The 71,920-nt window shown below is 46.2% G+C and overlaps 2 protein-coding genes across 5 annotated transcripts; one reads left to right on the top strand and one right to left on the bottom strand.

The window, feature by feature from the left end:
- Positions 1-22,485: 22,485 nt before the first annotated feature.
- On the top strand, positions 22,486-29,977 carry MPG (N-methylpurine DNA glycosylase; the record flags this gene model as incomplete). Its single annotated transcript, XM_079542864.1, has 3 exons — positions 22,486-22,707; positions 25,561-25,765; positions 29,583-29,977. 3 exons carry the CDS (start codon positions 22,486-22,488, stop codon positions 29,975-29,977), a joined length of 822 nt encoding a protein of 273 aa, XP_079398990.1.
- Positions 29,978-32,799: 2,822 nt separating this feature from the next.
- NPRL3 (NPR3 like, GATOR1 complex subunit) lies at positions 32,800-71,641 on the bottom strand (the record flags this gene model as incomplete). 4 transcript variants are annotated; one of them, XM_079542943.1, is made up of 14 exons in its annotated part: positions 32,800-32,965; positions 36,787-36,979; positions 38,109-38,298; positions 45,597-45,726; positions 46,616-46,722; positions 48,386-48,542; positions 49,027-49,164; positions 54,477-54,618; positions 55,364-55,517; positions 59,099-59,173; positions 62,188-62,317; positions 65,581-65,619; positions 70,116-70,185; positions 71,524-71,641. In XM_079542943.1, the coding sequence occupies 14 exons, from the start codon at positions 71,639-71,641 to the stop codon at positions 32,800-32,802; spliced, it is 1,809 nt and encodes a 602-aa protein (XP_079399069.1). The 4 variants fall into 4 exon arrangements, with proteins under 4 accessions (XP_079399069.1, XP_079399071.1, XP_079399070.1 ...); XM_079542945.1 differs by having other exon boundaries at positions 54,477-54,558; XM_079542944.1 differs by lacking the exon at positions 65,581-65,619 and having other exon boundaries at positions 54,477-54,558; positions 70,116-70,207; positions 71,468-71,641.
- Between the last annotated feature and the right edge of the window lie 279 nt (positions 71,642-71,920).

Raw genomic sequence — 71,920 nt, 5'->3', positions numbered from 1 at the left:
TACATGCGTGTGCAGCTGCTTTCTGCCACAGCCTCACACTGGGAGCACACTCAGCCTTTGCTCCTTCACCATTACCGAGGATTTAGCAGGTGGTTGGACTAGAAGTGAGAACATAATTTAGGCGCTGGTGACCTGATGGCCAGGGTATGCTTGGCACTAACAGGCAGAAGAGAAGAAAATGAGACTAACGGGTGATGGCTGACCCAAGCGCCTGCAGCACCTTCCCACCCCCTTCCTGGTACAGGCAGATACGCAACAACAGGGGTTCTGTCTGGCAAAAAAATAATATTGACACTCTTTAGAATGCAAAATAAATACCAGTAAAGGCCAGTAACAAGTAGCTTTGTCACAACTGGAATTTCTTACAATCAATTTACATTAAGTTCAAAAAACAAACGTCAGGCTGAAGCCTGACCCTCAGGCACAAGCAAATATTGCCAACACCATTATGTTTGATCACGATGTGGCAATGAGGGGCACGGAAGTGGATCCAGCTTGGCAATTTCACACAGCTCACAGAGTGCTGAGGGGCTGAGCTGGCGGGGCTGCGCACAGCAGGGACTGGAGTTGAGCCAGGCATGAAGGTCCAGGGAAGAGCCCCCAGAATAAAGCCAAGCCCCACCGTCCTGGAGCAGGACGACTCATTCACATGTGAGGCACGTTTGGTGAGTCCGTGTGGGATGTGGGGAACAAAACCAGGCTTCTCCCTGAAGACAAGGAGGGTGAGGAGGCAAAATGTGGAGAATGTGGGACGCTGGTGGTCTGCCCGACCGCTTACAGCCACAGGAGCTGCTGCCCAGCAGGAGCATGAAGAAATCACATCAAAACTCAACCCAGGCATTTCCTGCCCCAATTAATTGCAATTGATGATTCCTAGCTCTGGCTGTGGGAAATGTGTGTGTTTTCAGTGGCAGAAGGAGGTGGAGGAGTGGAAATAACATAAAACTATGATTTCAGTGCCAGCCCTTACAGAAATATTTATTTTGAACTGCATTTCACCCAGAAAAGCCATTCAGATCAAAAGGGCAATTTTCATTTTGGTCAACCATTGGGGGGATTGGCAAAAATAATATATATAAAAAAGCATGTGTGAGGAAGGCCATTATATCCAAAATATTTAGGAAATACCACTTAGCAAAGTAACTCCCTTCTCCCCAGTTTACCCCACAACAACAAAAAAAGTTTTTAACGTGTGTACATAAAGAGAACATACATATCTGCACGTGTTTCACAATGAGGGAAGAAAAATGTGATGAAAGGAAAGCAAGATGAAACCCCCAAAATATCTGCTATGCAGCATGAAAGACTCTTATCATTTCCCAATCCACTGCTGGCAAGAGATTAAATCGTACTGCTCCAGAATTTTGAAACTAGGCAGACTTATTCCAGAGGCACACAAGGGCTCTTACAAAGCAGTCAAATACGGAGCAGACTCACTGAGCCCATGATCAAACCTTGCTATCACAATGCCAGGACACAAGAAGCAGAATTCAGATGGCACAAACTACCTCCCAGTTGGTGATTTGTAATTCTGGAGTTTGAAATGGTGAGCTTCATGTCCAACTTCTGCTGAAGACTTGAGAAGAAGCTCCTCAGCCAAAGTAACAGGGCTTTGTACAAATCCAGTAAATCCTTACAGAAATCTTGACAAATGCTTTTGGCATAAGCAAATTGGAGGCAAAATAAGAGGCTGAAATTTCAAAGTGAAATCCTTTTTCCCTATTTCTGCAACACAGCCCAGATCCACCCTTCATCAACAACCAACGTAACCATATCAAAGCTAGCAAGACATACTGTAGTGGGTTAGACTTAAGGTGCAATATTTAATGTAAATTCTATTTCAGACAATCCAATTTCAAGGACTCTGGCCTAAACCAATGGATCCCTGTGCTTCCCAGGCAGTAGGAAAAGGTACAACTGAAAAGGTTTATTGGTACAACTGGAAAGGACCCTTTCCTTGTCCTTTATTAGTTTGGTCTTTCTGCACTAGTCCTCATTTTTCAAGTTGCAATGGGAACCAAAGAAAAAAGGCAGCTAGCTAGCCAGGAGGAAGGCAAGTAAGGAATGAGAATTCTTAAGCTGAAAAAGACAACAACAGAGCTGAGTAGAAATCTTGACTCCTACCCAAGACCTCTGCATATATTACTTTTTATTATAAACATTTATTTCAAAAAGTCTTCACTTGGAGCAGATGAGCCCAGCGGAGTGATCCCAGTGGAGTGGTTTAGCACCAGCCAGCCTACAATTATCCATGCTGCTTGTTTATCCTCCCCTGACATTCTGGCACACGAAGCATTCTGAAATCATCCGGAGCTTCCTACTGCTCTAGGAGTTGTGAAGCCCCAAATCCAGTCATTCAGAAAAGTCCCACGTTGCTGTTTGGAATACTTTTGGGTTTATGTGTGACCAAGAGGACTTCTCAGAGCCTTGGCTAAGGCAGAACATCTGCTCCAGAGTCTCCTTTTAATGGGCATGACAATTGTACCAATAAATATGGCCAAAGAGTCAGTTAGGCAGAAAACAAAAAAATTAGGGCAACCTCCTGCAGGATTTGAAAAAAAACAGAACAAAACAAAACGCAGTGAACATGTCTTCATTCCAGATTGCTACAAAGCCCCAGGATTTCAAGCTGTCCACAAAACGTCTGTGCAAAATGTCTGAGTCTTTCAAAAAATAAACCCCAAAACACCAGCGTGTCGACACAGTCCATTTTTAATGTAACCTACAGAAACATCTGAAAAAAATGGGTGGGGAATTGTTTCAGAGAAGGGCAAAGCCTTCCAGACTGCTCCCTTCCAAGGTCTCTCAGTCCTGTGGATGAGATGGAGAGCTGTTTTACTGGTACCCAGTGCAATCCCCACAGGGCACGCTCAATTCTCTGGGGAAGGACAAGTTTGCAACTTCACTAGCCCAATCTCCTGCAGCAGATGGGTTGTGCCCTCCGTGCATCTTTCCAGCAGTGGGGCCTTTCCTGGGTTCTGATGTCTATTTGGATTGCAGCCCTCAGTGCTAGCAAGTGAAAGAAGCTGCTCACTTGTCTCAATCCTATTCTCCCCTGAATAAAGCCTTGCAGGAAAGGGAAGGGATCATTCCATTTCTTAAAGGGCAGCTGACTCCCCTCTAAATGGCCACATTCTTGTCCCACTTGCAGAGTGCAGCTGGTGCCAAACTTGGTCACAAAGACGTATTCACGGCTTTTTCCTTCCTACACATTCAGGAGTTGAAAGCCAGTTTGGTACAAACTCTCCGAAATGACTTATTCAGCAGCTGCTCGCCAGCTTCCTGTTTGCAAAGCAGTGGAGCTGGAGCCAGGGCACGAGCCCATACACTGTGCAGGCTGCCATGGGGAGACCCTGCTCCTCGGACAGCCCTCAGGCCAGAGAGCCTGCCAGCCATCACTGGTGGGGCTTGGTTTGGGTACAGGCCCCATCACCATGCTGGATTTTTCACCTTTGCGTTTGGTTTCATCACCAAATTTGCTCTTTCTTGAGGTTGCAGCTCCCTGGGACATGTTCCAGCTGTAATGAGGATCTTTTCGGCAGTAAATAATTCCTGCTGTCTCCAAAGGAATGAAGCAAATACTCAGCCTCAAGCTACTGAGCACTGAGGGCAGCCAGCTCCTACCCTTGCCAATAGCCATGGAAGCTATTATACTCCCTGGGATCAAGAGACTGAATGTCTTGTCTGAAAACCTACAGGAAAACATTATGGGAACAAGGACAAAGCTATCCCTTAGCTCTTAGGTTCATTTATAGCAGGGAGATTAAGCAAAATGGATAAGCTTTGCACAAAGCTTAACAGAGTGCCATCTTTGCACTGGATCCTCCCTGGTACCTCACCTACATCACACTTTGGAATTGCAGAGATGCCAGGCTGTAGGACTGTGCAGGTGCTTTTCAGTGGTGGGCTGATTGCTCCCAGTGGCTTGGGATGGCAGGATGTCCCTGTTTTGGGGTCACCATTGGTTAACCAAGGAGAAAAACCCCTCAGGCTGTGCGAGGAAGGTGAACAGCCCATGGGAAAACCAGTGTCTGCTGTGAGTGTGTTGGTGGTAGCTCCTGTTTGCAGGGGGAGGTGACCACGAGGTTTTCTCAAGGGCAGCCTTGGGTTATGTGGGTTCTTCACCATGTGAGGCTTTAGCATGACTGCCAGCAACATGGTTTTTCCTCTCAGCTTCCTACATGGCCTTCTGCTGGCAAATGCCTGTGTGGGTCTGCAATTCCCACATCCACGCTTGCTGCTCAGGTTACAGGGGAGAACTGAGAGCATCTGCAAGTCCACTGACATCTCTGCTAAATGACTTGCCTCATACAAGAGACAGCCTTCCCAAGAGCATGCCACAGCCTACGGGAAAGGATCCTTTTGCTACCAGATATAGGCATGTTTCTTCTAAAGTGCCACCACCATTACAGCTCACTTCTTATAACCAAGCAAGCTGGCTCCTCACAGCCACCAAGCTGGTGATGTGAGGCAGCAAGACTGCATCAGCAGCCCCACGCTCTTTCACAGCTGTACACACTGGAAGCTCAGGCTGTCCTCAGATGGAATGACTTTCTCAGCAGCATGCTGATATGCTGACTACAAAAGCTGGTAGAACGGATGCACAGACGATCATTTGTTGCAGTTTGGTGGTAAATGAGCTCCTACCTGGTTTCCAGGAAGCAAGGAAACCCTTCTGTCCTTTGAGTGTTTGCCCCTTCAGCTGTGGTTATTTGTACATGAATGAAAGTGGTCACACCTGACCCTGGCAGTGGATCATAAACATTGCTCCACTGATCTGAAGAAATACAGAGACCTTTGAAAGTGAAGTGCTTTCTTGGTATTCTGGTGGTGAGAGAGCCAAGAGTTTGGCAACTTTCTGTATTTAGGATAAAGATCTGGAAGGTTTTCCTCAGAACTGAGGTGTGCAGTTACTGTGGTACCATGAAAAGAGATGGCATGGAGGAATGGTGAGCTTCCTAGTGGCTGTGGAAAGGTCCCAGAGAGTTTGGCCGTGAATCAAGAAAGTCTGAAATGAATTTCTAGCTTTCATAAGCATATCCTGCATGTGCACATGTATGCAATTACATATGGTCAGAGAGCCCGCATCAGAGCAGTGAAAAGAGAACTCAGTCCTTGATCTAAAAGCCAGAGGAATCATGAGATCTTCATAGCGTTAAGGCAGACTGAGGAGTCAAATGATTTCTTCTGGATTTGAAATCTATGATTGTATCACACACGCTCTAGGCCAGCCCTTACTTATGCAGAATTAACTAAGAGTTAGTTGGAGGGGCAGGGTCTGGGGAAACAGCCCCATGAAGCACAAGGCCCCACAACCCTTTTGGAGCATCTTTGCAGGGCCAGCAACAGCAGCGCTCCGCATCCCATTGCAGTGCCTGCTCACACCCTTCCTTACAGAGCTTCGTTCTCAGGGCAGCCCCCTGCCCCACGGACCTGCCTACACAGCATCCACAGCAGTGATGGTGTTGGAGGATCCCACAGCTGCTGCCACCTGCACTCAGCTGCATGACCTGCCCACGGGAGTACACAGCACCATGCTCTGCCACAGTGCGCTCCTGAGATGAGGATCAGAAGTGCCTCTGGAAGGAGCAACAGTCACTGCCAAGAGTGGATTAGAGCAGGAACGAGGAGGGATTTGGCAGCTCAGACACCAGAGATGAAGGATATGGGTGTTGCAGGCATGGAGCCGAGGCATGTCGGTGCTCACGTCTTTCAGACACAGTGCACAGATGGCACCGCTGGGACCTGAGCTCTCCTGGCCGGCCTCCATCCAGTGTTTTCCCTTCTTCTCCTTGAACTGTTCGTGCTTTCCCTTCTGCTCAGCTCTCTCTTGACCCTGCAGCTGTCTGGCTCTGAGCCACCCAAACCTGGGCATCCTCTAGTTCAGGCCTCTTAGCTTGGGATATGGGAGCTATTGCAGACCTCTTAGATTGCAAGGTGTGGATCTCTACTTTCTGGAAACGGGCCTATCCACATCAACATCCTTTCCATGTGATTGCCATGGAGAACACAACAGAAATGTTGTTGTGCCATTACACACAGCTTAAGTTTGAATCTAGCTGCAGCTAGAGTTGTTGATTAGCAGAAGTACTTTGATGACTTGTTCAGCTGATCCACAGGGTAAGGCTCTGGGTGCCAGGCTGTGCTTTGTGCAGAGACAGCTCGTACTGATTCTAAATGGCTACTTCCAAGGAAAAATGCCACTGAAGCAATGTAAATTCTCAGCGATCTTTGGGTTTGAAAGAAACATTTAAGGAAGTGTTTGAAGGACAGGAGGATCCAGCACAGCACTGGGCCCAGGAGCCCCTCCACATTGGGGAGCTGGCAAGGCAGACAGAACGTGACATCTGGTGCTACTGACTCAGGCTCAACAGTCACAAAGTCACAATATATCTCATATATTTTCGTTGCCTATAATCACACTAAAGCAGCCAGCTCCTTTGGCACACCGTAGGTGAGCGGCGCTGTAAGTAAGGCCAGTTTTCAATGGTATGTTATATATTCTTACAGCCTTTGAATTCAGCTGAAAGGATGTTCCACCCTGGGGCTGGGCAATTACAAATTTAGCAGCTAGAGTTATATGTCCATAAATGTTTTTGTGGTAATGTTTCTCACTGCATCTGGGAAAAGCCCAAACAGGAAATCTCAGGTAGAAATGGGAAACGAAACCTCATAATTTGAGTCATCAGTCATACGGTAAAGTCAGGATTGAAGCTAACCTTAGCACAAAGGAGCTTGTCTCTGGCAGGACTTCTAGAAATAGAAGCAGCAATTTCTTCTAGTTTCCTGGAAATCTTGCATTTGAACTTGCTTTTAATTATCCTGCTGGAAAATGAATAAAATCTGACCTACTTTTGAGCAAGAGTGCCATTGGAATCAGTCTCAAAATAGGCTTGAGCATAGATGCTTTCGTGGTGCCCTCTGAAGCTGGTTGTTTGATGCAATGGGATAATGCCTCTGTGGAAGAATTTCAAAGGAGTTTCTGTAACTGGAGCTTCAAATAAAAATCATCTGCCTTGTTTGTGGCTAAAGAGTCCATATTAATACTGAAAGGCAGTTGTGTTTTCTGTCTAAAGCTGGAGCTTGTCATAAACAATAAAAAAAATCATAACCCTGGTAACCAAACTGATGAGAAGCCACTGCTCACAGTGAAGTCAGACCCTGAAGTCAGCCCTCACAAACAGTTGCTTTGCTGGCCTTTCGAAAACAACTCTTTACAAATGTGTGATTGGGAATTTGCCAGGCTGCTCCAGATCCTTCCCCAGAGGTCCAGATGGTATCAGCAGACATGGAAAACAAAATATGTCATTCTTAAGTAAGATAGCTGACGTCCTGCCTTGCAGTAAAATACTGTCATTGTGTTAGTGGAGTTTGAGTGCGTAACCCTCGGATTTACAGTCCTTTGCAAACAGAGGGTGTAGTGCTAAGCAGGAGGGATGTATGCAGGGCTGCATGTGCCCATGTGAACCACAGTGCAACGCACCAGGGTGCCCAAGCAGCCCAGTCCGGCTGGAGGAGGTGAGAAGCACTGACCAAAACACCCCCATGATTTTCTTTAGTTTTAACAGCTAAAGCACTGTTTGTAAGAAAATCCAAGAAGCCACGTAGCAAAGGGCGAGCCTTGTGAGAGTCCCTCAGAACCCTTGCCTCAGCCTTTCAGCAGGGTAATACTGAGAGCTGTCCGATAAACATAAGTGTCTGCAATTTGCTGTTTGCTTTGGGTGAGGAATTCCAGAGAAGGGAGTTTGGGAAAAGTTGCCATTCAGTTTCACAATGAGGACCAGATTGTCAGTAATTCCTACTGAAAGGAAATTCCATCACATTTGGAAACTAATTTTGGAAAACAGAAATATTTCCATCTGTTTGGGGGTGGGAGGCGATTTGTCCTGCACAGATCACTATCCCCAGCATGGCTCTGAGCACCAGGGGTTCACCTGGAGGACGAGGGCTCCCGGCTGGTTGAGGACCTCTCCCAGTGCCATGGGGAGTACGTGGAGGAGATGGCCCGTCAGCCCCAGGAAAAGCTGTCACTGATTCGGGTGCATCTGTCTGACATTTTTGTTTGTGTATCTCCTTTCACAGGCCGCTGCTGGTCATCGCCCCTGGTGCCCTGCTGCAGCCCCCAGGAATGCTTCAGGGCACAATGATAGTGCTGTGGAACCTCGCTGCCCACCAGACTGCTGTGTGCTGCTCATGCAGAATACTATTTCTGGCACCATCGCCAGCCTAAAACCCAAACCAGAGAGCTGGAGCTGGAGCCTGCCCAATTCCCAGAAATTCCAGTGGCTGATGAGACAGGGGATTCTTCTCACACACCCACACAGGAACTCAGAACACAAAAAGCTAAATACAAACGTAAAGCTATTGGTAGGGTTACTTAGGCCTGGGTGCCTGGTGAAGCTGCTTCGTCCTGAGATGTAAAATAATCTCTGGATTCTTCTCTGGAATTTGCTCCTGGGGTCTGCTTTGAGCCACCCTGGGGAGAAGGGCCCATTGCTGAGCTAAAACGTGTCTGCCATGTTGAGAGGAGAACAACTCGTTGGGAAGGTGAGGAATCTGAGTTTCTCCAGGGATTATTCTAATTAGACACTAGCTATTTTTAGCCCATATCATGTGCTGGAAACACAACTTTAAAATCACCCTAGAGCAGCCAAGTTAAATACTGTAATAACCCTGAAAATAGGGTTAGTGAATTTAATGGCTAACAATAACATTTCTAGCAATAACACTAAACCAGAGGCACTAACTGCCATGTTTCTTGGCACAAGCTGAATACCAGGAGGGTCAGGAAGTAATCTGCAGCACTTGATGGAAGCTCACAAGCCTCTTGTTCTGTTCAGCAGAAGCAGTGCCATTAGCCACTGTGAGTGATGGGTGTCCAAAGTCGCTTGAATACACACTGTCAAATTGTAGAAACAAATTATATTTACAGTAGCTTCTATATTTATGAATATTGCTGCAGTAAGTCTCATAAATTATCCAGCAAACCAGTGATTATGGCTAATGGGAAGCAGGCCAGTGGCTTAGTGCCCAGAGTAGCACAAGAATCCTGGGCTTTGTCTCAGCTTGCTCTGGGACCAGGAAGGAGCAGCACCAAGTCCTCCCTGAGTGCTCCACAGTCCCTCTGTGCCACGGTGTTGAGCACCTCAGCTCAGCAGAGAGTTGTAAGTATAACGTACTGGTCAGCCTGATCCATATTTCTTTCTCCTGGGTGATGTAGTATGACCTCGTATCAGGATCGTGCTTCCTGGGCTACATACATGACGAAGCTGAGGTTTGGCAAAACCTCTCTTATTCCTAATGTAGCACGCCTCTACTACAGCAGCCTAATCTGACAGTCCTCCCATTACTTGAGCACAGGTTTGGAAAGATTCGAGTTAAACAGCTCCAAATATGCAAGTTTGATCTTATTGTACAGCCATAGAATTGCCACCTGCTTTAAAACCTTTATGCTGTGCCCTGAGGAACAGCATCAAGTATTGACCCGCAGTGCTCCCTGGCATACGGGAGCCTTCACAGCAGGCTCCCAGCACAGCCTGAGCAGAGATCTCCATTCCCAGGAGGGCAGGCAGAGGCTGCTGGAGTGGTTTCTGTCTGGCTTGCAATCTCGCACAGCCAGAGACAGTTCAAGTCCTGGTTCCCTGGAGGTAACCCTGCAGATCTGTGCAGTACCGTCATCCTCAGACATTTGGGCTTTGTCTGCCCTTATCCACGTCTTTCACTCTGCAACCTTTTAGCTGCCTTCCCACAGGGTAACAACTGGACCTAGTTCAAGCCACCAGCTGGAGATTCAGCTCCCAAACCAGCTGTGGGAGCAGCTTTATTTGAATATAAGACTTTGGTCCAGACCAAAGCAACAGAGCACACTGCTTCTCTGCTTTCCTGCACCTGGCTCTCCCAAGGGCTTTGTTGTTGGGGATGCAAAAAGCCCCTGGGGTTACACAGTTGGAACTGTCACAGCAGTCAGACTTCGGGTTCCCATGCATCTGACTGGGGTAAAGACTGTCAATTTGCATCATCTTCAGCACAGCTGTCTGCAGAAAACTGAGATTTCAGTTTTGGACTTTTTTTGGTTTGCTTTACTTTTCTTTTCTTTTTTTTTTTTTTTCTTTTTTTTTTTTCTTCTTTTTTTTGTCCAGGCTGAAAAATGAATTTGATTCCAACAGGAACTGATATGTGAGTGAATTTAGTGATGCCCATGTAGGATGTGTCCATAGCATGTGTAAATAACACCTCAGCTATTTGGATGTTGGTGACTGCAGCAAAGGCACTGAGCTATTCTGCCTCCCTGTGAACACAACGGCTGCATGAAGGCATTCTTCAAAATTATTTTCTCACTGTAGGCACAAAGAGAAATTCTACATCTGCTCAGACCAAGAAAAGCAAACCCCAAAGCCCAACTGTGGTCATTTTATCGACACAAGGAGGAATTCTGGAATTCTGACTTAACTCCAACGTGTCTTTTGTTACCCCACATCACCGTACGTTTGTTAAGACTACAAGTGGCCAACCCACACTTCCAGTGGAGACACCATGGCAAGTTTTATGTGAAGGTTTAACTAGCAAGCCCACAACACGTAGCAATGCACAGCTCCTGCTGCACTTGCAGAGAGAAAACAGATAAGTAGGAAAAAGCCACGAGCTAAGTAAATGTGATAAATTTTCAGGAAGTAGGAACAAATAAATTGGGAGCTTAGCTATTTTGAAAGCCATTCCTATTTTGTCAGTGCATATTTATATTGGCTCTGCGTTCCTAACTTTCCAGTAAAAATTCTGTTTCTCACCATGTGACAACATATTTTAACACACAGCCAAAAGCAATCCATATTCCAGCTGAAGCACCATGATGCACACGTTGTACGTACAAAAAATCCCTGTTATGGCTGCTTGGAAAAAGGGAGAAATGTTTCAGATCACTGCATCCAGGTGTGATTCGTATCTTAACCAGCTCCAGGGCTAAGCCTGAAGGGAGTACAAATGTTCCACTACAAGGGCACAAAATGTTCCCAACTGCAGTGCTTGCGTGTCTTTCTTTGCCCACCCATGACCACGGAAGGGTGAGCAGATGGGGAAGAATCAGATGCAGTGTGCCAGATAACCCTGCTGCTCAATGAGCATTCAGGCCTTTAGTTAGGGTGGGTGAGCTTTAGAAGATTGCTGCTTTCTGTATAACCACCCCAGACTGCACAGAAGTGACAGGAGGATGTGGAATTGGTTATTTAATCCTGGTTACCCACTCAAGGCCATGTGAAAGCTGGAGGTCCTGAAGAGTGGAGCCCCTCCACCATCTGTGCCAGGATCCAGGGCAAAGCCAACTCCTTCATTCTTCCTTCAAAGCCCATTAAAAACCATCACATAGAGCTTTTCTCTTACACTGCCAAAAGTCTCTCCTTGTCAGTATGAAGGAATTACCACCTCAAACAGGGTAAGATCCCTTAGCAACGGGACTTTTTCTCATTAATAATTAAACTACACTGGGATTTTCCCAACAGAATTTGATTGGTCAGAGCATGAATTTTCTTTCCTTGGTCAGAGCATGATTCTCCTTTTATTTTATCTCTTATTTTTTCTTTTTACATTCCTTAAGTAAAAGACACAGCAAAGCTGCAGCACAGACCTGTCCTGGCTGAAGCAGATGTTAAAAATGAGAGAACGCTGCAGAAAGCCTTGGTGATTTACATTCAAAAGCAAACTTCACCTATACTGCAGTTATGCCCCAGGACTGCTTTTTTTCCTGGGAATATCCGAGTTCCCATCTCTTCAAAAAAAAAAGACATTTGTTTTCAGTGACAGTACTTGGAACTGGAACACTAAGTCCAACGCCAGCTGAAAAATTGATATGCAGAGGGTGCACCCCACTGCTTTCCTGTTCCTTGTATTCTCACCCCAGAGCCTGCACACCACTACAGGCAATAGTCACATCAAACCGAACGATTTTCTTTCAAATTTGACAGTTCAAGAGCCTTTTTAAGGGAAGAAAAAAACCCAAAAAAAACAAAAAACGAGACCTCAGAGAGAAGCAGGAGATCTTTCCTATTTTAGCTGCTTTCTGAGCAGTGAAACAAAGCACGACAGACCTCCATGTCTGATTTCCCTTTTTTTTCCATCTCCTCCCATCCTCCCGAGGACCTCAGCATGCTATCAGCTCCCCCATCCCCACCTCCCCATAAGCTTCCTGCCCCCATGCCCCATAGGCAGCATGGGACAGGAGGGTGGCCAGTACCCGTGTTGAGTGCCTGGAGCACTTGGAGCAGTGCAGGGAATTGCTGAGCACTTTGTTCTTCTTTTTCTAATGTGGCAGAGAGAAAAATGTCATTCTAGATCTGTACCCACTACCTGGAAACTGGGTTTCATAAAATCTATAGGAACTCAGTCTCAGAATTCGAAAGGAATAGACACCTATATTAAGGCAGTGTGCATCAGGATTCCTCACCCTGGGATGGGTTTAAAGGGAGATGAAACAGCAATTTTAGTCACAATTACTGCATTTGAAACACAAAACCCTTGAGAGGAGGATCTCTGGTTCTTGTCTGGCTTACAAGCCCTGAGATGAATCTCTCTTATGCAGCATTCAGAATCTTTTCTTTTTTGTATCTACTGGGACACGCAGCTGGAGTTACCAAACACTGGGAATATCATTAACTTACACTTAAGTCAGAGCTCATCTTTTTGCTGCTAGCACTGCTACACAGGCAGCAGAGCCTTTCTCAGATCACAGCCCACATACAAACAGCTCTGGTCAATGATTATCCCTTGCAAAAAGCCTGTGACATCGTCCCTCCGGTCACCTGTTTACATCCCAAATGTTCTCAAGTTCTGCTATTTCAAGCTTAACTCTTCTGACCTTAGTCAACGCTATTCAATCCAAGCCCTCCTTCCTATATCCTGCAAGGCAAACAACTTCAGGTCAGTTTTAGCAGCCCGCGCCGTGCCGTGCCTGTGGTCAATGACTAAACATGCCCACGCCCACGTCTCCTAAATTTGGATGTCTGTGATAGCAAACAGCAGGGGCTGCCTGGGCAGCTCTGTTTCACTGAAGATGATTTGGGGCGATTTTGCTCTTGAACGTTTTCTTTCACCTGCAGACCATTGCCTGGATGATTTCTGACTTATTGGAGGGACCAACAAAGCAGGATATGCAAAACCATTGTGACTCCCACAGAATGCCTCTACAAGCAGATGAGTCAGATAACAACTCCACGAAGAAGAAGAAATCTGCCTCCAACAGTGCAAAGTACAAAAGCTTACAGATGGTACAAAAACAGGTCAGATTGTCATATTTCTCCTAAATACTTCACAGACTCAGCAGGTTGCAGCTCAGAGACTTCCTGGGTTGGAGATGGTGTGTCTGTGTTTAATACCCCTGAACAGAGCTCCCTACCAAGCATTTACTCAAACAGTTCTTGAGCCCATACAACTTTCTGTGTCCATAGTGCCCTACATAAAGAAGCTCCTCAGCTTATGTGTGAACTCTTTCTGATTCTGCTCTTTCCATTTCAGTGTTCATTCATTTTCCCCAGGACAGTGAGAGACTGAATCCCATTCAAGAGGTGAGCACCTGGTCTTGTTTGGAAAATGCTCTGCTGTCCCAGGAAGGCCAGTCAGCAGGTGACCAGCTTTTATTCCAGCACACTCACACAATACAAACATCACCTTTGCAAAGTTCCCCTTGGTGGACACCAATGTGTGTAACAAAATGACTCCCTGCAGCTTTTCTATATTTAAAGGGGTAAAGGATTACTCCTCTAAAAACAAATGTTCAGAAGCAGCTCAGCTGCATCTTAGTTTGTACATTGTTCATCTCTTAGGAGACAGTGCTAAAGCTTACCTGAACTACTCCACGCCATTGCATGCTGACATTGCACAGGTTGCAGAAAAAGTGTTATTCAGTTTGTTACCCTGACCTCAGCTCTGCTGATGCGTCTCATTTGTGCCTGCTTCTCCTCTTACTGCTCTAGCTTATGCATGCCAAAGGTGATCTGTTGCTGGTCCAGGGATTACAGACACGCTTGCGTGCTTTCACAGAGGTAGACAGCTCTGCACCATCACACCACTCTCACACTTCCTTTCCTCAGAAGAACCAGTTCTAGGAGCTGGTTTAAGCACAGGTCTGCAAGTTACTGTGCCAGCACAGTGGAGGGGAAGCTGCTATGCAGGACAGGGACAAGGATAAGTGCCTGGAGGCAAAGAGCACTGAAAGTGGCATTTTCTCTGCATCCAGGACATTCTGGGCACTCTTTGCAGATGGGCAGTGCTGGAGGTGGCTGGTAGCTCTTAGGCTTGCAAAGCTCTGACTTTATATACATACATGCATACGCATGTACACAGTTCCTTCCCCACTATATTTATAAGTCAAGCATGCAGTATGACTACTACTGATTTAGGCAACACTGAATAAACCATCTTTAACACCTTCAGAAAACAAAATGCAGTTTTTAGAACAGCCTGGCTGCTGGCCTGTGGCAGCTCCATCCCATGTCTCCCAACATCCAGTCAGTTCAGCAGACCTTTTGGTCTCTGTTTCCAGCTTCCCACCAGTCCTGCCCCATGCAGCTGGGAGAGATCCCAGGCGCATCAACACCACCAAAACCCAGCAGACCGGCCTGCTTGTTTTTTTTTCTATTTGTTCCTCTGCATTGAGTGATCCTGTAAAGCAAAACATTTCTGTCATGTCAGAGAACCAAAATGTCCTGCATCCAAAACAAAAATAGAGACCCAATAAAATCCATTAATATGTTACTAAATAAGACTTGCCTGCCCTCTCTGGCCCAGAGCTGAGGTTCCCAGGAGGTCTGTTAATATTCTGTTTTCCCATTACATGCAATGCACTTGCTAGGATTCTTTGTACTCCGAGTACAAAGTGGGTGGAATGGCATCCATCATGGATGTCACCAAATTTAGAATAAAGCATACACATCTGCTTACATAACAAGTTGAATGGGCTTGGTTCACAGAACTAGATATTTGATCCATGGCCCAGCTTGGGTGTGGGAGATACCAAAGTGGCTATGAGCCTTTCTCCCAGTAGCTGGATAGCTCTGGTACTAATTTGAGGACCATGTGTACATACCTCTAACACACTGGCTGGGAATAGCTCTGAACAAGACACACTGGGAATTGAAGCAAAGGAGGCAGCAGCAACCAAGACTGGATGTCACGGGAGGCCAGGAGTGGATGTCATAAAATCCCTATGCTGTTTGGAACTTCTTCATCCACCAATAGGTGGCCCATTACATTTTGCAGCTGACTTGCAAATCCTGGTGAGAGTAATGTGGCCACAGCAAGTGACCAGTCAGCATCACTGTGGGGAACTGACTTCGTGTGTCCTTCTAATTGAACACAAAATCCCATTTCCACAAATATCACGAAAGTTTTGGAATCTTACATGATGAAAAAATTTGGACATCTGCCCCTTAAGCTTTCTTCTGCTTTCATGCTGATCTGCTGTCTGCACATCCTGGAAGCTGGGGGGAACCAGTTTGCAAGCACTGTATATATGCAGTGTGCCACAGAGCTCAGGACTCCAATAGCCAGATTTTCCAACAGTGGACTCCATTTCTTTCAAGGAAAACATAAAAAATGCTTTTGCCCAATAGAGGGGGAAACTTTAATCTTCCCTTTAATCTTCCCAAATGAATCAGCTTTTACAGGAGGCTATTTTAGGTGTTGATTCTGTAATAGTGAAGTTATTGGACAAATGAAGAACACGGTATACACTGTAGCTTTGAACGATTCACATTCCTCAGGTGCTAAAAGCTTGGAATACTTCCTCTGGGCATGAAACAGATCTGCCATCAAAGAATTCAGCATTCCTCACCGTGCCTGTCCCACAGATTCCCATAGGAGAAAGTCTGCAGAGCTGAACTGCTCTGACCCCAGGAAGTCCTTTCCACATCTCTCATTCTTGCCTCGTTTTGCCTTGAATTTTCAGGATTTGCTGAAAGGCCAATTTGATGATTGGATGTCCACCTTTCTGTACACATTCTTGGCCTTCCTTCTTAGATTAACACAACATTAAGGCTGGAGGCTAACCATGTGAGTGAGGGGGTCCAAGATGCTAACAAAGCCCTTCTGGAGAATTCTCAGAATTCTGGAGAACTCAGTCAACACTGCTTACACTTTTTTTCTTTTTTTTTTTTTACATGTCCTGATTTCTTTGCTAATAGCACAAGAAACTGATTTCAGACTGAAGCGAAGTGCAGCCAGACAATAACATCTCCCCAAGGAATTCTAACTACTGTGAGCTTATCTGTGTCCATTTTAGCAAAACAAAGCGCTGTAGAGATCTCCAATTAAAACGTCCATAACTTTTCTTCCCTTTCTTGGACCACTGATGAGAAAAGCATGAAGAAAATAAAGCAAGCACAGGGTGTTGCATGGAGAACTTTGGATGTAGTAACAGTTGGAAGCGAACCAAATAAAAACCAACCCAGCAACTCCCTCCTTCCTATACTGGGAGATAACTACCCGCAAGTTTATGAATTAGATGATGCTAAATGCTGCTTCTTGGCACGGCTGCCTCCTGCACACCCCGCACAACTGGCGCAGTGCTAAGTATCATTAGGACATTTTACTGTAGGAATCACTTAGGAACCAACAGCCCCAGCTGCGTGTCTCCAGAACGTGACGAGGAAAGCTGCGTTTTGAGCCTGCGCTCATCTGGGTAAAAGCCGAGAATCTCCTGCAGGCCAGGCACTCGTTCAGGGAGCCCTCTGTAAAGTCGGCCTGTGGCCCTGTTCTGAGCTTTATTCATAGGAGAGAGCAGCGTGCTGCAGAGGCGATGATGAGGCAAAGCCAAAAACGCTCAGAACGCTTCACAAGCCAAGGAAAGCCAATACGCGGCCGCCCTTCCACGCAGGCCGCCGCGGTCCGAGGCCCAGCCGCGCGAAGGGAGGCGGCTCCCCTCAGCAGCCCGCCCCGCCGCAGCCCGACCCGCCCCGCCCGGCTGCGCCCTACGGCGGAGCGCGGCCCGGTAGGTGCGTGTGCGGCGCGGCTGGGCCGCCTGCAGGCCGCAGCGAGGCCCGGCGGGGTGCGGGGCGTCCCGGGGAGCCCTTGTCCTCTCTGCGCCCCGGGTGGGCCGAGCGGGTGTCGGCGGGCCGGGCATTGGAGTATAAACGCGTCCTGCGGTGTGAGAGCCGTGCGCTTCTGGGCTGTTCTCAGCGCGGCCCTGACTGCTCTTTTGTGCCGGCAGGAACGGCGAATGCATCGGGGTTTGTCGTCAAACAGGCTGCGAGGTCTCACCCAGCTGTCGGCGCGGTTATCGGTGCTGTTTGTTTCCACGTTACAGGGCTGCGTCCTCAAGCATCGCTCCTCTAAAAACTTATTTTCTGTGTGCTGTGAGTCAGCGATGTTGCAAAGGCTGTAATGGACGCTGAGAATCACAGAATGGCCAGGGTTGGAAGGGACCTCAAGGGTCACGAATCTCCAGTCGCCCGTCCCCACTGTGTGCATGCATTCGGGCTGGGCGGAACGCGGCCTGACCAGCCGTGCAGTAATGTGTACACATGCAGTTTGAATAAGGCTGCACTGTGGTTTCCTGTCACATTGCTCCTGTTCTGCAGGGAGCTTCCTTTGGCCTGTCTGTGCATTAGGTGAAAGGCTGTGGAGTCAGTGACAGGTGGTGCAGAGATCTCAGAGAAGAGGGATCTTGTAGCTGAACGCTGGAAGTTCAACCACTGTGCAGGTGTGTATGTGCCACAGAAGTGACAGGATTTGGACCCGTTCAGGAGGAGAGATGCCCAAGTACAGGAATGCCATCTGATTGGAAGATCTGCTTTGAAAATCTCTTCTAAATAAGATTGCCGTGTGAAAGGGAAAGCGTTTGAGGTCAGCTGGTTCGTGTCTATGTTTGACTCAGATTTTCACAGCCTTTACAGTAAGCAGTGATTTCATAGCTTCCTGGAAGTGTCTCGTTATAGGAGAGGCGTTAGCTTTTGTTCCTGTGTTATCTCATCAGAAGTTTTGTGTCTCACCAGTAGCAGGCTCACATACAGCATGTGATCCAAAGCTGTGAGGGAAATTGTCCCCACTCCTCAGATCCTTTGTTGATGTAGAGCCCGAAGGCTTCGTTCTGGGGTTCTGAAGATGCTTGCTATTGTGGTGGACATCAGCTATTCATCTTAACCTGCATTTACAAGTGTGTCTCTGCACATCATCATCCATTAAGGCCTCGAGTCAGTATTTTGTTTTCTTACTTTAATTATTTGACTGTGTCTGGTAATACAATGCAAAACACAGACAAATGTTCTCCCTGTGTATAAATCCTATCCCTGTGTATAATCCTATACAGATTAATCCCAAATCACTAAATGTAGGAAATCTTTCCTCTGAAAATAGAAGAAAGGCACTTTCTCACTCACAGACCCAAGTTCATAGCATGTGTGATTCAACGTCTCAGTTGAATCTCCTAGAGCAGCATCTTGGCTGTTACTGAGTTTGTTTCATGACTGATTTTCTGCATCTGGTTTTGCTGGAGAGTTCAGGCTGTTTGTGCAGGGCTTCAATACTAAGACTTTTTAAGCTGGCCTGAAATCTGGAGGAAATTATCTGTCCCAAACCCCTACCTGTCAAAACTTTCTCATAGGACTTCAGATATTACTCCTCTGTAGGACTGGGTATGCAGCAGATCCTCTCTGTGGGTTTGAGCTGAGCACCTTCTGCTTCTGTGCTTATGCAGGGAGCAACGCCAGGATGCTTCTGGGGGTAAATCTTTATGCTCTGTGCCTTTCCTCCTGGTCCTTCAGTTGCTGTGCTTCAACAGAAGCCCTTAAGTATAATATTTCTGGATATTATTTTGGTGTTTGAGGGTTTCAGTCACAGGTTTTCCTTTTTATCAATGCATTAATGAGAAAGACATCTTTGGTCATTCAGTGAACTTTACAAATCATGAGTGTTTTCAGTGCCGTCATGTAAGTGGGAAAAAAATTACTCAGAGTTTTTGGATGATTCGCCAGACATTCCCAAAGGACGTTTGCTGCACATAATGTCGATGTGCATCAGAAAACGGAACTGCCTGTCAGTGTTTGTGGCCTCACTGAATGCTGCTTGATAATGGCTTGGTTAACTTGGGTCTCTGGGGACTGAGCTAACTAACATCCGTTGCCAGTATTATACTTAACTTGCGTGCTTTCATTTCATGCAGCTTTGTCCCACTGCTAGAATGGTGGGGAAGAATTAGGATAGAATAAAGCGACTTAAGAAAGTCAGCCAAAATTAAGTGGAATTTTGATGGGGGATTTTTTTTTCTTCATGATGTTTCATTGCTTTCTCTCAATTTGTATCTTCTTTGGTCTTCACAAAAGGATGATTATTTCTCACTCTGAAAATCTCAAGATGTCCAGCAGGCAGTAGGAGCACAGACTGGAGCTGGAAGGACTCTGTGCAGGAAATGACATTGCCAGACCTACAGAGCAGTCAGTAAGGTGTATACAGTCATTGTTTATTTTACCATCCTTTGGGGGTATGAGTAGGATTGCAAATACTGTCAAAGTCTGCCTCTGAAGAAATTGATGTAGTATTTGTGATTACATTATCAACCCCTGCCTGCACTCTTCTTTCAGGAAGGTTTTTCTGCCTCTTCTCACACTGTTCTCCAGAGAAATGGCTGCAGCCCTCTGGTTCAGTGTGAGCAACTCCTGCCTCAATAAGATGATTCCCATCCTAAACACTCTGTGCAAAGATAGGAGAGAGGGTGTGAGTAAATAGGCAGCCTTCAGAGTGGAGGTCACCTCTAGAGTGGTGCAAGGATGTGCTGAGCAACATTTTGCAGTGACCTGGAAAAGGGGCAGGGTGCTGACTGTCACAATGTTTCCAGCTGGTTTAACATTATTTTAGGAGGTGAAGAGGAAGGGTGACAGGTGAATTGTAAATGCAAGCTGATTCATGTGGCCGGGGAGCAGTCCTAATTTCACACACAAAACGAGTGAGTTTTTTGGAGCTGCAATGACTACTTCTGTGATGCATTCTTCTTCAGCAAAGGCTAGGCATGCTTTACCACGTCTCTTGCAAATACAAGAAGTAGGGAGAACCAAAGTGCATTTGTGAGAGGCAGGCTCAGAACTCCTTAAGGGAACGTGTAGCAGGGTGTAGGTAAGTGGTGGTTGTTGCAGTGTGTTGGGTGATGTTACCTTGGTTCAGAAGACCACTGCATACAGCTCATGGTTATGAAGCACATGGAGCTGTGCTTGCTTCAAAGGTCTCTGGCCAGAGATGTGGAGGACGCTTGGAGAAGCACTGTGTGTTCCTTCTATTCTTTCCTTGCCTTCTGCTTTTGACCAGTGATGAGAGCAGGATGCAGGAAGAAATGTCCTTTGGTTTTGCCCACTGTGCTATTTGTATATACAAATCTATACAACTGGGAATTGTAAAGGAATTGTTTCCCCAGAAGTGGCAATGTAGCCTTGCATACACTGTATTTTTACATCAGTTTCAGTGTTTCTGATTCTGGCTTACAGGGGCCCTAAACAACTGTCTGAGAATAGCCCAACAGGCCTGAACACTTCAGGCACTGCACAGAGCTGTTCAGTTCTTAATCTTTCTCTTCTGACTTCTCTGCTTCTTTATGTGTGTGCACACAGGTGCTTCACAACTTGCAGCTGGTTTGGTTACAACAGAATTAGTAAAAATGGAATGAATCCACAGCTGGTTCTTATTTGGGGGCACACAGTCTCAAGGCCGTGGGATTTGTCTGCAGACCTGCATGTGAAGAGATGGTGTCTCTTATTTCCCAAATAAATAGGGCTTGGGTACTTGAAATGCTCTGATGCCTACACTGTGTTTCCTCCTATGCAAGAAGGGATTTGTACATACAGGTAACATCCTTTATAGAAAAAGCAGATAAGCTTTGAGGCATAGAGTTTTATGTCTTGTATCATGGCATGGGCAAGCACAAAGCATGCACTGGGGCTTTTCTAGATTTCTGAGACAGTATTGCATTCCCTTCACTCTGTTATTGCTTTTAAAGCAATCTCATGTTGTAGGCTCTGAATTTCTCATGACTAGAAGGCAGTATCCTACTGCTGCCTCTAATGAGAGGTGAAGACGCTGAGGTCTGTGTAGGATCAGCCTATAGCAATGACATTACAAGTGCCCTTGGGCTGCCAGTGTAATGTTTGTGTAAGAGCACTCGTATCCTCTAAGAACAACTTAACTGTGAGGGCAGCAGGTGTCGGGCAGCTCAGGTCCTGCGTCTGATGCTGCACTCCATAAAAGCACAAATTACCAATGCAGTTCATGCTCACACAGATGGGTTACGTTTTCAGCATGTCTTCATGTAGTTCCAGTTAATGCTGTCAGAGAAGCCTGGAAGCAGTTTTTAGCAGGAAACATTCACTTGGTTGACTTTTTAGAAGTTAGCCTGATATGGAGAAGTGTTTCTCTTTTGTCCCTTCCTTCCTGAACTTTCTGCTGTTCACATCCTCCTTCCCAGACAGGACTCATATTTGCAAAGGCCATCAGGCAATTTAGTCTGAGCGAGGTAAGTGGCTTCTAGTGACATTTTTAGGAGTTGCCACAAAGTGAAAGCTATAGAGCAGAGCAGAACACCTGACATGGAGTTGGCAATTCTATGGCAAGTCTCTGACATGGCTGAATTATTGCAGTACAGAATGCAGATGTTGCCCTAAAATGCCTCCAACCAAAGCTGGTTGCAGCCTCAGTGCTAATCCATCACCCCCAGCTTCCACACTGTGCTGTTAGCCAGCAGACATTTCAAAGAGCTTTATAGAATGAGTTTGTTCTGGTTGACAAGAGTAAGGACTGCAGCACAGAAAAAGACACACCAACTTTTTGAAGCCAGCACATTGGTGACGAACCTGGAAGAACAACTTCAGGTTATGCAGTTGTCACAAACACGTTCTGTAGTTTGGAACACTGTTCTTCATCTCTTTGGTAGGTGAGCTGAAGCCTTGCTTTGTGGAGGTCTCAGTGCACTCATTTCTGCAGCGTGACAAGCTTGACAGTGACCGTAAATCAGGCATCTCCCAGCTCCAGTGTTCTGCGTCCCATGGAGATTTGGATTCTTACCCATTACATCACTAATCAAAATGATTGATATGTCACTTCTGTGAACTTTCTGAACCAGCACTTTTAGAAGTGTTTTCATATTCTCTTTTGTCTGCTTAATAGATTATTTAAGTTCTCAGTGGAAAGAAGATGGTACAGGTTTACCTTTGCTTTCGTGTTTCCTAACCTAACAGTTAGCAAACATATTTTTACTGCTACGTGGACCAGAGTTTATTATTATCTTAAGCCCTTAAAAGATGAAAGCTCAAACTGCAGTATTTTGTTTGCATGTCAGTAGAGCCCAATATTTGCCTAGCCTGGCGTAAATCCAGCTGAATGTCACCTGCTCCTGTGCTTTGCCTGCACTGTCTAATCAGTAATAGCTTTCAGAGCCTTTGTATTAAAAATAAGAATTCGTGGAAATGAATTACTTTAAAATAATCTTTACATTTCCAAATACGTTTGCATTTATTTCCTAGCACTATGTCAAGGAAAAGAAAGCTGTTGGCTCAACTAAGCGCCCTCCAAAGCAACTCCAGCATCCCTCTTTCTGATGCCTTGAAGAGCCCCACCACGACTCCTGATGGCAACTCTTCTCCAACAAGCAGCAAATATTTTGTAACAGAGAAAAAACAATCTTCCCAACTGGAAGCAGATTTCTTCAACCAGCCCTGTATCAGCCTGGCCAAATCCTTCCTGGGACAGGTAAGCCGTAACACTGACACCAGCTCTACATGCTGCAGTACAATAATAATTTAATGTAAAGGGATGATCTTTTTCTTTTTGCAGTTTGCCTCTGGGGCTCTGCTATTTCAGGAGCACTGTTCTCATTATTTTTCTTGTAAAATTCTGTTAAATTGAAGGCTAGTGATTAAATCTATTTTGGATGTAGTCACAGAGGTAATTGTTTAGGTTTAATTTACTGTCGCACTTCAGAATTAGTTTATTTTTTGTGGAGTTCCTCCTTTTTTTCAGGCTTACTGGAACACACTTTGCTGTCTGTGGTTTGAAGGTTGTTTAAGGCCAATTATTTTCCCTTCAGGTACTTCTATATTTGTTTTTGGCTCCTGGTTTTCCCACTGGAAAGTAATGCTGTGCAGCCAGCATCATTTCCTCCTCTCCCTCCATTTGATTACCTCGTGATGCTAATAGCAGGTCCTTGGCCTTTTTTGACTGATATCCCCTGTCGTAGTGTACTGACATACTTTATTCTCACCTGGCAGTTCAGCAGCCTGCTTGATACTTTCCTTTATGCTGCCTTGTATGCTCTAAAAGCTTGATCTGCCTTCTTTTATTTTTGCAGTTCTGAATAATTCAGGCTTACCAGTAGAGCTGGTGCTCACCTCTCCCACATTATGAACAGAAATATGTGAGGCAGCACAGGCCCTGGCATGGAGGCCTCTGGGACTCCACAGCTCTGCAGTTAAACCCTGTTCACTCTGAAACCTATTCTTTCTACCTTCAGTTCCTGAGGTTTTAAGTCATCACCTGTTCATGAAAGGACCTCCTCCCTTTTCCCAACGCAGAAATGCTGAGGAATCTTTGGACCCTGCCTTTGGGAGGAGGGGAGCTAAACTGTGTCTCTTCTGCTCAGCGAGTCCTTCAAAAAACTCTCTTTTCATTTCAGAGAGTTCCTCCGGTGTTGTCCCTGTAAACAGTTTTGAGTCTGGGAACCTTGTAAACACAATTGCAAAATGTGTTTTTAGTACCAGTGCTGTGATCTTACCTTTTCTGAGTCCTCTTTATATTTTTATTACTTGTAGGGTGAAGAAACTTCCTGGGCTCTCTTTGCTTTAGATACTTCAGGAATTTGTTGCAGTAACTTTGTTTTGGGCTGTATCTCTGTGTCTACCCTTGCTTTTACTTCTGAAGGATATTGTCTTGCATGTAATGGACACCTTTGCTCTGCTTTGCTCCTGCTGTGTTTATTTTTGGTCTTTCTCAACCTCTCTCTTATACATCAAATGTATTTTCTCTCTTTATAGACATCCTGCTAGAAGTTTGCCTTTCCTGCTTTGACTTCTGGCTGTCTCTTTTAAGTTCTTAACAAGCTTCCTTGTTTTATGTAGTTTCCCTTTTTGCTGATAAGCAATACTGTAACAGATTATTTTTGGACCTTAATACTTGTGTAAGGATCCTGAATTTTAGGCTTTGTGGTCATGACACAAAGTTGTTTTTCAGTGCTGAGTCTTTGGCGAAGAGTTTGGATCAGTTTGAGAGCTTTGTTTTCTCTTGGGAGGTCCCTGATTACTGACTCTGCAAAGCACTTTGCGGTGTCTGGAAGATACAGTCCGTGTCCCATCGCACTGTGAGATTTGCTTGCTGTGTATGAAGACACCTGAAGCTGCCCACTAATGCATTTTTTGGTGTCTCAATGTCTTTAACATCCTCAGATGTTAAATAGGCAGATAATACTTTACTCCTAATTCGATCCTCTTCCTCTTTAGGCCTAGAATTACAAACCAGGCAAATTCGATGTCACTGTAACATTTTCTTTGAAGTATAACTTACGTCCTCCTGTGACCCAATCTGTGCTCTTGTTCTCATGTAACTGCAGTTATAATAACAATAATTCAGTGTTTTGTTATCTTTGTTCTGCCAGATCTTGGAGGTGCTTTCTGCACTAGTATTACTTATTGCATTTAACTGTTTCAGCTGCAGATATGTTGTCAGAAGAGGCAGGGAAATGCCTGCATACCCTTAAAACTGTAACCTTACCACTGCTTTTCATTGTACTGAGAGAGCAGTTTGGCCACGTGGGTGTGCTTTTGGAGTATTCACATGCACCAGTACTTTTCTGAAGTCATTGTTTTTCACAACAATAAAATACTGATGTTTTCAATTAATTGGGAAATACTGTGGGGAAAGCATGAGAGGCAGGAATTGCAGCTTTGTAAGGAGTTCACTTATTGTTTTATTTTCTTCAGGAGAATCTTTTCAGAGTTGTGGCTGTTTATTTTTCCTTTCCTCATCTACTTGGTTTTATTAAGGAGCTGGCAGCGAGGAGGAGCACGCTGCAGTGACAAAGACCTGCTTTTTCTGCCCCAGGCCAGTTACCAGCTCTCCTGCCCTGCTCCTCTACACGGTGCAGAAAACACAGAAGCAGCACTGATGTTTCAATTATGGTTATCTCTAGAGTTAGGCGCCAGGACTTTTCTGAAACACCTCCAAGGGTCTGTCCAATCGCTGCAGTTGCTGTCCTGGTGGTTTGGGGTGAGAATGCAGAAAAGAACCACAGAAGCAGTTCTGTGGGCTGTGCAGATTGCTGCTTTGTTGTACATGTGGTCATAAATTAATTCTGTACGATACTGCCACAGCTTTGCACCCCAAGCATTTTGCTGGGTGAACGATAGGTAGAAACGTCGTGTACTGGGATGTGGTCCAGACAGTTGAAATTGGAATCGTTCATGCCAGCTTACAGATTGCATTCAGAGAGTGAGAGGAGAGCGGGCACTGCCCTAAGGGCCCTTTTTCTGATGACTTTGCCTCAAGAAGCCTTGTGCTCTGCTTACTTGGCACAGGGGCTGTTGCTAACCGATGCCCTCTGACCTGTTCCAGATTCTAGTTCGCAAACTTCCCGACGGCAGGGAGCTCTGGGGGAGGATTGTTGAAACAGAAGCTTATCTTGGTGGGGAAGATGAGGCTTCTCACTCAAAAGGTGGGAAGCAAACTCAACGGAACGCAGCCATGTTCATGAAACCAGGAACTCTGTACGTGTACCAGATCTATGGGATTTATTTCTGCGTGAACGTTTCCAGCCAAGGTGAGTTGAGGCCAAAGCACAGTGCCTATGTGTCAGCTTCAAACACTATGAGCAGGGCCATCTCTGGCTACACGGCCAGGTGGGATTTTGGTCCCAGCTGTGAGTTCCTTGAGCTGTTCAGATGCAGAAATAAAGATGAAGGACTGGAAGGGAATCTTTACAGGATGGTGCTTTCAGTTTGGATGACCTGAGCCGATGCCTTATCCATGTGATGTGGTACACTTTGTTCCTTCAGGGTGGTGGTGTGAAAAGAAACTTGCAGTCTAGTGAAAGTCTAAATCTTGGTGTCCACTGTCAGGAGAAGAAAGTTTTCTGTCTCCTGCCTTTATCCCCAGAAACTAAACGCCAAGGAAAACAAAAAGGTCTGAGATGTCTGAGCATTATTATCTGAGTTGCTACAGAAGCTTTTTAGCTGCTTTGCTTTATCTTCAAGAAAAACTAAAAAAGAAAATCTCAAAAGCAGGCTGTGACAGGATCTGCAATCCTCCTTTATTGCTCTCATGATAATAAAACCAATCTTTAATCAAATGATTCTCCTTTTAACAAGCAGGTGTTGTTTTCCTTACAGATGATAGTTTTTGCCTCAGAAAAAGAATGTAATTACTTACTTTGAAGCTGCAGTATGTGTTCCTTAAACACTGATTTTGTTTGAAAAATCTCAAAAAACTCTTTTCCTCCATTTCCAAGATACAGCATATTGTATATTCCACAGCAGAATGCGTTGTGATGATGACCATTAGCCCTCTGGTTTTGGCCTTTGGAAGGTAGCCAAGCAGAAAAACAGTGCCAGGTAATAGTGTGGGGAAAGAGCCTGTCTTCCTAAGTGGAAGTCTGGAGTCTGATGGATGAACACATGGGAACTGCATTACCACGTCTCTGCCAAAGCTGTTCAGATAATGAAAGCAGAATGATTCTTTGTTCAAAACGGGGCTCTCAGCATTTGAAATACTGGCAAATAATAAAGGGAAGAAGGGGGGATCTTTGTGTACATCATTGAGGTAAAGCTGGGTCCTATGGGATTTTACTGGAAGAGGCCTTCCTCTTGCTGCTGGTAGCCATGCTGTGTGTCTCTACATTGCTTCGAGGAGAAATCCTAAATGATAGCAAAATCTACCCCATGTCTCAGTGCACATGGATCCCACAGTGCATCTTGGTGCTGGCAGCAGAATCATCTTAGCACAGAGACATTTCCCAAGAGCTGAGAGACACACTGGGCTTCCCTCGCTTCAGGAAGGCAGCAATTGCTGGTCGAGCTTCTCTTTGACTTTGCTGTGGTTTGTTTGTCAGGAGTTTGCCAATGTGAGCATTTTGCTGCCAGACCTGAAGTAATCTCTTGTAAAACGGGGATCCCGGTGCTTCTGTACCCAGGCGTGGGGTCACACAGCGGGGATCCCAGACCGGGACTTTGAAGGAAGTGTTTTGGGAGCAGTGAGTCAGATGGGTGGAGAGAGGAGAAAATTTTCTTCTTTCCAGCAGCCAAGAGCTGTTTCCAAGAGTGAGAGCTGGACTCAGTCCAGGGAAGGAGAAGCGAGCAGCACAGTGCGGGTGTGGGACTTCCTTATCGTTCTGTGATTCCTGACTGCCCAAGGACAGAACCAGCCTCTTCCTTGTTGTCAGATCCCAGCTTTTAGCTCTAAATCTACTCCTTACATGGAGCGACTCTGCTAGGCGTGGGAGGGCAATGTGTGGTGCTTCTGGGCTGGAGAACAGGATGGGCACTGCTGCCAACGGCATGGCAGCAGCAGTGTCTGTGTCAGGCAGTGCTGAAGGCAGGTAGCCCTGGGAGCAAGCTGGGCAGGCTGCGCAGAGAAGGCTGCACAGAGAAGGCTGCACAGAGAAGGCTGCAGCACCCTGGCAGGCAGGAGGTGAGCCAGAAGGATGCAGCTACTGGTTAGTGGTTAAAGAAAACTGATGTGCAAGCAAGCACCCTCAAGAGGTCCCAAACATCCACCTCTGGAGGAGGTGGGCAGAGAAAGCAGTAGTTCACTGTGGCATCCCTGAGCTCCTGTCTTCCCCTGGCGGTCTTGCTCTAACTCTCATCTGTTCTGCACACAGCTAGAAAGAGTTGGAAAGCTTTCCAGTGGAAATGCTCACAGAGCAGCCAGAGACAAATGCCAGGTACCCTGCTCCTGCTGCGTGGGGGTCTGGGAGCACTGCAGCTGCTCTCAGCATGTGCCTTTATTCACATCAGCTCACAAGGACACTTGAATTCAAGTGCCCGCAGTTTCTACTTGCATTTGTGATGGATGAGGGCAAGGAGTGTAATTAGCAGTTCCTCAGAATCTCACAGTTGGTGAGAGCATCCCAACGTGAAGGATATTTCTGTGTGCATGGATGAAAAGCAGAACTAGGATGTGGAGGATGTTCTTAAAAATCTAAAATGACCTTTGAGCTCTAAATCACTGTAGCAGCTTTTGGCTGCCAGATTAGCCTCATTCCCTTCCTTAGCAAAGGGAGTGCCTGCAAACAGATTGTGGACAGCTGTTGGAAGTGTTTGCTTCACAGAGCTGTGCAGAGGGCAGGGGGGCTCTGAGCAGTGCAAAGCAGGAGGCACACCTGGCAACAGCAAGAGATCGGGCTTTCAGTTTGTGAGCTGAGAGCGGCTTGTTGTGGCACTTCACAAAATAGGAGAGGGATTCTATTTTGGGGAATTGCGGGTCCCTGGGGATCTGCTGGGCTACAACAGCCTTCGCCAGGCTTGAGCACAGCTCCAGATGTTTGCGGCTGGAGAGGGAAAGGAAGTCCTTGCAGAGCAGCATCCCCAGTGCTGAGGCGGAGGGGAGGAATGCCGTGGGCAGCCCCGCACAACAAGCACTGTGTGGGGCAGCACACAGGCTGCATTGCCAGGCCCTCACCTCTCCCACTCAGGGTCAGAAGAAGACCTTCCCCGCTTTCCGATGGAAAATACTGGAGAAGTATTTCTGTCCCACTTGGGCTGGAAATCCTCCTTGCAGGGGATTTTCTCTGCTCAGAGCTGCCTCGTTGCTTCACCCTCACCAAAATGAGGGGGAGCAGCTGGTCACAGTGGCATAAGTTCCTAGGCTCCTTCCTGGCAGGGTGATGAATCACATTGGAGAAGAAAGTAGGAGTTTTCTTCACTTCTTGTCACAGGTGGGGCTGTCTCTGCTGAAGCGATGCTCCCAGGGCTGTGCAGCCCCCTGCTACCCCAGCACCCATCTCACAAGAGCTTCCCTGGCACGAGGATGCTGACCTCGCTCCTCTGTATCACCCAAGGCCATGTTTGTCACACCCACACCTCAGCCCGTCACTTGGATCAGTGATGCTTCCACCCAGGGCTCCTTCAGAGCGGCCCAGCTGCTCCCCAGCCCACAGCTTCATGCCAGAAGCCCTCCTCCAGTCCAGCTCTGCCTCGTTCTGTTGGCAGCATCTCGACTTCTTTCTCTTCTCATTTGCTGGCTGGAGACCTTATCATCAGAGTTTATTATAAATCCACTGGGTTTGGGAGCAGTTTTGGATAGTTACGCCAAAACTGAACCATATGTGTATTTATTCCTCAACATCGTGGTGATATAAGAAAAACCTCTTGCCCTCTGGCAAGCCTTGGAGCTGCAGCTTGGCCTAGGAACATCAGGAAGTGGGGCTGGGTGAGGTGAATCAAGTACACAGAGCTGTGGGATGCTGGACATTCAGCACAGGGGAGGGAGTGCACTGACCACGGCTTAGCAGTCTGAGGGAAGCACAGATGCTGCAGGCAACTCCCTGCTCTGCCAGGGGCAGGGAATGCAACTGAAGTGCTTCTGCTGAGATATTCCTTCCAAACAAACCTGTACTAACACGTGGCTCTTTTTCTGCACAGGGGAAGGGGCTGCAGTCTTACTCCGCTCTCTGGAGCCTCTCCAGGGTTTGGATGTGATGAGGGAGCTGCGCAGCACTTCAAGGAAAGGACCTGCAAAGCCACTGAAGGACTGGCAGCTGTGTAATGGGCCCTCCAAGCTCTGCCAAGCATTTGGGATTGATAAGGCTTTTGACCAAAGGGACCTGACTCAAGACGCGGCCATCTGGATGCTACCTGGACAGGAGCTGCCCAGGGAGCAGGATGTGGTAGCCACGACCAGGATTGGTATTGGGAACAGAGGGGAATGGTCACAGAAACCTCTCAGGTTTTATTTAAGAGGAAACAAATTTGTGAGTGTTGTAGACAAGAAAATGGAGCGAGAGATGGCAGCAATGGAACCCATCTCTTGCAGCTGATGAATCTTGCAAGTGTGCCACCAACCAGGACTTGAGCTGTGTGCTCTTTTGGAGAGCCTCAAGCCATGTTGGGGCAGCAGCAAGGGCAGCTTGGAGGTTTTTAACAATAAACATAACTTTATTGCAGCAAGGTGGAATTTTATTCATGGGGCAGACGAGAATGAATCTTCCAGCCAGAACTGAGGTTGGATTTGAGCACTGAAAGCCACTTTCTCTCTTGTGAATGGATCCAGGCTCTGGTAAGGTGGATGACTAGTGAAAGCTCACCGCTTTGACCTGCTGTGTTTCTCCTCTTTGTGCTGGCCCCCAGGAGAGGCCAGAAGACTTGGTTTCTTCAGTGGAATGCCAAAAGAGTGGGTGGCAGTAGGGCTGACAGAAAGTGAGAGAGCTGGTTTTGATCGGTCTGGAGATGAGGAGGAGAAAGAAGAATCCTGCTGCTGACTACAGCTGCCTAGTGGGAGGGTGCAGAGAAGGCAGAGCCAGAGTTTTGTCAGAGGTACACAGGGACAGGATGAGATGTAATGGGCACAAGCTAGAAAACAGGAAATTCTCATTAGCTATATGGAAAACTGTTTCACCATGAGGGTGGTCAAATGCTGGAACTGGGAGCAATCAGACCACCATACAAGCTCCTGATTGACCTATGTAACATTTTCTCTGAGCAGAATTCGGACAGAAGATCTCTAGAGACCCTGACCAACCTACACTATTCTATAAAATCCAGTGAGTTTTTTGCTTTGTTTATTTTTTCCAGCTGCTTTTGAGACCAGTTCAAAGTTTACGAGTGTGGGAGCCTGAACACAGAGAAAGAACCAATGCTGAGATCTCTGCTTCACAGCTCTTTCTGCAGAGCTGCAGCCTGCCATGAAGTACAGAGGGAGGGAAAAAATAGGATTCAGGGGAGAATCCATAGAATTGCAGCCATGCTGGCAGTTTGCCTTACATGTGTGGCACCAAGCCCTGCAACTAGGCCAAACAGTTGCTTGGATCTCAGGTTAGCTGCATGCTTCTCCACAGACAGGTGCTCCCTGCCTTACCTGTGCTGTGTGCTGTGCTGCACCAAGCCACATCTTGCACAAATAATCCACTGCCACACTGGTGGCACCACTGTGCTGTGCCCCAAGCAGCCCCTGGATAAGCTTTGCCTTTTCAAAGCTGGGTGACAACCAGCAGGCAGCTGTCCTGCCCATTCCAGACAGAGATTTCTCTCCTCATTTGGGATTCTTGTGCAAGAAAAAACTCAAATTTTCAAACCCCCTGACCCACCGTTCTGAACAGACTGTGCCATGTGTGGCTCATTAACTCACCTTCAGATGCAGCTGCTGGGCACTGGGTGGGCCAGTGTTGTGCTGACCAGCTCAGACATCACTGTTGTTCTTCTGTAACATCCCTGCTTGCAGCTGCAGGGAAGGCTCGCAGAAGGGACTGTGCTGAAGTAGCTGCCATCAGGTATCCAGTGTGCTGCAGGCCCTGTGCTGTTCCTTGCAGGTAAGGTGTTCAATGCTCACATTTTCACCTCTAGTTGTGTGGGCAAGTGAAGCTCCACTCACAGTTCTGCAGCTCTGGGAAAAAGCTCCAACTTGTGTGTGTAATAAGGGAAAGCCTAAATGAGGAACCTGACTGTGTTCACACACCACACACCCCTGGAAGCCATCAGCACCAGGGAAGATCTCCCCACCCTCCTCGGGTACAGAGCTGTGCAGACACCCTGGGCTCTCTCTTGGTCTTCCCTTCCTGAACAGAGCAGCAATTGCCAGTGCAGCTGCTTTGGCTAGGCAGCCCAGCCCTGTTCCACCATCATAGCTGGCTTAAGTTCATGATGCAGCCAGAAAGAGTGGCAGCTGTCTGTGCTGCTGCCTCTTGTTGTAGCCTTGGCATAGCTGAATGAAGATTGCTGGACCAGATCAGGAAGCAGAGCCATGTACATCCCTGTACCTTGTTCTTCATCCGGACAGCTTTAGTGCACGCCAGCTCCCTAATCTGCTTCCCTGCAACCACAGTGGGACAGAGCAACGAAACAGGCCCCAGAGGGCCAAGCATGACTGCCATTAATCTGCAGCTTTGAGGAACTGATACAATGCTGCACCTGCAGCACAGCCAGCCAGGTTCAGTCCTCCTCAGAACCAACCAAATTCCTCCCATCACAATTTAAAACAGACCTGCAGATCAGCTAACAAATGGGCTGCCTTGCGACAGCAGTGCCCCTACAGACATTCTGTAATAAGGGTCCTGGGGAGAGGAAAGCTGTAACAAGGCAAGCAAATCATTTTCATTCACAAACCTGTTTACTTGTGATGCTTTGCATTCCTATTTATGTCCCCATTGCTTCCAGATAACAGTGGTCAGACAGAATTAATTCCTCAGTACCCAGGATCATTCCCCTAAGAGCCAGGCCAGCTTCACTCTGCCCTTAAGCAGAGGGCAAGCAGTGAGGACAGGCTGCTCATGAGCAGTGCCCACTGCTCAGTGGTGGTGGAGAGCAGGGAAAGCAGCTCTGGTGCGAAGCATCCACCCACACGTCAGTAACACTCCAGTAAAAGTCGTGGACCACTCTCACCCATCTCAACAGCCCCAGTGAAGGAGCAGTCCCAGGGAAGGTCTGCGAGACAGCAGCTCCTGTGCTGTGAGTGTGGCACGGCACAAATCCCGGCTGGGAAGGAGCACGCAGCCCCTCACACAGAACTGAGCTGTCGCACGGGGAGGTGTGAAATGGAGGCACAGCAGCAGAGAGCCTGCTGTACGCCGTGTGCTGAGAAGGAACTGGACTCATCTCTTTTAGGCAACTTGCAGAATATCAAGAGCGCGGCAGTTTCCACTAGCAGTCATTTCAAGAGGGACTGAAAAACCGAAATGACCGGGTCCTCGTGGCTGGTGACCACCAGCACGCTGCGGAACTTGTCGAACAGCATCAGCAGCTGCGAGCGCCGCATGTTCTCGTTGTACATGATCTCCTCCAAGTGGTGTCGGCCTCTGAAGTAGTGAAGCAGCCTGCAGGAAGGAGAGCAAGGCAGGCGTGGGCCAAAAGCAATTGCATACAGCAAGAACTGGTACTGTCACCCTCGTGCTCCTCTCCAATTGGACACCAACCTGGAGGCATTCGGGTTGTGTCCTTTATTTAGGTGCAAAGTGAAATGAATGAAATCTGCTCATAGCTCAGCCATGCCTCGCACACAGAATTCCCCTGGAAAAGCAGCACAGGGACCATTACCCACCAAATTCTCATCTCCTGAAGTACCCAATTCCCATCACGCTCACTTGGCTTCACAGCAGCTCTCTGGATGGATGCCCTGCTCCCATGCTGGCCTGATTGGTAACAAGAAAACACAACCCTGGGGTCTTGCAAAGGTACCACAAGGTCTCTTAGCCTGCTGCATTTGCTGAGATTGTCAGTAATTCTAAAAGAAGAGTTAAAGCTAAAAGGATATTTTTGCCCACAGCAGTCCATTACATGGTTGGTATTGGCAGGCAAGCCCTGAGGTTGGATGAGTCTGGGGGTGGGGGGAGAGGCTGCAGCAGGGAGATGGAAATTTTAGGCACAGGCGCCCCAGGGAAGCTCTGGGCGTAACAGAGGCCCAAAAGAAATCCTAAACACTGACTCTAAGCCCGAGCCATGATGACTACTGAAATCCCCCAGTCCCCTCTGGTCAGTACAGCCTTCCCCTTGGTGGGCACCAACCTGTCACACAGACAGAAGCCCCGGCCCTTCCTCTCCTACTTTGCATCACTGCTCAATAAGTGACTTTAAAGGAGATTTGAAAAGCACGGTGCTCTCTCTGCTCTACGAAGCTGCTCAGGTGACTGTTCCCTGGCACAACCATCTGTGCAAATGATCACAGCCTGGTTTTCAGCAGTCACACGGACCATGGAGGGGTTTTCCAATAAGTACATCCACCCTACATTCAGAAAGAGTCTGGATTTGTAGCGGGTGAAGATGAAATAGTTTCCATTCCAATAAAAGCTAGAGAGGATATTAAAGAACACAAAAATGCTGCTGGAAGACACCCCAGAGCCCAGCCCAGGCTACTGCTCCAGCCGGACTGCTGCCAGCACTGGAGAACTTCAGCCTTTTTTTCACCTTGTTGGGCAGTGAATATTTATGGGACCCAAACGAGGCATAAGATGGAAGTTTTTAGGGCAGCAATTTCTTTTGGGGCCTTCTGAAGCTGCACAAATACATCTGCTGACAGATGGGTGCCTCCAGATTCAGATGCAGTGATGGAAGATTATTCCTTTCCATTGCTCAGCACTGTTCTCCCCTCTCTGACTTACAAGAGCTGCTCTATGATCAGCAGTGTAGTGGTACAGCAGTTCCCTAAACTACTTCACATTAAAAAAAAAAAACCAACAACAAAACCAACTATTTCACCTTAGTAATTCAAATAACATTAGCTTGTCTGGCCAAGGAGACCTTCTCTTCCACCAGCACTGCTTGAAGATGGAGCACAACTGTCCACAGCTTGATGTCACCTCTGAATATTCCTCCATGGAGCAAAGGACTCCTGTTTCTCAACTAAGAGCAATAAAGAAAATTCACAGAGTGGCTCTATGCCCATGGCTCGGGAGAGAAGCCACGAGTGAGGCCTCAACCTGTCTACAAAAGCACTGGTTGACGTGCAGTGAGGAACACTTTGTGCTCGTAACTGAAGATCTGGTTCAAAAAGAACCTGTGGCTTTCTCAAGTTGATTCTGGAAGGACGTGCCCCCCTCTTCCAGCAGCAGCTATGGAAACATCTTGGCTTTGAATTCTGGTTCAACGCTGTGAGGGTTAATGCAGCCAACGCTGGAGCCAAGCTCCCATTTTCCTCATTTCCCCCTTAAGGTTTCTGCTTGCAAACACTGCTGTGCATAGCAATGGACAGACACAAGTCCCTTCTGTGCCATCTGTTTAATGAATACCAGGAGTTCAGAGGCATAGGCACGCAAAAATGTATCAGGCTGAACTTTACTGCCTTGCTGAAAATAGACCATCCCTTTGTGCACACAAAACTATACTTGGAAGGTCAGTTGCAGTGTATTTAGTGCACTAACTACGCATTTATAGCAGGAATTTGTTCAGGGAGGCAGCTGATCCAGCACAGCTATTTGCCGTAGCACAGCCCTCATTAGGTGCTGCTCCTGAAGACGAAGCAGAAAGCAGAGCTGATGCAGTAACGTTTGCTGGGGTAATGAGGAGGATCAGCTCATTCACTGCAGCAGCTTCTCTGCAATTATTTACACTCTCATTAAGAGCCACAGGTTTACCCAGACACTCACTTCAGATGCTTCACAGCACAACACGAGAGAAAGTACGTACAGAACCACCAAGTTACACTGCCTCATAAAGTCACAAGCAACCAGAGCATCTTGCATTACCATTTCTATTTTTACACTCCAGCATCCTACCCGCAGGGCTGCTTTGTTTATTCTACCTTCTCTCTTCCTCACTGTTGACTTAAGAGTAAGTTACAGTCATCAGTTCAATCTACAGCGGAATGGAAATTCAGGCTGCAGATGCCTGGGATGGCTCTGCTAAAGAACCTGGTGCATGGGCAATCTGCAAAGCAAACATCATCATGGCAGCTGCCTGCTTACTGAGCCAATTTGCTGAAGAAGCTGAAGTCATTTTTGGCATCTGCAATTCAAAAGCTTTCACGCTGCTGTTTCACCCAGATGAAGAGGTGACGGGGAAGCAATCATGAGATCCTTTCCTCTCTCCAGGATAATTAACAATCTGCGGTCCATTAAACCAGCCCGGTGTCCCCACAGAGTTTATTTAAAATAACACCGGGTATGATTTTTTTTTTCCTTCCCTTTTTCATAGGTTTTGTAACCACTTCTCCAGTAATGAAGAAAAACATTTCAAAGTTCTCAAGTGGTCCAAGTGTTGCCACTCAAGCAGAGAATATCCTCTGAACAGTTTACAGAAGGTGGAGGAGACGCCTACCCAGCAGCACCGCAGAGCTCTGCACAAACACCTGAGCTGAGCTGCAAAGCAGGAGGAGCAGAGCAGGCTGCAGGGGATTCCACCTGCATTTCTAAAGATCAGGGAAAGCTGCAGATCTCACCCCTGGTTGTTTTCTGCTCTGTGAGTAAGTCAGCCAGTGAAAGAAGCGTTCCAGTGATGCCACTGTGTTTTGAAATGCTTAGCAAAGAGATTCCCCCACTTTTTTCTCAGCTGTTAGGAAGTCATTCTGCTTTTCACAACGTGCAGAGCCACATCTTGCTTATTTTAAGTGTTGAAATTTGTTGCTGCACAACAAGACTTTAAGCTACAGAGCTAACTAACCCACTCACACGAGCAGCTCTCAGCTAAACAGGCTTGGAAGTCTTTGCAGGCTGTTCTGTGGAAGGGCTGAGGCTGACTTACCTCTGGTGCTTTTTTCCTTTGTCTCCTATTTGTATGTAGATTACAAACCTTAAAATAAATAACAGCTGTCTTGGGAATACTAACAGACACAAAATGACAGCACCAGCACGACTAGGTCTTTGCTTTGGATGCTTAGAATTATGTTCTCAAGCGAGGCAGTTATGTCTACCTGTGTGAACACAGCAAAACTGGAAGGCAAAAAGTGAAGGCCCTCTTGTCTGACCAGATGTCCTGACGCTCATTCACCATCCAGAACTCTGTTAACAAGTGTTCTTGTGACACATACATTAGTTTTTGTTCAAAAGTGCTGTGTGTATATGAAATAGGTACATGAAACAAACTCAAAATGATTGATCTTCCAAAATCCCAAGCTGATGGTATTTGATAAGAGCCCACACCCATCTGTCCATAAAACAGCAAGGATAGGGAAAAAAGGTCACCCTCTGCACTCCCCATTTCCTACCTTGCAAACATGCGAAGATCTTCTGGGTTTTGGGCAGCAGGGACATTGAGAATAGCTTCCCGCTCGTGTTCCAACAAGCTTGCCAGGAGATTCTCTGTCATCCTTTTATTCAGGGGTGAGTCCCCGCCAGGTATCAACTCAGCACTGGAATTATCCATGCTGGGACTTGTCAGAGTCATGTCATCACTGCTAGCTACCAGGGGAAGAGAAGAGACACAGAATTTCTATGTTGCTCAGCATAATGAAGTACAGATTATCATTTCAGGCCATATCCATGCAGGCTTTCCAAACAGTCCCCTCAGATTTGTAGGACCAAGAAAGTGGGTCTGGAAACACTACGTGTAACTGCAATTTGTGATATGACAATGTAGGGATTTTCTCAATGGGAAAGTAAAGTGTTTCAACAACACCATCAATTGATGTGGAAAACTCTACTTCTGGAGACTATAAACAGTCCATAAAATATTTGAAGAGAAAATTCCCAGCCAGCTCTGCTGGAACACCATGAAGTGGTAACACAAAAAGCCTAACAACACAGAAGATGGAAGCATGCAGAAATCAAGGCCAAGAAGCAATATCCTCTTGTGAGTGAGCCAAAACAAGCAGATCGCAGACTTATCAGACTCGTGTTCCAAGAGTTCTGCCCTAATTCACGAGCTGCGTAAAGCTGCAGGTTGCACAGAGAATCTCTCCCACTATCCAACCTCAGTGTTGTTTGGCATTCTGAGAACACTGCTCAGAACAGCATGACATAACCACATCCTGGGGTTTCAGCATGGTATCTCATATGCCCTCTTGAAAATGTGCTTTCCTGGAATCACCCTGATGAACGGCACTGAGGAGATTGAAGAGCCCAGGGAAAGAGAAATCAGCCATTTGTGAGACTGACAGCCCTGCACTTCCTTAGGGCAGCTCTGCGGCCCACAGAAACAAATTCTGCTTATAGCACATCCTCACAATGCTATTCCTCTCCTGCTAACCAGAATCCATGCAGCACCAGCAGTGCAGGCAGAGGACCACTGCTGTTACTCTTCAGTTACTGCAAGGAAGTAGGAAGTTCCCTGTCTGAAACACACTGAAGCGCCTCCAATAAATACTAAAATTTTTGACATGACCAAATGAGATCTCAGCAAATTACAAAGAACTACCTGAAGCACTTCAGACATCCACCAATGCCCAGCTCTGCGTTGAACAGTGGCTGGTTAGCAAGCACCCAGTAACGACAAGCTATCTTAATGCTACGACCTGTCACCCTCGGCACTGCTAAAAGGAGGGCTAGAAGTGGGCTGCAGTATGAACAGCAGAGCAAAGTTGGCTCGTACTTGGAGAACCAAAGCTAAGAGCATTGGGGGTGCTTAAACTTCGGCCTCCCACTCTGGCGGTGAAGGGCATGTCTTCATCCTGGGCACGGAACTCCTCCTCGTTTGGGGGCACCATCAGACAGACGTAGGTGTGGAGCTGAATGAGGAGTCGGTGTTGGAGCATCCATATCACCATTTGAATGAGCTGAGTCTGCAGAGTGAGAAATGAGGGATTGAGCTCCGTGAGAGAAAAAGCAATGCTCAGAGCCTAAGAAATCACAAGGAGAAATGCTTTCCAAGACTCAGAACGGTTTCGCATGTTCTCTGAACCATTATTTTGTGCTTCCCATCACAAGAAGGTGACCAAGCACACATGTCCATCACACCAAAGCCTCCACGGATGCTTTGCCTGTAATCAGACCTTTAATGACCAACACATCTTTATGCAGCACTAACCAACTCAGCCAGCGTCCTCACACCAACCAACCCTGCAGCCAAGAAGAGCTTCAGCACCCACTGTGTTTCAGCAGAGCCCTCAGCACACGATGCCAGCCGTATGAACACAGCCACACTTCACACTGCAGTCATACAAACCCACATGTTTGGTCCCCTACCAACAAAACAGTTCAGAAGGTGCTAAATAAGAGATAATCGTCCTTTCCAGAGATGGAAGAGATAAGAAACGAATCACCCAGGTGCACATCTCAATGGCCAAGGCGCTGGGATCAGTTTGGGGGCCCATGACAGTCAGAAATCCCCACAGGGTTCACCCAAAGCAGTCACATTAAAGCCCAGGTTCTCCCAGGAAAACAGGGAGAAGGCAGGGAGGAGGGACAGGGCTGGATATACTGTGATATACTGTCACCCATTTGCTCAACACCTCTCTGCCATATGAGGGCAGGCCGAAGGCACCTCGCTTTCCATGGTATGGATGGGCAAGACTGAGAGTGGCAAGAGATGAGACTCATGTTAAACCAACATGCAGAACACCTCTATATTGCTGAACAACTCCACAGAGCCCCAAAAGTGATGCTGAAAGCACAGGGTGGGATGAGGGAGAGGCATCTGTAGGTTCTTGGCATGGCCTCTCTTCAGGAGTTTCAGAGGAGCATTCAAAAGCCATCATCGTGTCTGAATTTCTGCACAAAAAGCCTTTTCATTTCAGTGCAGGCAACCCTTCCCGTAGCTAACAGCTCTGAACACACTGAATCACTGACAAAAGCTGTTTGGGGATTTCATAGCAACCAGTGCTGTTTTGGTGAGAGACACGCAGAATGAGCTCAGGCAGAGAAGGAAGCTTTAGCTCCACTGCATTAATCATCAGGAGAACAGCCAAATCTCAATAAAAGCCCCAAACTGAAGTTCATCAGCCCACATCATTTTCCTTTTTCCATAAGTCATTTAATTTTCAATTTCTCCTTTGCTGTCGAATCACAAAAGAAACATCTCCTGCCTGCAGATAAGCCCACACCCCCTTTCCAGGGATTACTACTTTCTGAGCCGAACGGATTTTAATCTTAAATCTGGGATCACCTTCAAACACTTATTTTCCAGAGAAGGTATAATTCATTTTCTACATTTAAAAGAGAACGTACAGCAGAGGAAAGTTGGCACGAGATAACAAGGACGTTTGCATATCATCCTGCTAACATCTGAAATCAGCCTGGAGGAAAGACGAGGCCGAGTGCTCGAAACCTTCCAGATGCAGGAAAAGATGCCCCATATGTTTCATGTAAATTTCTGACCTGCTGGCATGCGGTGACGTCCCACCAGCTGGTGTCACAACAAATCAAAAGGGGTCTGACACTTCATGGGACAAATCACTGCAATTCAAGGAGACAGCTTTGCTAATGCAGTCTGCTGCCCGTTCTTCTGGACACAAACACAGAATTTACAACCATGCTCCATCTGCTTCTCTCGAGCTTTGATGGACCTCTCAGACAGGTGTGTAGGAGGGCAGGTTTCCCCATACCACCTGCATTGCTGTCTGTTGGTTTATCTCCACTCTTGGGCTCAGTCCATTCGACTTGCTGGTCTCTTTCTTGAAGCCAAAAAGAGCTGAGAGTAACTCTGCAGGGCAGGGCATGCTCCACCCCACAGCTGCCCCATGAGACATCAGCACTGCAGGAAGCCACAGCCCTGCGAGGCCAAAATGGAAATACAAAAGGAGACCCATTTCACTGTTCAATTCAACACTCAATTTCATCCACCCCCTCCCTCTCCCCATGCTGCCTCTCTCCAGTCTGGGCTGAGGGGCTCCCATCTGGCACCAATGGGACTTTCCCACTGGAACGGCTCAGCCACCCCATTCCTCACCCCTGCAGTGGCACAGCAGCACACGTTGTGAGGCATGACACAACGCAGGGCACTGCCAACCATACACTGCTTTGTGCTTACTGGCCAAAGCAGAGAAGATGGGCACTCTTATATCAGCTCGTCTGGGCAGGGAGAGCCCCTGTCCTGAAGGGGCAGGATCCAGCACTCGTTGTTTTTGTCCCTCTGGGAGTCAAGGGGAGCTTTTGTAAAACTGTTCAGTGTGTGTTAAATAAAGTGCATTTCTTACAAAGATTCTTTAAAGCTGTTTCTTTCCCAGGCCTAAAAAGCTAAATGCCCAGAAAATGGGGACTGGATCCAGGCTGGATGTGGCTCTGGGCAGCCTGGTCTGGTGGTTGGTGACCCTGCACATAGCAGGGGGGTTGAAACAAGATGATCACTGAGGTTCTTTTAAACCCAGGCCATTCTGTGATTCTATAATTCTACGACTGGCAACATGCTCAGGAAAGGGAAGAGAGAACAGCAGCATGGAATCACTCAGATCTCAGCCTGCTGTTCCTCTCTGCATGAAGATGCACTCTTAGTTAAAGCACGGCTCACTTTGCTGCTGAAGGACGAGTGCCTCTCCTCCAGCTGAGCTGTAGATGAGACACACACTGTCCACAGTCTGACTTGAGAACGGCAGTGCTTTGGGTCAGTAACACAGCACCTCCACTGGTGTACGTGTTGAAACACACTGAGCTCTTTTATCATTCAAAATACTCCATTTTACCAAAAACTAAAGCTATTAAAAGTTCTCCCTGTTTTGCACAGACAGCCCCTATTAATGCAGAATATTATTGTGTAATATTGCCACGTTAATCATTATGTGACAGCTCTGAATTCCACCAAATCAGCTTAACTGTTCTCTCTATTTAGACTTGGAACACCCTATTTTTAAACTTGCCACATGAGAAACCCTGATTTTATACACAACCCCAAATCTTACTTCCATACTTCTGCCACCAAAAGCTCCTGTGACTCTTAACACCTTCCAGACATCCACTCAGCATTTGCATGCAGCTCTCCTCCCACTCCCATCCTCTGGCACGCACTATTTTCCACTGTGCTGCTACACAAAGCACAGCACGTTTTCCATGTACAGCAAAGGCCTCATCTGCTGCAGCCTTACTCCAGCACTGTGGCCAGACTTAGGAAATCAAAGCTGAAAAAGCATTTGTTTTGTGTTCACTGGCTGCCGTTGTACTTTCCCACCTGTTTTTTGGCCACAGTTACCCCAGCCCCATGAAGGGTTAGTCAGCTACAATAAGCATATGCACTGTGACAGCGAGCTGCTGCAGCAAAGGGGATGCAGGGACAAAATGGGATGTCGAATTCACACGAGTACACTCCTGCCTGAGGGGTGGAGAGATCCCCTCTGCATCTAATGCTACAGCACCAGCTGTTGTGCTTCTGAGTGCTTGCACAGCCACACACACACTGTCCACAGTTCCCTTCAGCAATGCTCCTTGCATGGTGGTGACACCTGTATATTCAAGCAGTGATTGCTGCACTCTGAAGTGCATACAGTGACCTGAGCAGTGCTGCTCTGCCACACACTGCAAGAATATCCCCCAAAAAGGCACGGGGCCAGGCTGCCATGGAAGGTGTTCTCTACACACAGGCACACGTATTCTTCATAAAAACTGAACCATTTATTCTGTATGCAATCTGTGCACGCGGTGCCTCCCTGTCACCCACCTCTTTTGAGGAAGGGCATCTACAAACGTACCACCTGGTTTAGACTATATTCAGATCCATTTCTGAAAAGGGAATTTGAATTATACCTTCAGTGAAATCTGCAGTCTTAGATAAGCTGAAAATGGACCTAAGCTCAAAGCTCAGAGCTCCCTGATTCTTTTAACTAATGCTGCTATAATGATAAAAGTAATCGTGGCTTATCAGCAAGGAAGGGAACAAGAAGCTGGTAATTCTACAAGCAATCCTGTGCAAATTGGAGGGCCAGATTCTCAGCAGCAAAGCTTGTCATAGTCTTTAGAAATCACTTTGTTCTAAGGCAGGAGAAAACAGAGTGACCCTAAACAGGAAGGTGAGTGCCAGAAGTTTTTTAACCTGCTTGCTGAGACCCTTTGCTTCTGTACATAACCTCAAACCTTCTTGATCAAGACAATGGCAGGTCCAGGCAGCTAACACTGCCCACAGACTACACAGATGTGCAGCCAAATTCTTCCCAATAACAAAAATACATGATACCAATGCTGTTCTAGCTACAAATGCAAAGCACATCACTATATGGACTGCTGTGGGGAAAGCTAACTCCAACCCAGCCAGACCTGGAACACCATTCCAGCAAAACCATTCCAGATTTGTTCCCAACCACAGAACTCCATTCTGTGCAATCTGCTGTGCAATCTGCTGTGCAATCACCAATGCTGTGCCACACAAGGGAGAGGAGAGACTGGGATAAGAGCCCAGAGTCATGGGCAGCAGAAGAAAGACAGCCTTCTTGGGGTCAGGATTGAGGAGATTCAAATTGCTTTTATTCCAGAAAAAAACACTACGAGGGATTATGAGTTTCCCCTGCCATGTCAGCTCATGAGACCCAGTACCAGCAGTATGGGATACATGGGCTGCTGGTCAGGACACAGTCCCAGGTGTGGGGCTTGCTGGAATTCCATGTAACACTTCTCAGTGCTGCTAACAGGCAACTCACCACTGTGAAAAAAGGGAAGTCACATCTGCTTTCCTCACTCTCATCCCCAGCTGCAGAAGTGCCTCCCTCATTCAGCACCGGCCCTGGAGCTGCAGATCCTCCCCTGAGTGAATTCCACCTGCTAACCTGGCAAAGAACTAGAGTGGCTGAAATGAGTTGCATGAATAGAATCGAGCTGGACAGCAGCCAGAGCTCCAGCACAAAGGGAAGAGGGAAGGGAGGAAGGCATGTGCACATACTGAGTGGAAAGGGAAAAGAGGGCCCCTTCCCCCTCTCAGCAGCACCAAGCTTTCATTAGACCAGCTAAGCTGCAGTCACAGGCTCAGTGCAATGCTGCTATCCAAGCAGGGCAGATGTAATAGAAAAAGGGAAGCTGGCTTAGAGATCTCTACACAAAGACCAACAACTTCGCAAATATGAGCACGAGACCATGGATGACAGACATAAAACCACGGCAGAGCTCAACTGCAAAGTACAGCTTGTCATCCCAGGCAAGAAAAGAGATCGAGAAGACTGGCTCCAAGAAAGCTACTGTCTCGTGCTCAGGACATGGCTGAGAGCACAGGCAGCGCTAATGGAGGCCACTGCATGGACACCTCCCCTACCTGACAGACAGATGCTCATCCAGAAGGGCACTGCAGAAGGAAGGAAGCCAATCTAAAGACAACAATCCAATGGGATGGGTGCCATGAGACCTCAACAGCTTCTGCAGACAATACAGCCCTTCCCACTGCACTGACCTTCAGAACCACAGGCAGCAGTCAGCACCATGAGTAGCACGAGGTATGGCCACCAGTCAAATTCTTCAAAGCTTTTTTGAAAAACAGGACAAAAGAAAACAAAAAACATCCACTCCTATGTACAGAGAGTAAAATTACAGTGAAAGATCCAAACTTTGTTCATTTTTTTCAAAGGCAAAGCAAACATAATTTGACAGTATTTACAGTTCAGAGTGCAGCACATTTTATTGCTGCACAGCAGAAAAAAAAAAAACAAAAAACAAAACACCCACATTTCATCAGATTAATCACTCTATCGACTAGATCTCTGTTAATTACAGTTAGCTACAATTGGAGCCTGACCACTCCTGCACAGGGGTTAGATTCATCTCATTAGGAACCAGCCTTTTAAAAAGGCTGTTTCATAATAAAACAATACTGCATAGGTAAATCAAAGCAGAGGAAGGTACTTTTTCTACATGAATGTACGATATAAAACCACCTAAAAGCTCTTTCCAGACCGTATTCCTCCAAGAACCAGCATGCTTGCCCTCATGGGAAAGAAACTAACCATGTCTCACAGCAGCCCAAGGCACGTGATGGTCTCCACACCTTGCCACAGCAGTCCCAAGTGTTCTGCAAGCACAGAGACTCACTTCCCCTTTTCTCAGCACCATCCTCATCCTCAGTGTGTGGACTCACACCACAGGGCTGAGGAAAACCCCTCGTGCTGTTGACCTTTAGAGCCCCATCAGGCAGGTGAGCACCAACCTGAAGACACTCATTCCAAAAGAACCATTTCAGCACTCCAACAGCTCTGGCAAACGTAGGCACACCTTGCTGTTTCAGGGCTTTCCCCATGGCTGCAGCAGTATGTGGCAGACGTTCGTTATGTGTTTTAAACAAAGACAACTGAGAACAACCAGAAGTGTCAATGGAAAAATACTAGAGCAAGTCATTAATCTTAAATGGGCTACTGAAAGTAAGAATGCCTCCCAAATCTACTGCAGCTACAACAGAATTAATGCTTCCATTTTCCAGACACAGATTTGTCTGTAATACAGCAAAATGCTGCCAGAACAGCAGGCACTGCTCTCCCCCACCTCCAAAGATGGCAGCTGACCAGTACATACTACTGGGATTAGAAGCTTCATAAATAATTATCTCTGATCATAATCTCTGCCAGCCTGTAATTACAACAAATTCTTCTCTCGTAATTGTGTCTGTGTGCTTAATTGATGTTAATCTTCTAGGTGTTTGAATTGTGACTAATTTCATATAAACACAGCAAGTCATCAAAGCACAAAGGCTAGCAGCATTTGGAGGCACCCCAGCGAAATCTGCCCAGGCTCCCTTTGCCACAGTAAGCCGTGCTCAAGGGTCTCATTTTCTTCACCTGGGAATGTAGCAGCGTCAGAAGGCATTGTGTTTGTTATGTTCCTGAGCCCTTTCTTACATTTCACTGGTTCCCAGAAAGGCTGCAAACCATGATCTTCAAACCATGAGCTTCTGCCCTACTAACGGTGGCAGACTACAGCAGTCCCTACTGCATCACTCCAAGAAAAGAAGAATTCTGATTTTTCTTTCAGGAATGTGCTTTCCTAACACAAATCATCCACACGGCTTCACCATGACAGTCCCCACAGCCTTTTGGTACGTGAATATGAAACAACAAATTATGTTTGGAAACGTATTAAGAGGTGAATTCTACAAGAGCAAGTTCCGAACCAGAAGCAAACCCAGTCCTCGTTGGCAGGGCAGTGACCCAGTGCCCAGCAGCTCCTGCACGCTCCCCCATCTCACCTCCTGCACGGGAGGCACGAGGGGGTTCTTGAACTCTGAGAGTGACACTGGGAGGGAGAACTTGGAGAGCATTGATGGCAGATTGTGGCCCCGGAACTGACAGGAAAATGCATCTGCCAATGGAGAGTAACTGCAAAAGAGAGGTAGAGCAGGAATCAGTTAGTTTGATATTGCTGGTCAGGATAATATCTATCCACTTCAGTATTACAGAAGTGGGAATTCCCAAATGAAACATCTAGAAACACATTAAGGGTAATTCATGGCATGTTGCTTCTTGCTTTAAGTAACCAAGCAGTGTATGCATTTTCATCCTGGCACTGCGTTCAGCTTCACTGTATTATTCAAGGTGTTGAGGAAAACCAAAAGACACAAATAAAAATCACAAAACTGTAAACCTGAGCTGTCAGTGATTCAAAGAGCAGGGACTGTACAGCTGAGAGACTACCAGAGTGGGGATGGGCAGCATGTCAGCACACCTTCAAACACACAACGTGCAGCTGCAGATGGGACTGCTCTCCCTGCCTGAGCAGAACAAGAAAAGCAGTACTGATGATTGATTACAAGTGTGGGAGAAGCAAGTTAAATATTAGGAAAACTGTCTTCAAGAACAGCACTCCCATATATGAGAGGCACAGCTGCTCCTGACTGACCTCCAGGTCTGTTTCAGACCTATTTTTATACCTCCACCCCATAAGTTTTGACCTAAAATTATTTTCCTACAGCAGAGTTCCAACCCAAATTCTATAAACATCTCAATAGAAGGAGAATCACAGTGTAAATAATGTTTCCAAGTCCACGTTGCTGCAGAAGCATATTGATGCTTTGATGTTGCTCCCTGCACCAAACTCCTACATGGCTTTGTAATTTCAAGCACAGGGAATGGTTTGCACTCTGCACAACTGCAACAACTTGGTACACACAGAGCTGTCCTGTGCTGCATCCAGTAACACAGGGAAGGAAAAGGTCTCTGCACTTCTCACTGCCTTCTTACTACAGCCATTCATCTTCCTTCTACTTACAGGCAGACACTGGCATTTGGTGAAAGCATGTAGACGTTGTTCTCACACAGCGGATAAATAATAATTGCTTTTCCCCAGTAAACAAGATGTGCAGCAAGCTGGAAAACCTGCATCGAGGGAACATGGAAAAATTAGGAGAGCAAAAAAGCAAAACTCAGACCCTTGGCAACACTTACATACGGTGACAGAAACATCACATCAGATGGCTGCAAAGTCTTGCTGGAACTGAAATGAAAGCGAAACATTCCGTCCTCTCACGCTGCCTTCAGAGAGCGTTTGGGCTTGAATATAACACATGGCACTTCAAAAAGCTTTGACAAGGTTATTAATTTCCAGAGATTTGCATCACATTTCTGAGGAACTCAGTATTTCCTGTTTTTAAGGAATTCCTTCAAACTGTATTAACAGACGTTTAGTTGCATTCTATGCACCGACAACCTATTTTTGTTTATGCACAGAATGCACTTCAGTTTATGTATGAAAAATAAAGTGAATTGGCCTCCACCATGACACAAACATAAAGGAAACAAAACGGTCTTTTAAATGCTTGGAGATATTTCAGTAATGAGTTACACAACGCATTTTAATACGTTTTAAAAGGTCAGTGGTTGTTACAGGCTCTGGAAGAGCCACATAAGTGGCATCTAGGAGACGTAAAATCCAGCCCGTATCATTAGATGTATTTAACTTTGCTTTTTTGTGGAGAACAGAACCGCAGATGAGCGGGGAATTTCCAAAGTTCATCCCACAGCTGTAGAATGCCAAGTAAAACCACAACCACCCTAAGTAAACCTGCACATCTTATTACAAAACAGGACAAGAGAGGGCCTGGACTCGTGACCCAGAACACCTGAGATGACAAGCCATGCTCTCCTTTGTCACACTGAGCACAAGACACATCCCTGGGTCTGAACCTGTCCTTAGCAAGGCTGAATAGCTCTCCCCACTGCAATCCCAGCACAAGCACCAGGCCTGACAAGCAAAGGCCCACATAACTGTGCTGCTCCAGTACTAAGTGGCCAAGTGACCTTACACATGCTTAAGCATGCAGCCAGCAGGTAAGAAGCTGCACCTTGGCTATCTTCTGCCCTTGGGCAGAGAACTGCAGAGATGCACTTTGGCCAAGCAGGTCCAGCCACCTATTTGGCCACGGCAACTGTAAGCACTTTGGATGCCTTCATTTGCACACAGACAACAACAGCACGTTAGAGCCATGACAGACCACTGTGGAATAAGTCAGCAGCACTATTTGTTCCAGGTTTGTTTTGCTCCTAGCTACCTAATGGGAAGGCACAGAAAAGGCAGAGATGTTCTTATCAGTGGAGCACAAAGACTGCACAAGAAATATCAGTCACAAGGTGGAACGCAGGAAATTCCCATTGGATATGAAGAAAAGTTTTTCACTCAAATGCTGGTGCAATGCTGGACCAGGGCCCAGAGGGGGTGTGGGATCTCCATCACTGGAACTATTCAGAATTCAGACATACTCCCGAGCAGCCTGCTTTCACAGACTTGCTCTGAGCCATGGTGTGGGTTAGAGACCTCCAGGCTGCCCCACCACCCCACAGCAATTAGTGATTCAGACGTGGACGCACAGTTACTGCACCACTGATCTTTGTCTCTCCGGTCTGCCCCACACTGTAAGGCTCAAGAGTTCTGTTCACACGGAAAAAAACTGGCATCTCATATACCACAGAAACACACTGGCACCAGAAAGAAAACGTCTCATGAATTAAAAGAATCTCAACTACTGCTTACAGTTCCCCATACCTGCAGCAATGCCAAGTCAGCATCCTGAGCCAGCTGCTGCAAATTCTTCACAGCAGAGGTAGTTTTAATTACTCTCACCAGGGCAGGAGAGCAGTCCAAGGGGAGCTCATTAAGCAATGACTTCTCATCATTTAGAAGCAACAAGGCATGGTAAGGCCTGCAGAAAAAGAAGGGAATACATTTGTAGAGTAAACTGCAACTTTTCCTGAAGGTGTACTTATTCCCAGATTGGGATACCCCGTCAATCTACTGGCAAAATGAACCTCTTAACATCCTTTTGCTGTAAGCAGATTTAGAGTAAGCCTATTTTTATTTTACAAGATAAGATGTTCCCCATTAAGAGGGGAGAGAGAGCCATATAACTGGATGCCCTAGTGACTACAGGAAAAAATGATGGCACTGTGTTGGCACACAACTAATCCTAGAGAATTAGACTGAAAAGAACTCATTTGCATTACTGAAATATAGAATGAAATAGAAGAGAAAAAAAAGCAGGAGCTGGTTACTTTTGCAGATATAAAGCTGTAAACACAGAGAGCAAAAAATTAGATATCAAGGGGCCCAGGCTCTCTCTCCTATACAAGAAAGATTAGTCCTGAGTCAACAGATTGAAATGGACAGTCTGAAGGACTTGCTCTTACCTGATAGATTTCAGGCTTCTCTCAATCGCCTCAGGGGGAATAAAATTTGTTGCAACATAATGGATTTTATGAGGCAGGCAGAAGCTCACTTCCAGCCAGTTGTTGATATGTAACCGGACCACTCCTGTTGTACAGAGGCTACAATAGGAAGAAAAAAACCACATACAGCATTTATAGCGTATTGCAAATGAAAATAGTGGTCCAGATTCACTTCTGCACATGAGTCACATCAGGACAAGAAAGGAGTGAGTGTCCACCTCCAGGCTGGCTGAGGCCAAGCTGGCTTCTAGCTGTGAGGCCTCCCCTGCCTTGTAGTCGCAGAGCACTGCACCCTATGAGGCTTTGGGGCAACCTTCTTCCCACTGATCTGCAGCTGCCCCTGCTATTAACACTGCAGCAGTATCTCATGAGAGAACAGTTTCTTGAAGGTCTATGTGAGACCCTTACACTAGAACACACACACACAGGGCTCACTTTGGGTTGTGACACTTCCAGATACTTCAGTGATGAATGGAATTGAGTCAGAAGCACTTCAGAGGAATGGAAACAGGAGTCTCTGAATCTAAGCAAGAAATGAAGCACACCCAGATAGGTACCTACAGCTATTGGAAAATGAGCACAGGTGGGGAAGAGAACAAGCCACTAAGCTAGCAACATCTTACAAATCTTTATAATGCTCCCAGCCTGCCAACATGAGAACATGCCTGGGGTCAGCTTTGGTAGAGCACTGAGCAAGGGAGAGGAGGCAAAGCTGAGCATCATTCCTTCTGTGGGGAGTGAGGAACAAACACGAACTTGCAAATCAATCCTAAACAACAGCCAACTTTGTGCTGGAGAGCTGCTCAGCGTGCCTCCAGGCTGCTGTCCTCTGAGATGTGTATCAGAGCTCAGGGAAAACTGTATGAACTCACACCTCATCCTGAGAAGCAAGGCCAGCCAGCCCAGCACCAGCCCCTAAGGACACACAGCCTGGGATCAGTCACAAGGAGTGTGCATGTAGGTCTGTCATACATGTAGAACTTAACAGGCCGTGTTCTCAGACAGAAAGGATCATCTGGCCCCTTCCAAACATCCTCTGGTTTTAGAGTTTGTTGTAAAAGATGTTTGTTTTTTTTCTAAACAAGACAATATTTTGAAGTTTGCACTCTGAAAATTCCCGTCTAAATTTGAAGCAAAATTGTGTTGAGATTAGCAATAGGACTTCTGTGTCAAGAAAACATGAGAATTTCTTCTCTGCACAAAACACTCCAGGAACAGGCAGTGTGAATACACGTCCTGGACACTCCCTATGAGGTGGCTTAAACACTTCTACCTACTGCTCAGCTTCCAGACACAAACTAACATGCTCCTTTTTAACCTCATCTGGTTGTAGATAGAGCTCAAAGAGAGATGGAAATTCAGCTTTGAAACAAAAGCATCAGCAGCTCATGCTGCTAGCAGAACCGGCCACCAATGCACACCAGTGTGAGAGCATCAATATGATCCCATCCTGCCCTTTCATGAGGTAAAACCTCACTGTAGACAATGCTCTGCAAAGCAGTGGCCGTGGTTTTGTTCTCAAATCCTGCACCGAGCGCTGAGAGGTATTTATTTGTCAAGGTGCAAAAAGAATAAGCACTGCACATGTCTTCCTCTTCTTAAGAATGCACTGAAGAGATGAGCCTGCTCTCCTGGTGCTGCCATCTCCCACCTGCTCAGAGCTCCAGGCCCTGAGGCAAAGCTTGGGCAAACACTTCCCTTTCTCTTGCATTAAATGCTGCAAGTCCATTAGCACTGCTTATCCCACCAGATGTACATAGCTGACAGGGAAAGATGGATTATCTTAAATACATGCACAGAAAGAGCAACCTGAAGCAGAATTCACCCATTCACACCAAGCACTCACAAGAGAAAACGTGACAAAAAATCCATGAGTGATTAGGAGAGGACATGAAAGCAAACGGGGCTGTTAAAGTGGGCGACCAAACAGCGACAGCATGAAGCACTTGCAGGGATATTTTCACAGCGAAGTCGAATGTTCAGAAAACAGAAAAAAGTGCAGTTGGCTCCTTTCATCCTCTGGCCCATGTGCACGATTTCAGAAGCTTTAATTATATAATTACCCTCTCCACAGCATAATTTTGTCTGCAGTGCATTATACAACAATAGTTTAAAATTAAAGACAAGGAGAAAAACAGATTTTGAGTTCTGATCTCGAATTTAATTTCATTTTTCCACATTTGCATTCAATCCCAAGCCCTCATTATAGCTTTCTATAATGGTTTCTCCTCCAGTTCTCCCCCCCTTGAGCAGAAAACAATTTAACTCTAATAATCTGGCTGAGAATAAGCAGTGACCCCCAGCAACAACGGATGGGACTGCACCCGGCCAGTCACAGGCAAGCAGTTACACCACAGTATATGCAAGGATTTGTGAAGCACGAAATACAGTCACAGCAAGGAGACTGGGGTTGAGTCCTGAGAGCTGGGGCTGCTCTGCTGGAGGAGCCTCAGGGGATCCCAGCAGTGCCATAAATACCTGAAGGCTGTTTGCCTCACGTGCATTACTGTACATCTGTCCCTCCTGAACTTCATCTGCTGTTTTATCCAGCAGTTTACCAGCATTCAGCAGTAACAGCAAGCCCTGGGAGATGGCTAATGAGACCAGGAGGAGCAAAGTTCAGAAAGAAACAGAAAGAACCAGAGCAGCCATGGAGCCCCTTATCAGAGGATGCTGCGGTCATTAAATATTTACTTTGGCTCGCGGGAGAGAGGGCTGAATTCGGGAAGTGAGATCAGCTGAAGGCTCTGGAATATACAGAAAGCACCTCCAGAGCTGCCAGCTGCAGGAAGCTGGGGAATATTGGATGCTCCTTTGCCCTATTCTTATGCTCTGCCCAGAACAGCGGCTGGAAGCCACCGCCCCAAAGTGGGAATCCAAAGTTTCCCAGTATTCTGCATGATTCCAGCCTTCTCTGCACAACTCCCAACAGAATATTTCACCTCACATTTATGACTTCCTACAGACACAGAGAGTATTTTATGTTTATCCCATTTATATCAGAATTTAATAACACCTGCTAGTTGCAGTAAACTCACATCTGAGTTTGTTTTTGCTAGAAGTTGTGACTGTTTGGAGCTCTGAAATGGTTTTATGCTTTGGTGTAAAGGATGCACTCACTGTCCTTTGGTCAACTAACTGCAGCTCATTCCTATCTTACATACATCCATATACATCCCCATATCATAATTTATTATTCCCCTTCTCAAGGTAGGATGGACTAGATCCACTGAGCAGTTCTAATCCCACTAGCTAAAAATGTATGAAGGCACTTTGTGTATTAAGAACAAAGAAATAAAACAAAAAAAGCCAATCCTCCCTTTTCACTTTTTTTCTGATATAAAGCTAGTAGAAATTTGCTAAAACCAGATGAGCAGTTAGCTATCATCAGCTAACCAACTAAATTATCTGCACCTGTAGATAAACTTAGTGAAAGCAGTCTTTATTCCTTAAAATGAACACTGGCCTGAAAGAGGCTCACACTATAGAAGAGGTCACTGGAGGTGCTAGCAATGGCAACTGTTGGTCTGGAGCCATTGCTCCTTGCTCTATTACAGTGCTGGAGTATGGGAGGAGGAAAATGAAAAAAGATCCCCAAATCAGTTTTCTGAACTGACTGAAGAGAAACATTCTGGTTTTAGCCCTTAAGAGTCAAAAGGTCCCAGGAAGACATGCTGACTACCTCTAAATTCCCACTTTAATAACACTCGGTTCCTACAGCAGTAGTGCTACAGTTCAGATGACCTGGAATTGCTTGCTGCCTTACAAACTATGGATGTTTCATTCCAAATGCAAAGGACATGCTGAATTACAAAAAGATTCACACACTCGTGGTTCTGCATAAACCACCTTACTAAGAGATGTGTTGGATCTTGCCTGAATTACCTCAGCACCATCTACAGGAAAGCAAGGGCTAGGCAGCATTTCTGGAGCAACTGGGGTAATTCAAGTGGCCCTTTGTCTGGAATTCCAAGAACACCATCCAGCAACACCGCTGACTGCTCTCAAACAGAGCTTTGCACTCAAATGCAAAGTCATTTTTTACTTTTACTAACAGCTTATTTCTTAGGTTTGCTCATGACAATGCTGTGAAAAGCAGAGACAAAATATGCTGCACATCCTCTCTCTCCCTCCCACACTGCCTACATGAGAGAGATTGCTTTATATTACCTCTGGGAGCCAGCACCAATGCACGCTTTGCCCTGCTCCTCGTTTTGTGGAAGGGCAGCAGTAATACACCCCACGAGCTTGGGCCTGTGTGCTCCTACAGTCACAGCTACGTGCCACAAGATGTCACTGTGTCACTAAAATGTTTGGAAACGAGATAAGGAATTGCCTAGTCACCAGCACACAGCCTGAGAGGAACAGAACAAAGTAAGAAGTAGGTGAAAAATTTCAGGTAAGAACAACAGGCTACACAAAGAGTGCCCTATGCTAACATTTAGTACAAATGTTGGGAGAGTTGCACTGAACAGTAAACAAACATGCTGAAAGTCAGAGTTCTTGAACACAGTGTAAAAACATCTTACTAAAAGCTTTATTATCATTTAATTATTTAGGTTCTCAGTGTCTTCCCTCTGTATAAGGGAAACTGCATCCCAGGGAAGAGTTGCTCTGAGATAATGCAGTGCTCTGAAGTCAAAGAAGGAACTCAACAGCAGTTTGCCTCAGCCCAGACAAACACCCACATCAAGGGGCACATCTCTCTGCCCACCAAACCCTTCTGTTCTCTGTCCTTATTTCCCCAGGTGCATTTCCTGAATGAAACTGTCTGCTCAGCATGAGGAGTCAGCACTGACATGCTGCTGGAGGAGGACGCTGGAGGAGCTAGGTGCCCAGCTCCTGCTGAAATCCAACCTTTAATCCACACTTCTTTGAAATCCTCGCCAGAGCCTTTAATCCAGTCAAGAAGCAGCATGTTGTACTTTCCATTCTGCTGAAAGTCTCACAGTCTAATCCAAATTCTATGTCTAGACATGCACAGTGTAGACAAATGCAGGCAAGGCAGTATCTGGCACTGCCATCAGTGCCTGATGTAGCGTTTTTCCCTTACCTGTTGGTTTTGAGCACTTCTACAGAGATAAGATATTCATAATTTGACACTTTCCAATTCTACAATTTGTTTGTCATTACGTGCCTCTATTCTGAAGAGGAAAATAATTCTTACAGCTGCAACAGACCACCAACTGTTAAGAAACATAAAATACCCAAAGAGACACCATGGTGATGATTAGGAGAGCAATTCTGTAACCATTTCACCTGACAGCAAGCCTTCACATCATTCTACCTGGTCTGAAAACAGATTTCAGTGAATCAGCAACATGAGGAGATGGATAACTGCCCAAGGAACAGGGCCAGGAGGTTTCAGTGAGAAGCAGTGTGCTACAAGCTACGAAGAAAATGCTACTTACCTGTCATATGTCTCTTTGAGATCTCTGGCCAGTTTGCACTTGGGCAGGATGTGATGAAAAGGTGACTGTGGCCCTTCTGTAGCTATGGAACATTTCAAAACAAGAAAGCAAATAACTAACTTCAAAGTAGAGAGAATTTCCTCTTCTCCCTCTAGGCACAAATCTGCACCATAGGCACAGAATCCCTACCTTCTTGATTTACACTTCTATTTCAAAGCTTTTATGATAATCCAAGTTAAGTGTCAAGATAATAAAGTGAATTAATGTCAGCTTCTTCTGATGCTCAACTCAGTTAAACACACATATTTGTGAACTTGACAAGCAATGATATTAAATGGTTTTGGTTTTATACATACTAGCTCTAGTTTTCAACACTTGCAGCAAGACGGTGCATCAGACGGGGCAGTCAGTTCACCCTGACTGTGCTTATTATTTTAGTTAATTGCTATAAAGCATGGTCAATAAAAATGCTGTAACACAATTTGTTGGCCATGTAAACAGGTAAAATTTTTACACAAGACGTCTGGTGACTTGGGACACAGCATTAGCACGTGCCAGGCTTGCTCTAGGTTGAACGAAGCTGCACCACACGAGTTCTTCCATCTCAGTCTGACAGGCAAATTCAAACATTCAGTGCACACTCTCCAGTGATTGCTCTGAACTAAGATAGCAGAGAAAGCAGCCAAACTACTTCACTTTTAAAGCTGACATCTCTGCACAGGAATTGTGATCTTGGATGAGGCAAAATGCAATCAAAAGCTGTCAGAATGCTAAGGAGCACCAAAACGAGCACGTCCTGATCCCAGCCACAAAAGGCTCCATCAGCACTTTTCTGAAAAAGTACTCCTGACAAACATATTCCTGTCCAATCTAAGCTCAGTACTCACTTTCTGACATGGCAGACACTTCATCCTGAATAGCTAAGATGAGTTTGGCCTCCCTGGTCAGGTATTGGCAGCGGCGCTCCTCGTGCTGCAGGACGATGGCGATCCGGCGGGAAAGGTTGTGTAGGCAGTTTATCACTGATGGATCTGCATTGGCCTGCAGGCAACACAGAAAGTCAGCCACAATCACATTTATGGAACTAAAGTGATGGGTAAGTAATCAGAAGCAATCAAAGTAATCATCTTCAGCAGATACCACCGTCAGCCTTTGGCAACAGGCGGAAAAAAGGAATTTTCTCCAAGAGCAAAAAAGCTGTCAGAGATATCCACAGGTAAGGAAGAGCAGGATGAGGGATTTCTAAGCTTTTCCTTACACAAGAAATTAACGCAGCGCTTGGAGTATGTGACTCAAAGCTGTTTTATTTTTTCCAGTTGTTTCTGGGCCTTTTGCTATCAGAGAAAGCAAAGAACTCAATTGTACACATCCGGGAAGAAAATATCAAGTTGTTTGAAAAGGAGGAACAACATAGAATCACAGAATGGGTTGGAAAGGGACCTCAAGGATGATCAAGTTTCAATCCCTGCGCCACAGGCAGGTCTGCTAACCTCTAGACCATGTGCTAGAACAGGCTGCCCAGGGCCCCACTCAACCTGGCCTGAACACCTCCAGGGCTATCTCCAGGGCCCCTCTGGGCAGCCTGTTCCAGCACTTCACCACTCTCTTGGTGAACAGTTTCCCCCCGACATCCAATCTAAATCTCCCATAGTTTAAAACCCTCCCCCCTTGTCCTAAACATCATGACATTCAGCTCACTGGGAGCGCAGGGACAGCAGTGCCTTCAACACTGTTTATACTGCGATTCTCTTACATCCTCACAAGACAAATGCTAATTTTATTAGAAGCACCAACGCATGATCAACACTTTGATCCGAACCAGAATGAATGTGGGTTTACATTCCAAAGCGTTTCACGAATACGGCTCGTTACAAACACTACATTTGTGCCAGTCCCCTTTGTGCTGGAAAAATCTATCACATAAGGACAGCTGACAAGGGGGGACTTGGTGGCTCTAGTCAGGGAGTGCACAGCACACAGCTGCCTCATGTTTGTTAAGATATTCAGAGGAATTTACAGTTCTAGCAAGTGATAACTTGGCACGTAAACTAGCAAACCATGAGTCAACACTTCTGAATTCTGCTGTTGTTGCTGAGTCACGACACGTTGTAGCCCTGAAGCTTAACACAGCAGGACGGGTGCTGATTATAGCTTTTGGGACTTTGCCTGCTGTCTGCCTGCTGCAGATGGACTCTCCTCTTTATCTCAGAATACCTCCACCCACACTTTGCAGTGCACAAATTTCCACTTGCTTTACGCACAGCACTTTCCAAAAACTTGACAGTTCTCTACGAAGTATGAGTGTCTTATTTGGCAAATACCATTCACTGCCGCATTAAACTACATCAGTATCCTCACTCTGCCAACAAAAAAGCAAGTTTTCCCTAGAATCACTAAACCAGATTCTAAATAAACACCTCACCAAGCCCTGGCAATGCTGTGAGTGAAGCAGCATTGTTTGCAGCACTCCTGCTTCCTCAACGTGCAAAAGTGTCTGCATGTCCAGTTACCTACTTACAGTCAAAGCAGGATGCTTTACTAGAAGATCAAGACTTTTGAAGCCAATGTCTGTCAGCGTGTGAAATACAAAATCAGCTTCTATTCAAACTTAGCACCTCCTAACCTAACAATATCCCACGGCACAACACTGGATCCTCAGCAGAACTTGAGGAACAACTTCTTGCTTGATTCAGACTGGCATAACTTGCTGGCATAACTGTCACTTGTGAAGCCTTGCTCTTTCACTGAGGAAAAGCCACTTGGACTGTGGGTATGCATATGTTAGTCACCACTGGAAAGCCAGCGGTAAGAAAAGTACTACAAGTACTTCACAGCCAGGTAATTGGAGGCTTTTAAATCATGACACTGTATCCAAAGTCGTGGTCAAGCCAAAATCAACCATCTCTAGAAAGACAGTTATTCCAGCTCTCATTTAAAAAATGTTCCTTCACACGTATACAAGGCACAAAAATAGTATGATGGCTCCACGGATGTAATATGTGGGCTGCAAAGAGCCAGAGCTCAGAAATCAAACAATGCATGAACATAATGAAATTTCTATAGTTTTATGCTATCAAATTAGCCAAATCAGGATCTCTTGACACGGATCCTAACTTCTTATCAATAGATTAGATCTGAGGAGAAAAAAGGAAAACATAACTTCTCCAGCTTTTTGTTTAGCATTAAAATTCATTTATTCCTCACACGTTCCTTCACTTCAATCAGAATGCTACAGCCAGCTGCTCCCTGGCATGTTCCTTCTTTTACAGAGATCTCATGCCTAAGAAGTGGCAGCTTCCAAACACCTCCCACTGAATTGTAAAAGAGGCCTGGAGGCAACAGCACAGTGCATCACACAGCATGACTATGGGCACAAAACAGGGTTGTTCTGACATATCATTTCAAGAAAAGCATCAGGGTTATAAAAAGGAACAGCTTTTGTCCAAACACACAAGGACTGCCAAGAAAAGTCTTCAGGCATCAAATCAAGAGCACCTTCATCCACAGACCAGTTTTAGGTGAAACTGCAAGACCATTACCCCAGGAACATGGCCTCACTCAAAGCACTATGAGAAGAAAGAGGGAAAAAGGGGAGGGGGGGGAGAGGATGCAACTACATAATTCACATCGTTTGACAAAGTCAAGTGCCTAATTTATTATTTCCATAGACTCAATTGTCTGTTATTCAGGGGAGCACTGAATTAGAATGCTCCACATAATGGAAAAAAAAAAAGCCAACTGGCAAAACAGGTCTAAGGACTCAAACCCATTCCTTCTGATCCAGCCCACATAACTCCTGGCCCAAGCGATACACCTTCCCAGAACCCAGAGCACCGCATAGCACATGGAGCTGCCCCCCATCCAGGTCTGAATCCAAGCTAGTAAACCTTTCCAGTAAGGTGTGATGGCTCTAGAGTGCACAGAGCAGATTTCTAATGGCTCTGCACTGAGCAAGCTTCAGCCAACCAAAGCCATGGCAAGGCCGTCACTCACAAGGCTGCCCACAAGTGCCACCGTCTGTGTGTGCTGCTGCTCTGATTCTGGAGCAGAATTGGACACCAAGGTCAAAGTTGCACGGAGCCACAAAGGCCCAGCAAAATGCTAGTGCACTACAATGGATCTGGGCTTATTCTGGGCAGAAGGAAAACAGAGAACAGCATCTGGCACACAGCACAGGAAGACACAGGCTGCCTTTCCACACAGCTAGCTTGGACAGGATTCAATGGCACTGTTAGAAAAATCACAGCAGGTCACCATTTCACAAATCACAAATGACAAGACACGAGCAAGATTTGCAACAGAGGTCACATATAATTTGCAAAGTGATATCTTGCAAGCCTCTACCCTATGGCTATTTAAAATAAAACAAAGAAAAAAACAGCTCTACAGTATGTCCTGAAGACAATAACTGTGCTTGAGCTATATAGAGCACCAGGCTGAAAAAGTTTCCCACTTCTCAGTGTGATGTTCTATACTGTTTATTTTTGTTGTTTGAAGTGAAAATCTCCAAGTGAAATCAGACACCAAATATTTCAAAAGAGACCACTGGAACACGAGCCTGCTGCACTCTGTTACACAGCTGAGGTGCATCCCACTCCCCAGTGACAAGGGACAGTCCTTACCCTTAGGGCAAACACGACATTGAAGAGGATCATAGTGGGCATCTCCCTCTTTGGTGAAGGATCTGTTTTGGATACCTGAAAAAGAAGAATTCCATAGGCTTGTGTGCTTTGGAACCGGTAATGAAGGGAGAAATAAGAGAGAAAAAAAAAAAAAGAAAAAATAAGAAAAGAAAAGCCTAAATCAGTCAAGTAACAGTTTGCTGAGAGGACAGACAAATTGAATTAGAACATCAGAAATGACTTGCAAAAAATAAAACCATGTTATTTTTTGAAGTGTCACAGTTGTTCTACATTTTCCAAGAAGCTGATAAAGCATTTTGGTCAGAGCAATAGGAGTGTGCAGCAGTCTTACAGGTGTCCTGTATTGCATCTTAGTACCATTGGGGACCTACCCAGCAACTTTCCTCAGCACAACTGTCATATACTGTTAGCACAGAAAATTTCTCAGCCCCATCCACATCTATTTCTCTCTTTCTAAAAATCCCCCAAAGCCCCCATTTGGACTGCATCATGATTAAAGCTACTGCTTTCACCCGAACTACTATGCTCTAGAACTGCCCCAATTCCAAATCAAATTGCTGTGTCCATTTGTTCTCAAGCTACAGGTTCTAGGATGTCTTGTGAACTTCAGTAAAGATTTAGAAGCATTTATGAGCAGGGTCTGATTCTTCTTTAAAATCAAAGAAACCAGCACAATTAACATCAGCTGGAATTGAGCTAATTTTCACCTCACCTCTTGTGCAAGAAAAAAAGAATCAAATACTAAAATGGAATAGAAAATGGTGAAAGAATTTGAAGAATTCAGAACATCGCTACATAAAAGGCAGTCTGACACCTATAATTAAATACTGGTGCTTTTGTAGTTTCTGAATCTCATCTGAGGAAGAATTTGCTGAGCTGTCCTGTGCAGTAACTGACTGTGGTATGAACACCAAAGGAATTCAAACCAGAGACTGTCAGGTTTCTCCAGCCACTGCTTCTGCACCATGGGAAAAGAAAGAAACAATCTAGCATCTTCCTAATTGCCAAAGGGTCCCTGATTTATCCCAAGTGAAGCAGCAAAGATGGCTGCCACGTTCAGAACATTCTGGAAACTAGAAAGTGCCTGCTAGGGTGATAAGAACACGCCCAAGAAAAAGATTCTACTAGAAGCAACAAGAAGGTGTTTCCTGCACTCTGTCATGTTGTTTATTTACCCAGATGCAATTTCATTTAGACAAACTGAAAATGAAGAGAAATTTCATGCAATTACAATAAAAGTGGCTACAAAGCAGAGAGAATGTGTAACATGTGGCGAACAACTGCAAATAGGACTTTTCACTTTCATTCAGATTCACCACACCACATTTAGAAAGCTGTGCCTTTCGGACAACATAGGCAAAACAAATGAATCTAGTACTGTGAGAGAGCAGGCCATTGCTGTCAGAGCCCCGAGGGCACCAAAAGGTCTCAGCATCGTTGACCAGCACCACTTGGGTCCCCACTTCAGCCTATGGCCCAGGAGCCATGCTAAGGCTCAGTCTGGGACCTTCGATCCCTGTCCAAGGGATTGTCCAAGGATTGGAGCTGTGCTGTGGGTAGCTTGTTTCCTGGATGGACCCCACCAAGTACACAGCAGCCCCGTCCTCCAGCCCTGCCTCCAGCTCCATCTCCCTTTGCTCCTGGCTCCAGGCCCTGGGCCTGGTTCATTTCTCGCCTCCTGTGGGGTTGGTGACAGACCCTGACCACAGCAGTCAGATCCACACCTCTGTGTCCCATCTCGAGAGGGTGCTGCCTGTGTGGGATTGCCCAGACAGCAATGCAAAAAGTCCAGAGCATCCCCCTCTTCTCTCCTCCCTTCCTTAGTCCTTTCCTCCATCATTTCACAAAGCCTCATACACACTGAGATGGGAGTTTCTTTGACAACAACACAAGGTAACACCTTGTCTCTCTGTTGCTATTTGCTGTATGTGTCTGAGCTAGAACCATGAATGGCAAAACACGAATTACCCTGCAAACCTGCTTCAGCTTCCCAACACCTGACCCACTAGCTTTCTCCCACCAGCACTTTCGGTGCCCTAGGGTAAGTGGGCACTGTTGTTCTAAGCACAGACTAGGCTTTCTGAAGTACTTGCACAGCTTGGGGGCACTTGAATTTTGTCTTCCAAAGCATCTTAAACATTTGAGGGTTGAGCCTCGGTGATATTCAGTCACATTTCCTGTAGGCTCACGAATGAGTTTCGGAAGTGGAACACCAGCAGCTTTTGATGCTTGATGCCAGCTTCTTACTTGGATGAAAGTAGTCCTACAGCAATCCGATCCTCTAAATATCAAGCAGCAGTTGCCAACAATCTGTTTGCACCTCTAATTATAGATAGAAAGGATGACAGAATTGGCAAGCAGATCTTTGCCTGAAAAACCAAACAGTTTTGTAAATTTGATGAAAAATGAGATGAAAGCAGTTCAGTGATACAGATTAGTGTTGTATTCAGAAATTACCAGGCCTACTTCATTTTCACGGTCTGTCAGGACGAAAGAATGGGAAAGGGATTATTTTCTATATAGAACCACGCAAATTCTTTCCTAGAGTTAAGCAGGGCCTTTTCCATAAGCTGGGTGGCAATTGCTTTCATTCCAATTGGATAAAACACAGGCCACAGATCAAGGTCTCAATACAAACAGCAGCCTAAATTTGTCCATGAGAAAACTTTAGACCTCTTTCTAACATCTGTGAGCGTTTTGTTTTGTTCGGTTGTTTTTTTCTTACTGCCATGCTAATTGGAGGTGCAAAAACCCTACCATGCAACAACTGGCATCATAAGAAACATGGATTTTGGGGTGGACTGTTTATTACTACTTCTCTTTATCCACACTGCTTTTCTTAAGTAACCAGATGGGCTTTTCTGGGAACCACTGACACAGCTTCCTCAGTTTGCCACTCGCTGTGGTTACCTGGAAATACATACAGACAGCTCCAAGCACTGTGAAGAATCAGAAATCAGGAAGAAACAGGATCAAAAGAAAACATATCCGTTCTGAATTTTAAGTCCCCTAACTAAGATACACAACTGGAAAAAAAAGCATGCCTGCAAGCAGCTCTCTTACCATACCTGCCCAAGGGCATGCTGAAGCAACGTAGGGTGGCCAACAAAGCGAACATTATCAATCTTCAGTTCAAATTTTTTGCCACACATATCTGACTTTGTAGCCAAAATTGTTGCCAGGATGACATCTGAAAACCTTGAAGAGCAGAAAGAGAAGTTACTACAGTTTTCAACAAGCACACCACTTGAATGTTCCTCCAAGCAGATTCATTTAATTTGTGAGTTTTTTTAATATTGTAAATTGTGTCCAAATTACTGTACCTGCAAACCCCAATTATGGAAAATTAAGAATCCCTTAATTATATCTCTCAGATCATCGCAATTATCAAACAGGAAGCATTCAAGACAAAGGCTGCAGGGTCATGCTTATTTAAGTACATGCTCAGCAAAATACATTGGAAAGATTAGATGCAGTTTGTTTAAATATAAAAAACAGCTTGAGTTAGCCATTGCCTGGATTTAGCTGCAGGTTAATTAACTTACTAAGCAACTACATACCAAAACAGCCTGTCACTCAAGCACCACAAAGACCTTTAAGCCACCCACTGTGACAGAGGGGAAGGCAAGACAGAGCTGATTCAAATAAGAGAAATAAATATTCTACGCTTGTCCCTCCTATTCAAATCTAACCTCATGAAAGTTACTTCACTTAGCAGATCTCAGGCTGCAGCCAAACGCCCAGCAGCACCCTTCTGAGAGCTGCATGGCATCACCCAGGCTCATGTGCTGCACTGAACCAAGACAAAGTCAGGGCAGTGAGTCCTCATTGGTGCCCACCTCGCTGCAGTGGGACTGCGCTGCTTCAGAATTGTGGTGGGAAGAACACAGCCACAAAATAGGAAGGCAAGTATCTACAAGGAGTCTGCCAAATGAAATACATCCACAGGTGCAAAACTGGGTCAGAACTGCAGTGTGACAGGGAAGGATTCTGCAGCCACTTTCTGATGACTTTACAATATTGGCCCGGTCTTTCAAAATGCTCCTTTTCCTCAGGGCATCCCCTGAGACAGCAGAGCTCAAATCCCTAGGAAAGGGGACCTCAGTGAGCTGCCAGGGGCAGCTCATGATTGCAGGATGGGAGCAGTGAGAGGTTTGATATTAGCAATGTTCTTTCCTTGTCCGATTTCTCTGAGACTCCCATTTTACCAAATGGATATCGAGCCAGCTTCTGAAGAGACCAGCTATTTTAATCATGGCAATATTTATTTCAGTTTCTTTATTTACATTCACGATGTGTTCCCCTGTCTGACCACCCCCTCCACCACGCAGGTACCCCAGATAACACAGTATCACTCAGAGAAAAGGGCAGACACGGGTGTGTTCCACAGCCACCTTATCTCCCGGCCACAAGCAGGCCCTCAGTGCCCACAGAAGCAGTCAATGTACCACATTCCTGGTTTTCTCTGAGTGAGTTACAGTGCATTACAGGGACAAATATACACACAAGTCTTTTGTGTGCATCCACCTGCATACGATTCAGGGGCTATTTCTTCACTAGACCTACATACACTGAAGGTGTAGGATAACACAGGGCCCTTTGAGATGTGAAAGCCTCTGATGCTTGCACAATAAAGTCATCCCAACCATGGCTGGCTAGTGGAAGGGGCAGCTCCATACAAACTTCCAAAGCTCTGGCCGCTCTGCTCCAAACAGGATGCCCAGCACTGCTGAGGGCTAGCAGAGACAAGGGGAGACTGGCCACAGGCTGCTGGGGCACTGAGCCAATGCCCCTCAGCCACAGCACTGGGGTGGGTTGAATAACACATGGAGTTTGTAAAGAGAAGGTAATGCTTCTTCAGACTGGGCCTGGCTTGGCAGTCCCTGGTGATCACATTTGAAATAGGAAAGAAAGTCACCAAGACAGCAGTGAGCTTCCCCTGTTCCTTCTGTCCTGCTCAGCTGTGTCAGTCAACAGGCTCTTCGTGGAGCCAGGCAGACTGTAAAGCAAGAGATCAAACTGACCGTCTGCTTTGTTAAGTGGAAGCAGGAGGGCAAACTGGGAAGTGCCTGCTTGCTGGTAAGAAATGAGTCACTTCCTTCCCTCAGCAAAGGACATCTTGGGAGCTGGAAAACCAAACTTCATTGTGATGACTTACACCACTGTTAAGATTTAACTTCAACATGGAATTACAGCAACAGTTGCTTTCATGCAGAACTGTGGTGCCAAAAACTTCAGCATTTCCACAGGAGAGCTCATGACACTGACATTCACCATCAGCATGACTTTGCATTTGGCTCGGTAGGGAGCAGCAGATTGAAAGGTTAATTTTGTAAACCTTTTCCTACCTTCTTGCTGGCTGGAACCTCCTTCTGGGAGAATGCTCCAACAGCAGCCAGGTGACATGCTCAGGATATGTACAACCCTCTGGATGGCTTGCAGGGGTTCCACCTGATGGCACCTCCAGAGCAACCTGGACTCCAGACATGTTCCCCTGGTCTGACAGCCTGGATGCATTGGTTTGGTTGTTTGATCCTACCTGTCACCCCCCAAAACCACTGCATGTGATTTATTCATTTCTCAGGCCTCTGGATGACAGGGAGATTGAGGGACAGCAGATATGTCACTGCCATCACTTGATCTCAGACAATAAAGCAGCCAATGCAGGCTGCCTGCTGCCACCAGCACCTCCTCTGGAACTGACACAGCTGAAACAACAGCGCCTTTGCCTTAGCATGCAGACAAGAGGGGGAAAGGATCTCAAACAGAACTTCAGTGTTTCCCCAGGGGTGGATAACCACTTTTAAGGTGCCACAGAAATCCAAAAATTCTTTATAATTTTCAAATTACAAAGAATTTGTATTGGAGGTAGGGTAGGGGGAGAGCTGACTATCTAGGTGACCATCTTTATGCTACACAAGGACTAGAAATGTATTTTAATACTTTTGGGCCCTTGGCAGAGACAAGCCCTTTTCCCTCTGCACGTTCAGGAAGGGCTATAATGCACTTGTCAGTTCAGCTTAGAAGGGCACCAGGAAGGAGCAGCTGCTCAAAAACAGCTCTGCAACGAGCTCTGCATAATTACTGTGAGATTATAAATAGTTCAGTCACTCATCTGTACTTTTCGGTCACTGCTTGTCAGAAGGCAATTTGCTTCAGGGCTCCTTGCTGGAATAACTACAAAGCTAAGGCTATTCTTTTGCACTCTTGGAGGATTCACATTAGGGACAGTACACACTCATTCTGATTGCCCTGCAGAAAGCACAGAAGTGTTAGTAGGACCTCTGTAATTATCCTAGCATTAACTGTTAGCAATAGTTTCCTACAGACACTGTGATTTAGCACATAATTGCCTCATCATTTGGTGTAAAATAGAAACCAGAAACAAAGCACATTGACAGGATGGTGAGAAAAGAAAGCCATTCTAGACAGAGGTGGTTGTTGAGAACATTTGGTCTTACCCTGAAACCAATTGTTCATCGGTTAGAGGACATTGGTCTCTGAAATGGGAACATGGCCATAAACACAAACAAAAACATAAACAAAATAAACGACGCAGGTACATAAAATACAAAAAGAAAAAGAGAAAAAGAGAATGTTAAAAACCAGGGGGATCTATTAAGAGTTAAACTCCTGTAAAGAAAACGGTAAGTATTGAGAAGAGGCACAAGTTAATGGTAGGTGAGGTGCTGGGATGTGGTGCAGGCTGAGCTTGGTGGCATTTCAATTCTCTCAGCAGTGCTATGGCAATGTGTTCCCACAACCTGCTGCACTTACGGAACTGCACTCATTAAACTCACGCTTACCTTAAAACAGACAAACAAACACATAAACAATAACAGAATAACAGCAGAGGTTCCACTCTGAGTTAGAGCAGACTCCAAAAGTCGGTTTGTTTCCTAGAGCTTCACCAGTGGTTTAAAAGGCTTTAAAAGCTTCACGCTGCCCACTGTAGAAAAGGGGAGATCAGATGGAAACCTCCAACAATTATTTAATGCAGGAGAGAGCTGATTTCCACTGGTCATGTTGAGAAGGTAGAACAACCCTAGAGGACAAACTATACAAAGAGGGTGATATTACAGAAAGGGATGGATGGGTGACCGGAAAGGAAGAGGCTTACAGAAAGGAAAGCTTTCAGAACAAATAACAAGGAGAACACTGAGGTTCCAGTGAAAGGGGGACAGAGGATATAGAAACATTACCACAGGAGAACGACTGTTTGTTAGAAAGGAACATCCTTTGTTTCAGTAGCTTGGGTTTCTGTAACGAAAGTATTTAGCCAATTGATGACATCAATGCTGCAAAGCTTACTACATCTCTTTGGTTAAGTCAGTTATGCTACTGAAAAATGCAACGTCCGGTGCAACAGGCTTCTTTATGTGCATCTGCATTAGAATTTGTGCTACTGTATCCCCTCAAAAAAACCACCAAAACAAAGACATTTAAAACCAATTTAACAAAGCTTTATCTTCTGGCTTCAACAGAGCTAATGCACAACTTCGCATTTTTGGGAGAAAAAAAGAGAATAGCGAGCATCTCCAATAGCTCTGAAGGGTGTATATTATTGGGATAGCACTCAAATCTGAAGGATCTTTTTGAAGACAGTAAATTAGGGAAGTATGAGAAGAGGCCAGCATGGAGAGTCACTGACAGGTCATTCGTTTCAGCAGTGACAGATTGTTCTGAGCACCTCTCTGTTGCATGGCCACCCCCAACACACCTCAACCACTTGTGCTGCTCAACTTGTTTTTGAGAGGAATAAAAGATCTATATTCAAAAGACCTACAGTTACAACTCTGCGGAACAGAAATCATATTGCCAATACACACCAGTCACTTGGAGGTAGGACTTCATGAACAGGCTGCAATTCTCTTTAAGTAACAGAAAGCATAATGAACAGCAGGAAATTCATGTCTGAAGGATTCAAGAAATCCAGTTACGCATGCAAAGATGGAAATGGAGAATTACGGCACCTAAACTGATGTAATTTTCTGGAGCCATAAAGAAATACTTACAACTCAACTGCTCCACAAGAGATCGGCTCAAAAGTAACCACTCTGGCTTCTTACAGCTTAGAAAAAAAGTGGTATTGAATGTTCTCTAGGACATATTTGATCCTAGATTGACAGTGAATTGAAGGCAGTCATCCAGTATAAAGCAGGATGGGTCCAACCTTCATACAAACTATTGCAGTGACTAGATAGATCTGAAATAGCCTTTGTTACTAAACATGAGAACATTATCAAACTTGCCACACACCATCCGCTCAGCTTAGCATCTGCCCTCTCCAAAACCCCGATTCATGCTGCCAAAAAACATCCATAGCTACTACCGATACGTGGTGATTTAAAGGCATCTTTTTGCCAACCATTCTTTGAAGCAGCCTTCCAGAAATAACACAGTGATTTACAAATGACTTTCACGTGGGACAGCTCCAATCAGATAATCGAAACCAGCAGCACGTGGATGGGACTTCATGCTGATGAATCTGAGGACTGCTGCTCCAAGGAGAGCGCTGCTGCAGCTCTGTGCTGCACCAGGACAGAACTGCTATGGGGAGACAGGAGGGGCTCTCACAAACCTGGTCACTCCCCTGCCTTCAATAGAAACATAAAATAACCTGGAGCCCAGGGGAAAAAAATCATACTGCTTCTCAGCCAGAATCCCACTGGCTCACTGACAACACTGGTTTTATGGCATATAATATTTAAGCTCCTTCTTTTCCTTGTCCACTCACAATGACTACAAGCCACAGGTATCTCCCTCTCTCCCCAGCCATTGCCCCTCTGCCTCTGCTCACTCCCAGGATCTGTTCTTCTGCACAGTCCCAACTCTGTTACACCTCCACCTGTCTCATGCATATCTGAGCCACCTGCTGTGCACAGCCCTGAAGAGACTTTATAGCTTCCTGATGGAAGGTGCACTTGTGTACCTAGTGCTGGAATATTATTTCTATCTATGTCATTAAGTCTAGTGAAAAGATAAACTTCTTCTTGCCTAATGTGACTTATCAGTACTTATAAAGAGCATTGGTAATTTCTTCTACTAGCAGGTACTGCTGAAGAGAAGGATATTTAGCTGTTGCATTAAATGCACCTGCAAGCTTCCCTTCTACATTCCTGTGAGAGAAGATAGCTTTTTCAGTGCATTCACAGCACTGGGAATATGGGATAGAGGTTTTTTCATGAACAAAACTGAAACAAATGCAGTTTTGAAAGACACTTTGAATTTCTGAGTGCAGACACACAGCTGTGTGAGCAGGACTAGTACTTCAGAGCAACAAGATGCTGCTCCCACCACCCCCGTACCTGCATCCATAGGGGATGATACCAAGGCACGTCCTGATAACAGACCTGTGCTGGCAAACACCTCAACATCAGGTACATAAATATAGAGCTTATAAGCTCCAGTAACTCAATAACCATCAGGTGCAGACAGTGCAGGACGGATTGGTGTGTGTACTGCTGTGTAAGACTGCACAAACAGCAACTGCTTTTTCTGAAGGCCATCACTGCAGAGGGGGATTTCTGTCTTGGTATTCTTTCACTCAGTGCTTCAGAACGGCCCACATCCATTCGGTGGTGTGCCACAATACTGATATTTTGTGCTGAGGGAACTCAGCTCCCTAGAAGCTCAATAGCTAATACCTGACCCAAGAGACCTGAGTGCTGGCCCTCAGCCCCTGATTCCTGCACACTGCTACAATAAAACCATCTGCTTGTTTAAGGCAGACTGCACGTCAGGACATTCAACCATTCAATACTTAAAACTACTTTCAGTAAAACACTGGACTACGAGCAGTGGTCTCACCTGACCACAATTTGTCAAATTATCACAACCACCAAACACTCACTGAGCGCTCCCAGGCTGCACACCTGGCACTGTCCTGTGGACAGTCTGAACTGCCATTCAAAGATATCAAACTTTAGAAACACATTTTGGTCTTGCTTCAGTTCTGCACTGTACCACACTGTGTTCCACGGAGACAAGACAGAACGCTGCAATGGAAGGTTTCAAAAATACCAGAAGATGTAATAGACACAAATGACCTCAAGCAAGATGTGTTTTACTGTATACCTCTGTTATACTGTTTTCCTAAGGTGCCAGTCCTGGAAAAATGTACGAACTTAATGAACTTACTGCCAGGGATGGCTGTAATTTTAGTGAAACTATTCTTAGTCACACTTAAGAACCAGCTTACATTTTGCAAGGTTGGCATCTAAATTGCCTTTTGCTTAAAAGCAATGACAACTTCTTCATTCTTATATCAGAGAACAGCAGCAACTACTCCAGCATTAATACCTGAAATTAAAAGACATGCCACACAAAAAAAAAAAGTCTACAACTGAACTGTGGCCCAAGTTTGTCTCCTATCTGATAATGACAGATTTAGAACACAGCAGATTTCAGATTTTCTCCCAACACCAGTTAGAGGGTCCACGTCTATGTATGTGTATGCTGAACAACGCACCACCTCTGCTCGGTGCTTTTGTTACTCTCTAATTTCCTGCAGCTGAAAAACTCAGTTTCTAAGTCTCAGAGCCCTCCTGAGCCACTGTTTCACTTCATGAATACACAAGCAGCTACATCCCCGGAAACAAAGTTAGTTACTCAGCAGTGCACAGCAATTCTGTATCACTGTTAAGCTAAGGAAGAACATGAGGCAACTGTGTAAGAGAGCCAGTTACAGGTAGGTAGGTGGAGAAAAGTGGATTTTAGCCAAACGATTAACGCTTCTGGCTCTGAAAGAGTACCACAGACTTTCTAACAAGCACAGCTGACCCGAGCTACACTTTGCCTGGAATACAGCAGACTCACCAGCATTAGACATTTCTTACTATCAAACACTGATTTTCTCCTAACTCAGCATTACAATATCCCTCTGCAGGTCATCTGTGCACTACAAGTGTTTGCCTACTGAACTAGCAGTAAGAAAAAAGGAGGCCAGCTCCTCCTCAGTTTTAAAGTCAGACGAGGAGAATCGTTTTCTCCCTACCTGGAGTCCCCATCTTGGTCCTCTGAGGTATCACCAGAGCTATTCACCGCATATCGACTCCGTGGTTTATCTGAGGCAAAGAATAAAGACAGCTTTCTCAGGGAGCAATCTCCTGAAGCATACAGTAAGGTCTTGGTTTTGTTTTTGCAGCTCCCACTCAGACACATTAACAAATGGGAGCAAGAAGCTTACATTTTCAAGGGACATAGAGAAAACAAAGGCATTCAAAGAAACAACTTTCCTGCCAAGTACCAGGGAACAATTCATGTTAGCAGAGCCATTTTGCAATTCAAGGAAGTGAAAATTAAAAATTCATCTCATTAATTATCCACATTCTTGCTCATGTTTCAGGACAATAGTGATGTTCCAGAAGACCCCTCTGCAGTGACACATACCCAAATCTTTTACCAACAAAAAGCTGGGGAGCGGCAGGAAGGAAGCAGACAGTAAATAGCAATAATCTTTTTGGATTTTACTTATAAGGACAAAATGGGGTTAAAAAATAATTCTTCCTCAGTGAGAGATGACTCACGATCTAAAAAGGGGCATTAAAACTCACATGAGATACAGGGACTAGTGTGACAGGACAAGGGAAAATGGTTTCAAACTAAAAGAGGGCAGATTCAGATTGGATGCGAGGAAGTTCTTTGCAATAAGGGCGGAGAAGCACTGGCACAGATTGCCCAGAGAGGTGGTGGGTGCCCTGCTCCTGGAGACAGCGTCAGGCTGGGTGAACGCTGAGCACTGATGGAGCTGTGGGTGTCCCTGTTCATTTTGGGGGAGTCGGACCGTAAGGCCTTTAAACGTCCACCCCAATTCAGATGATTCTATGACTGTGATTCTGTGACATATGGCAGCTGGCAAACAACCCATGGGAAACAACCTCATCCCTGGTTAACAGCCTCAGATCACACACAGGGCTCACCCATCGCGTGCTCACTTTGGTGTGTTCTCCCGAACTGTTAAATGTTCCTAGGCACCACACTCACACTGAAACCGAAACCTGATTGTAACGCTGCCTGGCGACAGGTTAGGTTTGCAAGCCGTGATGCTGTAATCCCACAGCACTGACCACGCTAAGCCCTCCCAAACCCACTCTGGCTTTTCAGCAGCGCACTGCAAAGCGCAGGACACCGACGCCAGGGCTGGCCGCACACGTGGGCACGGCTCCACATCCGTCACTGCAGACCCACGGCAGGGCTGTGCGGAACGGACAGAACTCATAGAGCAACTCGAGTAGGAGGGGACCGTCAGGGATGCGGTCCGACCCTCGGGCCATCCAAGCACAAACCCTGCGCCTGACAGCGGGGTGCCACGCCAGCCGAGGGAGGCCGTGGAGGGGCCGCCGGCACCGGGCCGGATCGCGGCCCCGCGGCACGGAGCGGCCCCGGGCCCGGCGCGCACTTACTGGCCTGGGCGGCGGGGTGCTCGGCGCCGCGCTGGAAGGGGAAGCGGAAGAGCAGCTTGTTGCCGCGGCTGCCCGAGCTCACAAGGATAACGCTGATGGGGCTGGTGCTCTCGCCCATGCCGCCGCGCCGCAGCGAGCACCGGGCGGGCAACGACGCGGCTCGGCAGGAAAGCGGCCCGGCCCGCGCGACTTCCGCTTCCGCGCCTCCGCCGCCGCCGGTTCCCCCGAGCCGCGGCCGATCGGCGGGGCGGAGCTGCGGGCACGGAGCTCCCGGGCGGCCCGCGCTCGGGGCCCGGGCCGCCGCTACGGCGCCCTCGGTGCGGCCCCGCGCCTCGCAGCTCGGCGCCGTGCCCGCAGCGCGGCCCGCACGGCCTCGGGGTGCCCGGCGGCGGCCCTC

This window comes from Tetrao urogallus (assembly GCF_951394365.1).
Source record: "Tetrao urogallus genome assembly, chromosome: 15".
Classification (NCBI taxonomy): domain Eukaryota; kingdom Metazoa; phylum Chordata; class Aves; order Galliformes; family Phasianidae; genus Tetrao; species Tetrao urogallus.
This window is presented reverse-complemented; position numbering and strand designations above follow the sequence as displayed.